This window comes from Molossus molossus, unplaced genomic scaffold (assembly GCF_014108415.1).
Source record: "Molossus molossus isolate mMolMol1 unplaced genomic scaffold, mMolMol1.p scaffold_m16_p_13, whole genome shotgun sequence".
Classification (NCBI taxonomy): Eukaryota; Metazoa; Chordata; class Mammalia; order Chiroptera; family Molossidae; genus Molossus; species Molossus molossus.
Genome location: NW_023425348.1, coordinates 7,530,209 through 7,602,042, shown reverse-complemented (window position 1 = coordinate 7,602,042; position 71,834 = coordinate 7,530,209). Strand labels below are relative to the sequence as shown.

The 71,834-nt window shown below is 48.2% G+C and overlaps 1 protein-coding gene and 1 pseudogene across 1 annotated transcript; both read right to left on the bottom strand.

Annotated features, from left to right (window-relative positions):
* Nucleotides 1-13,555: 13,555 nt before the first annotated feature.
* Nucleotides 13,556-30,581, bottom strand: NNMT (nicotinamide N-methyltransferase). The gene is made up of 3 exons (XM_036259903.1): nt 30,428-30,581; nt 29,107-29,314; nt 13,556-13,988 (listed from the first exon to the last, which is right to left on the bottom strand). Exons 1-3 carry the CDS (start codon nt 30,579-30,581, stop codon nt 13,556-13,558), a joined length of 795 nt encoding a protein of 264 aa, XP_036115796.1.
* Nucleotides 30,582-51,770: 21,189 nt separating this feature from the next.
* LOC118627762 lies at nt 51,771-67,902 on the bottom strand (annotated as a pseudogene).
* Nucleotides 67,903-71,834: the final 3,932 nt, after the last annotated feature.

Sequence of the window (71,834 nt, the reverse complement as noted above, 5' to 3'; positions counted from 1 at the left end):
CCCCCCTCCCCCACCTCTGGGGAGAGGAGAGAGGCTGAAGATTGAGCTCGGCTGCCAATGGCCAGTGATTCAATCAGTCCTGCCTATGCAATGAAGCCTCTATAAACCCAGGACAGTCAGGGGTTCCAGGCTGGGCAACACATGGAGGTGTGGGAAGAGCGGCAGGCTCCGAGGGGCATGGAGGCTGCACCTTCCCGGTACCCTGCCTGCCGCATCTCTTCTGTCTGGCTGTTCCTCCTATAATAAATCGGTGATCTAGTGAGTGAAATATTTCTCTGAGCTCTCTGAGCCGCTCCAGCAAATTAATCAAAACCCGAGGAAGGGGTCATGCAGGCTTCTGAGTTACAGCCAGTCCTGCGGAAGGACAGGTAACCACAACCCGGCTTTTGACGGGCAGTCTTGTGGGATGGAGGCCTCCCCCGTGGACTCTAATGCTGTCTCTGGGTAGTGTCGGAACTGAACTGAATTGCAGGCTACCCAGATGGTGTTCAGAGCAGTGCTTGTTGGGTGGGGGAACCCCTCACCCTCAACACAAAAGAGCCCAGAGAACCCAACATGGATATTGGGTCCAGGAACCCAAAAGAATTACTCACTTCAATTCAGAAGAACAAATCCTGTACTGAAAGTGTCATTGATTCTCATTACTAAGGGATTTTAGATTGTGCTAAGCCCCAGGTCAATGCTTTTCCGGGCATTCCTGGCCCCGCGCGGCGTGGTGAGAACTCGGAGCCGCCCGTCGCACAGGGGTGAGCCCCGGCCGGGCTGAGCAGGGCGATGCCCGCCGTCCTGTTCTGCTCTCGGACTTAAGTAAGGGTCCCTTGCACGGTCTGTTTAGCGCCACGGTTTTTGCAATTGTGTGCTTTTCGTCGGTGATTTTGCTGTTCGAAATGGCCCAAAGCACAGGGCTGCAGGCTGTGCCAGGCGGGGAAACACGGTTCCAGGCGTCCCTCATAAGTGCTGTTGGTGTTTGAGTTCAATGTTGATGAATCAGCAGTGCATCCTAAATAAGATATCTTTACATAGAAACACCCCTAAAACTAGGTTAGACACTGGTCGGTTAATGAAGAAGTGGCCAGAGGCTCACAGGAAGCTCACCCCACATTTGCTGGGGGCCATGAGTCAGTGTTCGTGGTGACTCTATGGAAGACAGCGGCTGCAGGTGACAAGAACCAACTGCACGTGGGAAGAGCCCAGAGAACCCAGAGGCCAATCAGCTGTGCAAGGGCCGAGCCTCCCAGAAGAGGGCGCTCTGAGTTGACTTTGCGAAGGGAAAGTGAGAGCTTGGGGTGGACGAGGGCCAGTGTGATCAGGGTGTGGGCCTGGAGGCAGCTCGGGGACCCCGAGATGAAGTCCTCAGGCAAGCCATCATCCTTCCATTCAGCAGATGCTTAGTGGACACACCCTAAGTGTCAGGGAAGTGTGGGTGAGGGCGGACAGTGGGGGCGGGGTAGGTGGGACCTGGACGCCCCCCCGAGGCGTCTGGAATGAATCCATGCGCAGTGGAGAACTTGTCCGGCTCTTTAGGCAGGAACTGGGGTGACCCAGCGTGGCCGGCTCTCGCAGTCACACAGTAGACGAACCCCCAGAGCAGGCGTATCCTCCCTGGGGACAGTGAGGGGGGGCGGAGGCTGGTTTCCCAGGGCCAGCCCGGGTCTCTTCCTTCCTGGACGCCTTCGCCGGTCTCCTGCTGCGCTGAGAACTGAGCACACTGCCCTCGGCCTTTGCACCTCGCCCCTCTCCTAGCCCGTCTCCCGCGCCCTCGCTCCAGCCCTGCGCGGCCGCTCCGCTCCCCAGCAGCCGCTCCCTGGGCTCCTCTCTGCTGCCTTCTTCCTGGACGCGGCTCCCCTCCCCCACCCTCTGCTGCAAGACTGCTTGGCTCGCTCTATTCGGCCTTTGGTCGCAGGTTCAAAGTCGCCTTCTCCCAGAAGCCATACCCGTGCACGTCCCTTACGTGACCCCTTTCACACTAAACTGTTTTGCTCGACTTACTGTCCATCTTTGCCAAACGGCGTAATCTCGGAGCGGGCAGGACTGAGCATGCCCGGTTTTCTGTCCGTGGCCCTAGTACCTGGTGCTATGAACCCCAAGGCAAGGGAGGCACAGGTTTCCCTCCGGGGTCTCGGCATCCAGCTCACCTGGTCTGTGACTTTGTGGGGTTTGCATGACATTGGAGGTTGAATGTTCCGTCTCCGCGGTGGGTCCTGCTCGTCCGTGGGACCCAGGCCCCCTTAAGCCCCACACAGCGCTCAGGTGGTGAAGCGGCTGAGGGTGCGGAGCTGCCCTCCAGCCAGCAGGACTGTGTGAACTGCGAAACAATCGATTCTTCCTGCACTAAGTGCACTTAAATGTCTATAATTACAGTTGCATTTTCTAAAGGACACTAATTATCCTTAATTCATAGATTATACTTATTGACTGGGAGCAAGAAATGAAAAAAACACATTGGCAGGGGAGGTGTTTCACTTTGCAGTGGGTCTTGGATTCTTTCTAGCTCCCTCCTGATTCGGTGGTGAGGCGTTCACCCTGCTCTCTAGGGCTAAAGGCAGAAAAGAAGACGTGGGACCCTCAGATTGGGTCAGGGAGGGTCTGGTCTCGTGGGTTCAGAAACTTTTTAAAAATGTTTTTATTGATTTTTTTATAAAGAGAAGGGGAGGGTGAGGGAGGGAGAGAGAGAAAGGCATCGATGTGAGAGAGAAATATTGATCACTGCCTCCTGCACGCCCCCCACTGGGGATCGGCAACCTGGGCGTGTGCCCTGACCGGGAAACAAACCAACAACCTATGGGTGCCTGGATCAACACTCCACCACTGAGCCACACCGGCCAGGGCCAGAAACAACTTGGTCACTGATTCACACTAATCTGACTTATAAGAGACTAAGTCATAACCAGAAAACAGACTCTTCACTTGGTGGGAGGAATGTGCATTGCCAGAACTTAGAATACTGTTGGTTGTGATCCAAGGCATTACTGTCCTCACATCCCAGGAGGTCGAAGGACATTAGATAGCTTTTTGAAGAACATTGGAGCCTCGCTGTACCCTGATAAAGACCGTGATTTGCTGGGTCTTGGTGTCCTTGTTTACAAATTTAGGTCAGGGCCACTTTACCTGGGACCACAGTAATAAGACATTTAAATGGATACACCACATCAGAATGTTTATTGAAAACGAGAGTAAAGCTCTTAACAAAGGGCTTGAGTTGGACCAGTGCATAGAGAGAATTCAATCCCAAGTTTCCCTTTGTCATTGTCGTAGCTTAGGCTCTTCAGAAGCAGGTCGGGGGTTTGGGAAGGTGTAATTTATCAAGGGCGTGCTCTTCAGGGAAAACTGTGTGGAGGGAGGAGGAAGCTGAGCAAGGCTGGGGTCTCAGGTGAAATCTAGCCTTGGCCTGATTGACAAAGGGGAAGGAGCGTGGAGCATAAACTGCATTGACAAGTGTACCCCCCACTCCACTCCCGCCCAACCCCCCTCCCCAATTTGTAGTAAGAACAACAGCTTTTTGAAGCCCAGTATCAGTCAGCCACTGGCTGTGGGCAGCCCCTGGGGGTGGGGGAGGGGACAATGGTTTGTAACTTTCCAGATTGCGGGGCTCCCACAAGCTCTCCTGAGCAGGGGCAGCTGTGAACCCTGAGCAGCCAACCGTCCCAGCAGCGAGAGCCCTGGAGAAGGGATCCGGGTGGGCCGTGCAGCATCTACCGCAGGCGCCGGTCCTGTGTGCTGTTCCTCTTGCCTCCGGGCGGGCACCACGCTCTTCTCTCCCCTCGAAACTTGCTTCTTCCCTTCTTTACAGACAAATCGTATTTTCCCTTTAAGCCTTGTCTTCGGCATCACTTTCTCCAGGACGTCTTCGCCAGCCCTTCAAGACTAGTCTAGCTTGTCCTGTTTTCCCTGCTGTGTCACATTAACACGCTCCCATGGACCCTGCCTCTTGGTGCTCACCTGTCAGAAGCTCTTCTGTTCCTCTTCGTCCAGGACTTAGAACCGTCCTGGACCCTCAGCAAATGCTTTCTGTGTCCAGGAATTGATGATGCTCCCCTAGAGGTCTCAAGCTTGAAAACAGTCTTGGAAAGCTGTGCTCACTAGTTGAGCTGAGCCAGGCATGCTGAGCCAGACATGCCGCCCCACAGGCGGCTGGCTGGTGGGAGAGGCCTGCACCAACCCGTCATCAGGAGCAGTGGGCGTTGGCAGGGCCAGGAACGTCTAGCTTCTGCTGAACAACAGCTGGTGTGTTTTGAATTTCGAAGTATAGTGAACCGTATAACTTATACTTCCTTTCTTTGCTTTGGCAGCTAGGAAGCTCAGGGCCCAAAGCCCTGATTAATCAAAAGGGGTGAATTCCTAATTAAATACAGGCACCAAATTTCTATTAAGGAAAACATCCTGAAGGCCTGGGGGAAGTGAAACCCCAGGGGTGTGGTCTAGACCTGAAGAAGCAGAGAGGGGTACAGGTATTGGGGGGGGGGGAAGAAGCCAGTGAGGACAGGGCTGGAGACCAGACAAGGGAGGGGAGACAGCAGAACAACATGGTAAGGGGCAAGTAGAGAAAGTGAGTCACTGAGCAACTCTCCAGAAGGTTAAGAACAAGGGCGCAGAGTATCTTACGTTGCTGCAGTCCTACAACACGACCTCTTTTATCATCTCAAAGATTCAGGAAAGTCTGATACCCAGATATGTTGGGGCCAATGGAATTTCAGAGAAGGGAGGCGAGTCTGGTCAGGGGTCCTGTGATACAAAAAGGATTAGCACTCACTTGAAGTGACATGATTCACAAACTAGAACCCAGTGCCGGTGGGAGCTCAGATCCAGGGGCCACCAGGAGAAATACAAGTCACTGCTCCCCCTCCACGAATTTCCTGAGATAGCCGAGGATCACGAGTTGCATGAAGGATAGGGCTTTGAGCCAATATCATGGAATCTTTAAAAATGGGATCAGTGAGCGGGCATGTGTTAGAATTCTAGTTTTACAAGCATTGTTCTCTCATTCATAAATCATAAAATGTTGGACTTTAAAGGGAATTAACTCAACCTCTCCTTTTACAGTAGAGACCGAGGTGTAGAAAGGGAAAACTCCTTGCCTCTGATCAACTTCAAAGTCTTCACCGATCAGACAGGAGATTGGGGCTTTTAATTTTGTAAATCTTAATGCACAAGATTATAGATTCAATGAGGGCAAGGGCCACATCAAGTAACTGGGATTTCCATGGCATTTTTACAAATATTAGAGGGTGATGAGAAGGGACAGAAATGGACCTAATAATTTATCCTCCTTCTAGAAACTTCTTCCTCCTCTTGTTGTACACGGAGAGATATGGCCAGGCTCTTAAGGAGGACACGTCGCTTGGCTGGCAGGCTTCCAAGTGCGGTGTGCCTGCAGCTGCTGGTCTGTGTGAAGAGAACCTAACTGCATTTACAGTTTTTAAACTCTCTGTTTGAATGTGCAGAGGCTGTTCGCTGCATTCGCTGCACTGGAGAGAGACAGTACACTACCAGGGGAGAAGTAATTTCCTGGTCTGCAACACGAGGGCAGAACAAAAGCAATATTAATTCACGTTTATTTGTTGAGGGTTTGAAATTCAACCTCAATCCTTCCCCTGAATTCATCAGGCTCTATTAAAGTAAAATTTAAAGTTTTAAGCATCGTGGTTTGGCCAACAACACCATAGAAAGACTATTTTATAAATAATAAAAAACTGGGTTTTGAAAAAGCACAAAAACTTCTTTTTCCTTCTTTGAATAAACAGGAAATAGAAATGAGGGTGAGTTAACTGCATAATCTAATATTTAATGTTTCTTATGCAAATCTGGCCAAGAGCCTCTGTGGGGTTTATTAAAATTTGCATTTTGGCTATAGACCTAAAAGAGGAAAATTTTAATGTGTGTATCTATAGAAATAATTATACATATTTTTTGTTAAAGAAACCTGGGCTGAATTCCCTTCCTCGCTCCCTAGCAGCCTCTAAGTGGAGTGCACCAAAGGAAATACTGTGGCAAGTCTTGTTTTGAAAAGCTAACTCTGTTTCAATCCCAGGCTGCATAAATAGGCGCATTCAGAGCGACAGGCTCCAACCGCAGCCTCGTTCGCCCTCTCCTGGTTATCCAGGGCCAAGCAAAGCATTTTCATTTGGTGCGAAACTGTGGCCAGCAAGGTGGGAGAGAGAAGGGCGGACTTAGAGGGGCGAAGTCACTGCCCCACTGGGAAAAAGTCGATGGCTTCAGTGAGTCCACTCACAGTGGCACTGGTCTTTGTGGTCATCTTTTGTAAACACCTGATCTATAGCTTTTTTTTTTTTGGAGCCAAGCTGATCTATAAATAGGAAGGTACAGCTACTGTAAGAAAGGTTTGTCTCCTTTAGATGGGCTCTGTCAGGGAAAGGCTCCTGACCGGCTGACTTGAGAACCAGAAACATCGAGTATGTATTTCAAGGCTCTGTAAGGGTGCGTTACTTCCCGGTCTCCTTCCCAGGGGTATGATCCCTGGAGGCTGTGTCCCCTGGGTGCAGCATCCTCAGCTCCCCAGCCCAGGGCCTGGCACACAGCACAGGCACAACCAACACCTGCCGAATGAGTGAATAGCTGCAGAGGTGCTGATGACACTGACTTACATATAAGGCACATGCAGGACAGGTGTCCCTAGTCCTGGCTGGAGCCTCTCCATCACATGATTCCGTTTTTGAAGAGCTTTAAGGAGCTTTTGAAGGCCACACTTACTCAGGTCATGGCAGGAGTCCTGATGAATGTAGCAAAATGTGGCACAATGGCTGTCCTAGAAAGGGTCAATAATCTCAAAGCTATCTGGTAGCGATATATCACCTAGCAGGCTACAAAATGATACCCACTCAGCAGGTGGGTATCCCGTGTGACTTCAGTGGTCCTGAGAAGTATTTACAGAGACAGAGGGAATAATACTGCCACAGCAGTGATGTGAGAAAGCGAAGACTCACACGTGTCTTCTGTCCCGAAATCTAGCGCCTTCCCCGCCTCTTCCCAGTCTCCAGCAGACCCGACGGTCCTGTCGCATTCCCGAGTTGGCTGAGGCTGAAATCAGAGGGGGCAGTCACAGCTTTTAAAGATCAGCTCAGGAAGGCCTGTCGTGGCATGTCCTCCTATTACTCCTGACAGCCAGATGATGGGAATTAGGGAGGCTGGGCTGGCCAGGCCTCCAGCACCGCCGGGCGAGCAGACGTTAATGGCTTTCTCTTTCCAGCCGTCGCCCGGGACATTACACACGGACTTGCGTCTTCCTGCATCACACGAGTTTGCTCAGGGTGAGGCTGTTGAACATTTTCCCGGAAAGTGAACTGAAAAAACCCCTGCGCTGGGTCAGTGGTCAAAGATACTTAGACGTGAGTACCAGAGTGACCCTTACTCAGCGTTCTGCTGGTGACTTGGTTGGTTTGTTTGATTTCAGGGAAAACAAACAAAAGACCAGCAGCCAAATATTTGCTTAGGTCCCAGCTTTGGTTGGACAACAAACCTGGGAGGAGCGTGACTGATCCCCGACCCGTCTGCCAAACACACCCCTGGGAGTGTTTACTCATCTCAGAGCGCTTGTTGGGCCCAATTTGAACGGTGTGCCTGTCCATTGCACCATGACTTGGGCCGTTTAAGAACAGGCCATTCTGTTCATCTCTGTTTGAAAGAAAAAAGTGGACTATTGCAGATGAGCCCCAGAAGCCCAGAGTACAGTCGTGACTTCTAAACATTTTTATCACAACCTATAGTAATACATACACTGTATATCATGATCTAGGAACAAATACACATACGTGTAATTTTACAGAACTGAACAAATAATACCATACGAAATGCTACGAGCTGAAGTTTTGTCTTCTGGTTTATTCACTGTCTTTTTCCCAAGTGTTTACCGTGGTGCACTGAATTGATTTTATGGTGCACTGTTGAATGTCAGCTTGCAGTGTGAAAAATACCAGCGTAGGTGGCGTCATCTGCCCCCCTCCCTTCATTTTCTGTCTTTATCTATTGACTGCTTCGAACTGGGGAAGGAGGGCGGAGCTCTGATTGAGGGGTGCTGGAAGGAAAGAGGGATGGAGCATGGATAGAACACAGACAAACCAAAGTTCTGCTATTTCCCTTCAGCTCCACTCTGGACTGGGTTTGAGCCCTGTGCATAGGACTCAGTGTGGGAAACTAACCCGAATGTCCATGAGAAACCTTATAAAGCTTTGGGCACACATAGGTCGCTTCAGAGTGTAGATCAGAAATCAGTAAATTCAGACCCTTGTACCAAATGCCAAATCCACTCAGGACCTCTCTTTGTAAACAGTCTTATTGAAACGCAGCCACGCCCCTTCATTTGCATACTGTGTAGGGCTGCCTTCATTGTGACCGCAGACTTGAGTAGTTTCCACCAAGACCCTACGACCTGCAAAGCCTAAAAGATCTACTATGTGGCCCTTTGCAGAAAAAGTGTACCAACCCTCGGAACAGATGCAAGGTGTTCCTGCCTCTCTGGGAGGAAACCCACATGGCCCGGAGGCAGCCAAACAGAACCCTGGGCATGCGCAGTATCTTTCTCACGTAGGCCCGCCATCCCATCCCGCGTTGTGGGGCTGGGGACGCAGACCCGCAGCAGCACAGCCTGGGCAGGAGAGGCTGGCGGGGCAGGCTCAGGGTGGGACCCCGGCCGCAGCCCTCAGTACTGCCTTTGGTTTTTTGTTTGTTCGTTTTCTTTTTATTTATTTTTTAATCCTCACCCAAGGATAGTTTTACATTTATCTTCAGACAGAGTGGGGGGGTGGGGGAGACATTGATGTGAGAGAGACACATCGATTGGTTGCCACCCGCATGACCCCAACCGGGGCCAGGGATGAACTGCAACCAAGGTACTTGCCTTGGCCAGAATCGAACCTGGGAGTCTCTGGTCCGCAGGCCGATGCTCTAACCGCTGAGCTGAGCCAAACCGGCCAGGATTGTTTGATTTAAATATTTTTTTCTTTATTGATTTTAGAGAGAGAGGAAGTGGGAGGGAGGAAGAGACGGAAACATTGATGAGTAAGAACATCGATTGGCTGCCCCCTGCATTCCCCCCACTGGGGATCAGGCCCAAAACCTGGGCATGTGCCCTGACCAGGAATCAAACTGGCGACCTCTTGGTGCAGGGTCGATGCTCAATCACTGAGCCACCCCGGCCGGGCTCCAATACTGCCTTTGGAAGTGCCTGGACACGCGGGGTGCCCCTGTGACCGCCAAGGTGAGCACCCTTGAGTCAGCTGACACGAGTTTCATTTGCCTTCCTCATGGCTGGGGTAGCAAATGTACGTGCAGGCTACTGAATAAACGTTCGCTGGGTATTTCCTAAAGGACAAAGAATGGGTGGCATGTGGTCTAGAAACTGAGTTGTATCAGAGCCCCTGGGAAGGCATCGCCAGCAAAGAGCCTGAGAGTCTGCAGCCTGGAACTGAAATCTCTCCTGCCTGGAGACCAAGACATCTCCTCTCAGCTGCTTCGGCCACCGTGTCGAAGATGAAGATTCTGACAACAACGACGCAGCTAACAGTAAGCCAGTGTCATGTGCTTACCACGTACGAAGCGTTATTGTAGGTCCTTCATAGGTAGTAATTCCGTTTTATTCTCTTGACAGGAAGTTCTCATTTTATTTCACTTTACAGATGAGGAAACTGAGGCACAGAGAAACTAGATAACTTGCCCAAGGGGAAAACAGCTAGTAAGTGGCAGAGCCAGAATTTGAAAATAGGATGATCTTTGTAGCTGGAGAAAACAAGGGTTGCTGGGATGGCAGAGATGCTGGCTCATTCACGGACTCCAGCGAGCTTTCTTTCTTCTTTCTGTGGTCATCTCAGAATTTATTCATTTATTCAACAGATCTTAAGGAATGTGCTCCGTGTCCGCGTTTTGTCCGCCACTGGTCTAGAGGTGGGCCTGTTACTCGGTTCTAGCCAAGATGGAAGAGCCTGCTGGGCCTTCTGAGAAAGACTTCCCACTGTGAATACCCCTCCCGGCAAAGGCCGAGAGAAGGACGTTACCAGGGTGCCACGCTCGCGGGTGCTGAGCGTTCCCTCCCGGGAGTGTGTACCCTGAATTTCTGGTTAGTGAGACTAACGAACCCCTCTCGTTCAGACCATCTTCAGCTGGCTGTTCTGTCACTCCATCATCCGAGGATGTTTCCTCAGTAGATCTTATCACTATCAGAAAATATCTGATTTATCAATTAGCTTTCTTATCTGCCTACCCTCCCCCCTTCTAGAACATGAACTCGGGACAACAGGGCTCTCACCTCCACTGTTCCCGGCCCTGTCCCCGAGCCTAGACCGTGTCTGGCAAAAGTGTTGGCAGTCTAAATCCAAACCAGAGGCTCACAGTCCAGGGGGAGACAAAAATCAAGTTATAATACAACCTAGCAAATGTCAGCCTAGAAGTACAAGTCCCGGAAGACGAGGTCTGCTTAGGAAGTGTGCCTTACTGTGCCTTCCAAGCCTGCCATAGCCAGTCTGGCTCAGACTCACCCCACCCCCACCCCCAACTTCATAGGAAACAGTAGATAACCTATCATTTTCAAGCTTGTTTTAAAAAGAGATCACTGGGGGGCGGGGGCTCTTGTTTTTCTTGTTTATATTACTTTATTTAATTAGTCTTACATTTCTCTCTTGTAAAATCTGTCTTTGGTGTAGCTGATTTATTTTATTATTTTTTAAAACCTCACCAGAAGATATTTTCTCATTCATCTTCAGATAGAGAAAGAGGGAGGGAGGGAGGGAGGGAGGGAGAGAGAGAGAGAGAGAGAGAGAGAGAGACATCGATGCAAGAGAGACATATCAACTGGCTGCCTCCTGCACCACCCTGACCAGGGCTGTGGACTGAATTGAAACCAAGGTACATGCCCTCGAGAGGAATCGAACCTGTAACTCTTTGGTCCACAAGCCGAAACTCTAACCACTGAGCCAAACCAGCCAGGGCTGTAGCTTTTTTTTTTTTTTTAATATGTTTTTATTTGAAAATATTTTTAGAGAGAGAGGAAGCGATAGAGAGATAGAAACATCGAGAGAGGGAAACATCAGTCGGCTGCCTCCTGCATGCCCCTCACTGGGGACCAAGCCCACAACCCTGGCATGTGCCCTGATGGGGAATCGAACAGGGACCTCTCTGTGCATGGCACGACACTCAGTCCTCTCTGTGCACGGCACGACACTGAGACCTCTCTGTGCACGGCACGACACTGAGACCTCTCTGTGCACGGCACGACACTCAGTCCTCTCTGTGCACGGCATGACACTCAGTCCTCTCTGTGCACGGCATGACACTCAGTCCTCTCTGTGCATGGCACGACACTCAGTCCACTGAGCCTCACTGGCTGGGCTGGTGTAGCTGAATTTCATTGAGAGTCTGCTCCAAGTTCTTTGGACTGAAACAGAGCAGGGCTGTATTTAAATCTACAACTTTTATGTCAGATCACAGCAAATGTGTTATCTGTTCCTAACTTTCAAGGGCACTACATTTATTCAAACTGTTTTGAAAGAAATATTCAATCCAAGGAGCTGTATTGTCAAGAATGGAAATAAAGGCACAGAGCCCTTGTTTTTAAAAGAACTTTAAACCAGGAAATCCTGTTTTAAAAGAATACTTGTGTTTTTGTTTGCCTTTAGGCTACTGTTTGGAGAGATGTTTTGGGAGAAGCTGTAGTCTTCTGCCTGGGTGGGGAGTTGATGCCACATGTTGGAGAGAGCCTTGTTTCCAAAGACTTGGTGACTTCTCTGCGCCTGGGACGCTTTGTGCTGGGTCCCGTGGGTTCGGTGCGCTCTTCCCGGGCAGCTGTTTACGGAAAGGACACGCAGCCCCACCCTCGCCCTCTGCTAACGGCACACAGCCGGACTTGGCTTTCTCATCCAGCACCAGCCTGCTAGCGTCCCTCAGGACAGATCGCTAGAATCATAATCAGATTAGAATATTGTATTTGGACGTGAATGTCCTATGAGCGTGAACGATGGAAAAACTCCTGAAAACAGAGGAGACTGTGTTATGACACTATTCTAAACAACCACGTAAACAAAAATGCACTGATGTTGGATTTTTGTGCTCTGATGTGATTGTCCAGGAATGTGGGGGCTGGGGAGGAAGGACTGTCCCTCGTGGGAGGCAGAAGGGTCCACTGTCAGTAACCCTAGGGAAGGGGACCTCTTGGGATGAGAGAGTGTGGGAAGGGAAACTCCTCCCTCCTTTATGGTCCACAAACTTGTTCTGTAATCATCCAGATAATACCTAGTTTAGGCTTTGCTAAATGTCAACCAAGCTCAAAAGCATCTGGAGCTTTGGCTAGAAATAAATGACCAAGATTTATTCAATGGTCTTGGGGTTTGCAAAGCAGAAACACAGCTAGACAGTACCTAGAGTGGGAAAGAATCGCTGAGGGTCTTACAATACAAAGTCTCTACTTGGGGAAAATCAGTTCTGTATCCTTAGCCCCCAGATTGGTTGGAGATGGTAATCATCGTATGTGTGCTGGTAATGACCCAATGTCCAGTGGTCTGGACATTGGGCCACGTCCTCCTTGAGGTCATCCAGATGGTTGCCTGGAGGTTTGCTGAGCATCCCGTCATGAACACACAACATGCTGATGTGTATCAGGTATTGACACAGAACTGGAAAGTTCCAAAGTTTAAGTTGCTCGAGTCACTTAAAACAAAAATAATTGTTTCCCTATGCCTCAGCCCACTTGAAGTTAAAGATTTAGCAGCTCAACTACAGTGACTCCGTTTTATTTCTTCACTGGACTCAGTTGCTGCCGCAACTACTCCGCTCTGGCATTACGGCGGGAAGAGAGCCGCAGCCAGTACGGAAATGAAAGGTCTCGGCTGTGCGTCAGCACGTTTTACAGCACAGGCAGCAGGCTGGCCTGGCTCCCGGGCCACAGTTCACCCCCCTGCTTCAGAGCGTCGTGGCGATGGTGCCTTGGAAGCAGAGAGCGCAGGACCCGTTACGGGCGTGGGCTCTGAAGACACCATTGCTAGTGGCAGCCGTGAGCTGGTGCCTGTCATCTCTCCGGCCAGCTCCTCAACTTCTCTTCGGGTCGAAGTCACGGCCGGGCTGAGGTGCGTTGTGGGAAGTGGGAAAAGGGCCTGGCTCATCCTTGGGACCCAGGAGCAAAGCGACGGCTGCTCTCGGCCTCACAGGAAGAGGTGGTGCCAGTGGGCCCCGGGAGAAGTTGGGGTCCCTGAGAACGCAGGGGTTGAAGAGGAAGAGAAGCCTGTTTGTGGGAGAGGAGGAGCAACAGGCCCCTAAGGAAACGAATACTGAAGAACTTGACGTTTCTCTATAGGGAGGTGTGGCTTGAGCCACCATAACCGAGATGCTTAACGAACATTAGATTTTCTTTATAATCACAGGTAGTGAAGACCGGACACAGAGCAGGTGGTCGACCAGTTGCTCCCAGGGTGACGCACCCGATGGCGACAGCCCTGTCCTGGACAACCCGCCAGGGCCGCAGCAGCCGTCGCCTCTCCTCAGCACACTGACCACGCCCGCTGGACGAGGCCTGAGTCAGCGGGGAGCCAGAGGAACCGCCTCCCTGTGCCCACAGGGGTCACGCAGATCTGCTCGGCTTCTGCCCCACCAGGAAGAACAGTCCTTCGTTGCCGGCCATGGTGGAAGGATAACGCTGCGAGACCACCTCGAGCTGCTGGATGGCGTAGCCAGCCTCCCTCACCGCAGCCTCCACGGCCGCCCGGTCCAGGCTGAGGCTGGAGAACCTCTGCTCACCGATCATGTAGTAGCTGCTCTTCAGCACATCTGCCATCACCAGGTAGCCCCCGGGCTTCAGCAGGCTGCTGAGGTTCCTGAGGGCTGCGCGGTAGGCAGGCAGGTCTGGGCAGGCGGCATCCAGGCACAGTGTGCTGAGCACGCAGTCCGCCAGGGGCAGGGACACGGCACCCAGGGGCTGGCTCTGGGTCACGTCACACTTCAGGACCTGCTTGACCGCCCGCCTCAGCTTCTCCTCCTTCTCTTGCCCCTTCGCTCTGAAACACAGAAACCGACACACTCCATTCCACCCCGCTCGTGGGGACCACAGATCTCTTTGCTCGGGGCTGAAATCACGGTGTTGTCCCGAGCGTTACATCTTTAGGGCCATCGCCATTGTAAAAGCAGAGAAAGAGAAACGAGAAATCATTTTTGTATCCGAAGGTGATCACATTACCCTGCATTGAGCTAAATCTCTTTATATGGAAATGAGAATAAAAATACGTAGCTGCCCACTTCTACACTGGGCTGCCCCATGAATGACTCTTCCTCCACTGCTTAAAATGGTGCCTGGCTCATTTATTATTATTTATTTGTTATTAATTGATTTATTATCGCCCGCGTCCCCTCCTCCAAACTGCAGGCTAGTGGCCGCTTGACCCATACGGATCAGGTAATGAGGAGGTTGAAATGCTGAGATGGTGTTTTGTAGTAGCTGTTGGTTAATGAGGGGAGTGGGGTCATCCACAGACATTTTTAGAAACTGTTGATCACTATCGTACCGCCGTGGCCAGGGCTGCTCTAGAGAGAAAACGACTAGTTATCATTCTCAGGCTCGGAAACACATTGCAGTCGAGAGTGTTTTCTGAAGGCGATCATTTTCTGACAGTCTTGCTGGGAGGCCTGTCCCTTCTGCCAAATCAGCGGGGCCTCTTGAGGAAAACCGGTAATGAGAGGCGCAGACAAGGCAAGGGCTGGAGATGGAAGGGAGGCCCTGGTCCTTCTGGAATTTATTAGGTGAGGAATAAAGAAACAAACTGACAAATTACACAGACACACAGAATGAACAAGAGGAACTGGAGAAACAGACGGAGGAGAAAGAAGCGGCATCAAAGCAGGGAGGCGAGGGAGCGGGAGGTGTGCCAGGTGCCAGGTGCCTGGAGGGCTTCAGAGCCCGCGAATAGGAGCAATGACTGGTATCAGCCTTTAGGGGAAGTTAATCAACACAGCCCCGGGGGTGCAAAGCCAGGCTCACATTCCGGGAACACATGGTCCCTTGGTTCCAGGAGAAGACAGTCACTTGGGCAACGGGGCTTGGTGGAGAGAGCAGAGAGTGGCCCAACATCGGAGCAGGTGAGAGAGAGGCTTACACTGGTACCATTTCTGATCATGATGAAAAGTCAGTGGTTTAAATAAAATTTGGAGGTTTACCTCCAGGTGGAATGATTCGAAATATTAGCAATTAGTTGTGGACATCCTATTTAAATATTTGGTTGAAATCGTAAGCCTGCAGCATATAATCAGTTTTTACAACTTCCTTTATATTTATGATAATTTTCTGTTTAAGAAGCTTAGCAGCCCTGGCTAGTTTGGCTGAGCAGTTAGAGCATCGGCCCATGGTCTAGAGAGACCTGGGTTCAGTTCCCACTAAGGGCACATACCTCAGTTGCAGTTTATCCCCGGCCCCAGATGGGGTCATGTGGGTGGAAGCCAGACACTGTGTCTCTCTCACATTGATGTTTCTCCCCCCCCCCCCCACACACACACACTCTATCTGAAGATAAATAAAAAAATGTCCTTGGGTAAGGATTTAAAAAAAAGAAGCTTAGCAATAAATATATGAAAAGATGCTCAACATCCTTGGCCATCAGGGAAATGCAAATGAAACTCTAAGATACTACTCCACACCCACTATAATGTCTATAATATAAGAGACAGATAATAACAAGTGTTGACAGGGAAGCAGAGAAACAAGAACACTCTGCTGATGAGAATGTAAAATGGTCTAACTACTTTGGAAAACCATCTGGATGTTTCTCAAAAGGTTAAACGTAGAGTTACCATATGACTCAGGAATTCCATTAATAGGTTTTTATCCAAGAGAAATGAAAACACAAAACTTTGTATATAAATATTTATAGTAGCACTATTCACAACAGCAAAGACAGAAACAACTCAAATGTCCATCAACTTGTGAATAAATAAAATATGGTATATCTATATAATGGACTACTATCCAGTAATGAAAAAGGAATAAACAATTGATGTGTGCTACAATAGGGAAACATCTGAAGCACACTATGCTAAGTGAGAGAAGCCAGGCACAAAAGGCTACATAGTATGTGATTGCATTTACAGGAAATGTCCTGAAAAGGCAAGGCGATAGGCTGAAAGCAGATCCACGGTTGCCAGGTGATGAGACCCACGGTTGCCAGGTGATGAGAGGACGAGGAATGGGAGGGGCTGCTCATGCACAGGGCTTGTGTGGGGAGTCATGAAAATGTTCTAAGATTGTGTGGAGGATTGCACAACTCTGTGAATACACTCAGAACTATCAAATTGCACACTCTAAATAGGTGAATTGTATTTTATGTGAATTTTATCTTAGTAAAGCTGTTATATTAGAGAGAGAGATTGAGGAAGAGAGATACAGAGAGAGAAAGCTTAGCAAGGTATAACTGTCAGGGAATTCCCACCAACCAATAAACGGGTATATACAGGGAATAATTACTTTTGATGAGCTCTACCTGCTCTCTTGTCACAGGTGAAATGGTGGTAGGGTGACCACTCTGTCTTGATTGGTCTGGACTTTCTGGTTTCTCACGGAAAGTCACAGATCCTGGGAACCCCTCTCAGTCCCGGGCAAAGAGGGAAAGTTAGTCATCTAAAAGGAGGGAGATCAGTTACTAAGCTGCAGAATGTGGATAGTTTATTTGACAGACCGTTTTGCAAAAAAAAAAAAAAAAAAATCAACATATGGAAGTCTGTGCGAAACATGGATTTGAATAGATAAATTAATCTACACTAGAAAAATTTCAAGTAACCTATTGGCGCATGTGGATAACTTAAGTGTACACAAAAAGGTAAGGAAGGGACAGTGTAGTGTATTTGTAATGTGTTTAAGGATTATCTTTTATACTGGGGACATTTGGGGAATGTGCATTTAAGTGATTAGGGCAGAAGCAGGTTGGACCTCTGTGGCCTTTGTGTATTAAGCTGTTTTAAAGACACAAGTCACCAGAGAACCAGTGCTTGGCAGTCAGAGGATGATGACAATTGTTCCCGAACTGTGAGACACACTGTGAAGTCCAGAAAGCTTACAGGGAATGTGCCAATTTGAGAGGGAAATTTGCTAGAAACACTCACGGCGGTGGATGTTTGCTTGTCCTTGGACTGCAGCAAACGCGGTGAACTCAGTTGCCAAGGCAGCTATGTAAAGATTACACCTCAGGGCTCCTCGGGCCTGCCAGGTCCCCCGCAGGGAAATGGACTCGCCTGGGGACACGCAATTACCGCTCAGCCGCACATGCAGCTCTAGGGGCAGCTAACAAACACACAGCAGAAAAGTGTTAGCAGTGTTGCGGAGAGCCACCGGTGGTGGGGCCATTTCTCCGGTGCTCAAGATGCACTTTCCGATGAATCGCGGCAGAAAGGGCGGCTCTTTCCTCTGTAAATAAGCTGTCTCTAAAAGCCAGGGGAGCGGGGAGGGAGGGGACGCACGGAAGAGAGGAGCCCTCCTGGGAAGGACACTTAGAAGAATGTCTTTCGTACCCCCGTCCTTACCCTGAGATTTAGAGGAGGTTCCCCCTGCCCGGCCTCTGCAGAGCTTACCCTCTCCAGGATAAGCTTTTTCTGTTGCACTCGCCTCGTCCAAACCCACCCCGAGGTTCCAGCTGGGTCTCCCGAGGGAGAAAACAAAGAGCTAAATATGCTGGGAGGGCGATGCAGACCTGTGAGAGCAGGAATAACCCCGGTGAACTAACCCCGGTGAACTTGTGGGGCAGCACAGCTGAGCCGGGTGAAGGTGTTTTAGGAGGGAGACTGGAAAGCAGACGCGTGCAGTCACTTACTTCACACACGTCCTTTGAACCTCTATTTTGTGCCGGGAAGAGTGCTGGGCAGTGGGTCCCCGAGGTGGAGCCAGTGAGAAACAGATCCTGTCCTCACAGAGGTTACAGTCTGGCCCCGGAGAAGCAATTAATCCAGTGATCATCCACAAAAATGAAAAAGCAAAGCTGTGGCGACTGCTGGGAAGGGGGGGGACACGGCACTAACGGGCGATGTTGGGAGCTTGAGTTGGTCTAGAGCAGCGGTTCTCAACCTGGGGGTTGAAGGACCCTTTCACAGGGGTCGCCTAAGAAAACACATGTTTCCGATGGTCACAGGAACCGAGACTCCGCCCTCTGTCGTCTCCGGGCGGGCCCGCCCACACGCAGATGGCCCCCACACAACATGAGGAGCTGCATTAAAGGGTCGTGGCATCAGGAAGGTGGAGAACCACTGGTCTAGAGTATCAGGCAAAGCTCCTCCACTGAGGGGTCAGGTGAACAGAGATAGAGAAGATACATACGTAAGAGTTGACTAGGCCAAGAGAGTATGGAGGGAAGGATATTCCAGCAGTAAGAGGACATAGCAAGTGCAAAGGCCATGTGGTAGGAGGAACATGAAGAGCACGATGCCCGTGAGGCTGGGTCTCGGAAGGCAACACAGAGCATGGAGGACAGTGAAGCAAATGGGGTCAGCAGGTGCCAGAGAAGCCGAGGCTTTGGGGACCATGTTAGGAATTCTGTTTTTTATCCCGAAAGCCATGGGAAGTCATAGGAGGGGCATGAAGTGAACAGATTTGCATTTTGAGTTGATTCATCTGGGGTGAGTGGAGGTGGGGGGCCAGTCGGGTGGGAGAGGACAGTAGCTTGGTCCCGGGCGATGGAAAACATTGGAAGAAAGATACTGGTTCAAGAGACACTCAGGAAGTGAAATAAAGCTTGGTGCTGGTCATGGAACCAGACTGAGAGGGAGATGGCAAAGTTGGCTTCCAGACTTCTGGTTCGTCCAGTTATTGAGGGTACAGCTCGGGGAGTCAGTCAGTACACCAGAAATGGAGCGGGTTTGGGGACGATCATAGCCTGATTTGGAGCACACTGAGTTTGAGAAGCTTTGAGAAGTGCCAGTAGACTGCTCACAATGTGAAGGGAATGACCAGTTGACGGTTGCCAACCTGCCCTGTTCATCTTCCCCACGCGATGATGCATAAGAGCACTTATTTAAGAGAAAAATATTCTTACAAAAGGCAGAAACATTTTTTTACATATATAATTGATTTTAGAGAAAGGGAGGGAGGGAGAGAGAGAAAGAGAAAGAGAAAGATCAGTGTGAGAAAGAAACATTGACCGGGGATTGAACCCACAACCTAGACATGTGCCCTGACCAGAATCGAACCCACCACTTTCTGGTATATAAGAGGATGCTCCAACCAACTGAGCCACAGCAGCCAGGGCCACAGGGCACAAACTCCTCCTAGGCGTCCCTGAAATAATCGTCATGACCATCAAGATCCTGATTTTGAGAAAGGATATCAACCTTTTAAGAGACATGAAGACAGAGAGATGCTTTGGAATTGAGGCATTCCCTGGTTCATGGAACAGATCTGGCACAGCGGGGTCTCTCTGGGGCAACAGACAAACCTCTTTCTAAACAGATTGAAAATCTTTGCACACAGAACATTTGCTTCAGAGAATTCCCTCCTCAACAGGAGTGCAGGCTTTCTCCTCTCAAGGACACTGGGCTAAGTGGGGAGCTCTCAGCAGAAGCGTCCTGGAGGGGTTCTGGTCTCCGCAGGCCCCTCTGGCTGCCCCGAAGGCTGAGAAGGCAACTTGCAGGGCACACCTGTCTCTCATTCCCACCCACCAGCACGCTCTGGCACACCTGTTGAGAGGCTCTGCTCTAGAAATTGCACAGAGTTCCCTGCAGATCTTGTTAAAATGCAGATTCTGATTGTGTAGGTAGGGAGTGGGGACCAAAGTCTAAATTTATAACCAACTCCCAAGTGATGTGGAAGCTGATAGGCTGGGGTCCACAAGGCAATGTGTTCCAAGCTCCAGGAGCCAGAGGTTAATTAATGCCTTTCCTAGGATTTCCTAAGCTAAAACCTCATTTTTCTCGGTTCATGCTTGAGTAATTAGTTATATGTTAGTATTTGACATTCTCACTTGATAAGTGCATCGTGTGAAAAAAAGACCTTGGTACCAGCATCTTACAACTTTTTTTTTAAAATTGATTTTAGAGAGAGAGAAAATGAGGGGGAGAGAGAAATAGAACATCGATGAGAGAGAACATCGACTGGCCGCCTCCTGTGTGCCCCCCACTGGGGACTGGGCCCACAACCTGGGCATGCACCCTGGAATCGAACCGGCGACCTCTTGGTGCACAGGTAGACGTTCAACCACCGAGCCACACCTGCCAGACAGCATCTCACACCGTCTAGGATAGTTGTGAAAACGAGTGGTCTCTAAATGTCTGAGCCACACTGCCAAGGCGGAGGGGCAGGCCCCAGCTCCAGTGGCCTCTGGCAGCCGTCAGACAAGAACAAGCTTCAGACGAAGAGGAAACAGTCTCAGGGAAAATAGGTTGTGGGTTGATAGAGGTACCTGAAGAGTCAAGAAAGACATAAGTTGAATGAGAACTATTGTTCTCCAAACAGTTGAAGCCACAGGCACAAGGATAAGGACGAGAATGCAGAATGTTCCTGCCAAAAAATACAGTTCTTTAGTCTAACCAAGCAGTTGGGAAGGGACAGTGTCTTAAGGGCCAGTTGTTACAAGCTGATGATTCTGTATGAGATAAGTAATGTTTTTAGTATCCTGCCAGATGTTAAGGGTTCATTTCTGAACGGCCAGGGAAATGAAGCAAGTTATCAAAGCCTTCCTGATACAGGACTTGGACTTCAGAAGGATGTGTTGTCTGACAATGACTGAGAACTCTTTATAAACTTTCTCTGAAATTCTATAAATCCTGGGAAATAACTATTTGTTTAGTCAATTTAGGTATTATCCAAATCCTCATAGCTACAGTTATTTTTCTACTTAATACTAATGTCGTCCTGTGGAAACACATAGTTAACAGAAAAGTTTAAAATTACTTTTATTTTGAAGAATATATCTTCAGTTTGAAGGCTATAGCCAGCATAAATTCTAAGTAAGAGGTTTACAAGTTAAAATGGCATATGAAAATAACCTTTTTTCTTTCTTTCTTTTCTTTTTCTGTTTAGAGAGAGAGGGAGGGAGGGAGAGGGAGAGCAAAACATCAGTGTGAGAGTCCAACATTGACCGGCTGCCTCCTGCACACCCCTTACCTGGGACTGATCCTACAGCCCGGGTATGTGCCCTGACCAGGAATCGAACCAGCAACCTTTCGGTGCACAGAATGATGCCCAGCCAACTGAGCCACACCAGTCAGGGTCTTTTCAACTTCTTACTCAGTGCCAGGAAAAAATGGAGCAAGATTTAAGCAGTATTAAAAACTTTTACAGCCCTGGCCGGTTTGGCTCAGCAGTTGGAGCATCCGCCTGTGGAACAGAGAGTCCCGGGTTCAGTTCCCGCTAGGGGCACGTACCAAAAAAAACAAACAAAAAAAACCCCACACACATAAAAACAACTTTTTCTCTGTTGCTCATGTGGAGCCAGCAAAACTGCATTCCTATATATACATGGGCTTAGAAAATAGGCCACTATGTGTACTTCTTTAAAAAATTATCTGCAGACTAGTTGACGAAGAGCTGAATCAGAATAAAAATTCAAACAACTAGAAATTTCATGTAAACTGAGCATAAAATAGGTCCACATTATTTGCAAATACAATTACAAAGCAAATGTCCAAATTGATCTTGAAAGAAAATATAAAAATAACACTTTGAATACAATATTTGGATTTAAAATCTCCAATTTTCACAATAAACATTGGGAAGAGATTTGCCAGAAGGACTTTGGGAGTCAAAAAGTGTTAAATTACTGATTCTTACCTGACATTGATGAACTAAGAGAATTTGTCTCCAGCAGACCTGCATTATAAGAAATACTAAAAAGGTTCTTCAGGTGAAGAGAAATGATGTCCGATAGAAGCCTGCAGAAAGGAATGAAGACCACTAGACAGGACAGATATGTAGATGAATATTATATTTAATGTACTACTGACTTATGTGGATATACTTAAAACTACTGAACTGTACACTTAAATATAGTTAGGATAATAAACTTTGTGGAAGTGTTTTTTTAATCACAATTGAAAATAAAGCAATAAAGCTTGGCCAGTGTGGCTCAGTGGACTGAGCATCGTCCCATGGACTGAGAGGTCCTGGTTCTGTTCCCGGTCAGGGCACGTGCCTGGGTTTCGGGCTTGATCCCTGGTGGGGGGCGTGCAGGAGGCAGCCGACTGATGTATCTCACATGGATGTTACTATCTCTCTCTCCCTTTCTCTCTCTCTAAAAAAAAAAATCAATAAAAACATTTTCAAATATAAAGCAATAAAAAAGCAAGTGTTCCCTCTGAATGCTTACAGCAAAAAATGTAGTGTTATAGTATATGTACAATAAAATATATGACAACATGTACCTGAGGCGTGGGAGGCTGGGTTAAAGGAATTATACTCTTGTAATATCTCACTTTGTTCATGAGGTCATAGATATATTAAATATATATGACGTAATTTCTAGAAAAGTCATATGCACACAAAACACAAAGGAGGTCAATCAAGGAGATAAAAGTCGACACAAAAGGTAAAAAGGAATACTAAAACTATGTATACTTATATTAAATAGAACACCAAAAATTATTCAATCCAGTTGGTCCTCGTGTGAAAGGGTTGTGGGTTTGATTACTGATCAGGGCACCTACGCGGGCTGTGGGCTCAAACCCAGGTAGAGGGCCTGCAGGAGGCGGCCGGTCCGCTCTCACATCGATGTTTCTCTCTCCCTCTCTCTAAAATGGTCAATTCATCAAGAAGATCTAACAATCCTAAAAATGTATGCAGTTATTACAAAGCTTCAAAATACAGGAAGTAAATGTTGACTCAATTATGACGCAAGAGATAAATCAATGATCATCGTTTGGAGTGTTAACACCTCTCAGTAATTGATTTTTAAAAAGCACGCAGAAAACTTGAACAATACTCTCATTCTATCTGAATGATTTACAGAAACTAAACTCACAACTGGACAATGTCCATTCTTTTCGATGTAGAAAGCACATAGATTATCGACCCAGGTAGACTACGTGCTGACCATAAAATAAATCTCTGACTACAACAAAATTTATTTAGAAACCAATAACAATAAGATATCTAGAAAATCCCCCAGTTTTGGGGAACCAAGCAACACAATTCTAAGTAATTTATGGTCAAGGAAGAAATCACAAAGGAAGTTATACAACATGCTGACTTGGGTGATAATAAAGATATAACATGTCAAAAATCATGGAAGCAGCTAAAACAGTGCTGAAGGAAACGTATAGCTCTAAATGCCTATATTAGAAGAAAGGAATGTGTGAAGTCTATTATCTAAGCTTCCATTTAAGAAGCTAGGGAAAAAGAACACATTAAAACTAAAGTAAGTGAAACAAAGAAATTCAGAAAAATAACAGAAATCAATCTGATATAAAATGGACAATCAAGAAAATCAGCAAACCCTTGCCAGTTTGGCCCAGTGGTTGGCATGTCAGCCTACAGACCGAAGAGTCAAGGGTTCAATTCCTGGTTGGGGGCACGTGCCTCAGTTGTGGGTTCAGTCCCTGGCCCTGGTCAGGGTCATGTGGGAGGCAACCAATCAATGTGTCTCTCTCACATCAATGTCTCTCTTTCTCTCTCTCTCTCTCTCTCTCTCTCTCTCTCTCCCTCTCCCTCTCCCTCTCCCTCTCCCTCTCCCTCTCCCTCTCCCTCTCCCTCTCCCTCTCTCTCTCTTCCTCCTGCCCATTATAGCTAAACCTCAATGAAAACATATCCTTGGGTGAAGATTTTTTAAAAAGAAAGAAAAAAAAAATCAACTAAGCCAAAAGTTGGCTCTTTGAAAAGATTAATAAAATTTATCAACCTACAGCAAGATTTACCAAGATTTAAAAAAGACAAATGACCAATTTCAGGAATGAAAGAGGGAAGATTACTACAGATTCTACAGACATTAAAAGAGTAACAGAGGAATATGGGGAAAAATTTTTGTGCCAATAAAGTTGACAACCAGGATGAAAAGAACAAATTTTTTGAAAAATAGTACTTAACAAAACATAGAAAATAGGACATAGAAAATCCAAATAATCATTAAAGGAACAGCATTCTTAATAAATAAAAAACCAAAAAAACTTCGCACATATGGAAAAACCTCCAAGTTCAATAGCTGTGCTAGGGAATTCTGTTATTTAAGGAAGAAATTCAAACTTTTTTAAACAATAGAGGAGGAAAAAACACTCTGAACTCAGTATATGACTCTAACATCATGCTGATATAAAAATCTGCCAAGCATATTTAAAATTAGAGCTCAATATCTCTCATAAATATAGATACAAAGAAAAAAAAAAGGATAATACTTTATTACCAAGGGGTTTAGGTCAGAATCATCCAATGTAATTTAAATTTTTAGAATAAAGAAGAAAAATCATGACTATTTCTCAACAAATACAAAAAAATCATTTGACAAAATTCAACATTTGGTCTAGAAGTCCCAAGAAACTAGGAATTATAAGGGAACTTAGTCTGATAAATAATATCTATGAAAAACCCAGAGCTGACATCATTCTTTTTTTAAAAATTTTTTTTTCTTTATTGGTTTTAGAGAGAGAGGAAGGGAGAGGGAGAGAGAGGTAGAAACATCGATAAGAGACAACATCGATTAGCCACCTCCTGCATGCCCCCCATTGGGGATTTGGCCCACAACCTGGGCATGTGCCCTGACCTGGAATCAAACTGGCAACTTCTTGGTACATGGGTTGATGCTTAACCGCTGAGTCATAACGGGGGCGCTAACATCATTCTTTTATTTTTTAATCCTCACCTGAGGACACTTTTTGCATTTATAGAATGAGAGGGAGAGAGGGAGGAAGAGAGAAAGTGAAGAAACATTGATGTGAGAGAGACACATCGACTGGCTGCCATCCACACAACCCCAACCAGGGCCGGGGACAAACTGCAACTGAGGCATGTGCCCTTAGCAGGAACCGAACCGGGCCTCTCCAGACTGTGGGCTGACGCTCCAACCGCTGAGCCAAACCGGCCAGGGCCTAACATCATTCTTAATGATGCATCATTAAACATGTTTTCCTAACATATGGAAAAAAGTACACATGTCTGCTCTCATAATTTCTACTCAACATTGTTTTGGAAGTCCTAGCCACTGTAATAGGCCCGAAAAAGTAAATAAAAAGCATAACGTTGGGCTAGAAGTAAACCTTTTAATTTGCAGGTGATATGAGAATGTACTTAAGAAACCCCGTGGACCCACTTGGGCTTGGTGCGCGGCAGGGCCTGCAGGGGAGGGCTGGGCGGGGATGGGCTGTGCCCGGCTCTCCTGCCCTGGGCTCTCACGTTCGGGCGCTCCAGCCTGGCACAGGGTGTGCAGTCCTCGCATCCTCATTCCAGTTCTGCTGTGCGTCCACAAGAAGTTCCTGGAGCCATACCTATACCCTGTGACCTCCCCCTTTGTTAGTGTATGTAGCGTAGAAAAACCGCACACGGATCCAACGATAATAGCAAAGGCAGTGTAGACTACAAGGTGCAGACATAAATGATCACCTACAAATGACCAACAGAAATCTCTGCTAAAAGACAAGACTGAAGTGATTGACCCAGAGGACCTCATTGTTTTTAAAATAGACCTAATAATCGGAAACACCGTCTTTGTGATTGTCTCTGACCTTTTTCTTAGACCAGAATTCAGGATGGATAGTTTAGATATTTACCTGATACTAATCAGGAAATACATAGTATTTATATTTGAAGTGTATTTAGTTATATTTAATTATCTCATTCCTCAGTTCCTTTTTCATTAAAGTAGCTTTCGATTCTATTGTTGCAGTTTTAATAATAGGAATAAATAGACAGTTGGTGCCAGTCAACAGTTACTAAATCAGCACCCAAACATCCTCGGGCCTCTAGCTTTTGTGGCTCTTCAGATTTGAGTAGAGCATCTTTTCACTGTGAGACGGCGCAGTGAGGCTGTGCGGTAGATTGAAAACGGGGGTTTGGAGATGATAATGACTTAAAAGAGAAAGTTATAATTACTGCCCAACACAATGGAGCCCCTTATCTGTGAGAGTAGCAATTACTGTTTATTGCTCTGAAGAAAATAGCAAAGACAGGAACTAGAGAACATTTCTTTGAAAAATGGAATACCTTTTACATAAATGTCTAATGTATATTCTAAAAAAGAAAGAAAGAAGCCTACGCAATCTACCAAAAACACTCATAAAATTAATTAATGAAGTCAGCAAGATCACAGAACACAAGGCCAGTATGCAAAAATCAATTGTCTTTCTATATAGTAGCAAATGAAATACAAATAAAAAAAAGTAAATACATTTAACAGTAGCATCAAAAACAACACAAAGGACTATGTTAACAAAATAAATGCAAGATATGAGAACTACAGAACATTGCTGAGAGAAACTGAAATCCTAAATAAATGGAGAAATAATCCAGGCTCCTAGACTGAAGGGTTCATATATCCATTCTCCTAAACTGATCCGTAAATTCAAAGGAATCACAACCAAAGTTTTAGCAGGGTTTTGGAGCAAAATTGTGACAAGTTTACTCTAAAATAAATGGTACTAAACTTGCCAAAATAATCTTGAAAAAGAACAAAGTTGGAAGATTTACTCTATCTGATTTCATGGGATAAATGGGATAAAAGATTAGTGTAAACCCAGTGGAAATTTAGTTACTCTGCATGTAGCAAAAAATGGTTAATTGGGAACAAAATATGAAACTCCCAGTTTATTCTTCGGCTGTATTATAAAGAATTGTGCCACCAATGAGTCACCTTGATTACTTCCATTTGGCAATCTATGTTTACTAACAATAAGACAGTGTAGCAATGATATGTAAAGAAATGAAGCTAGAGTTTAGAATACTCTTAATAAGCTCAAAGTTAGCAAACATGTCGGAGAACATGGGCAGATTAAAGAAACAGAAGCAGAGTGTAGAGCTGATTTCTGAAGGGAGACAGGCTCAGGAATAAACACCGTTGGTGACCAGAAGGAACCAAACGTAAGTACGAGTACAAGGAACTGGCTGTCACTCCCGAAGAGCACGGGGCAGCATATTCCTTCGAGACATGTGAAGACCACACAATCTTATATTTTCTCCGGAGAGTGAGGACTATTGCCTCAATCCTCCTGTTGTTCAAGTTCAGGCATATGGAAGCATTAATATGTGATACCAACTCTTACCCATTCGATTTCAAATATGCATCTTAAAACCGTCTACCTCTCTCCATCACCTAGTCCAAACCACCTTCATCTCTTACCTGGATTTAAGTTGTATCCTTTCTGCATCTTTTATTCTACTCTAATCCCCTCTCATCCGTTCTCTACACAGTAGCCACAGAGACCTTTATAAATGCAAAGTGGGTCACAACACTGTTTTGGGTATACCTCTAATGCACTCCTATTACACTTGATGTCCACAATCTTTAACTTGGTCTTGAGGACCCAAATGATCTGGCCCTTGTCTGTCTTCCCTGATGTAAGTGCTAAGAGATGGACCTCCTCTCTTGCTTACCATTCTATCCCAGGAGCTGAGGCACGTCATAGGTGATCACTATAGGTTGTGAAAGAAAGAAAGAAAGAAAGAAAGAAAGAAAGAAAGAAAGAAAGAAAGAAAGAAAGAAAGAAAGAAAGAAAGAAAGCTTCTTTAACCAATTGCAAAAGTGTTAATACTTGTTTCTTGAGGGTGATTGTCTTGCCTGGAAATTATAGCCCTTTTTAGAACAAATCATGAGATATGTTAATTAAAAACACACATGTTTTCCCCTGGTGAAAGAAAAGACAGAGGATGTTGTGCAAAACGCAAAGTGTGCATTATATGAGCAAAGAGAGGAATATAGGAAAAGTGGATTGGGGAAGGAAGAGAGAGATTTCAAATAAAAATTATAGCCTTGGTAAAGGCAGTGGGGAAAGACAGAAAACGTGTACACGCGTGCGCGTGCGCGCGCACACACACACACACACACACACTACAAAAGCAGAGGAAGAAGGTAAGCAAACTGAGCAAGTAGGAAATAGCACAGGGCCAGTAGATCCAGGAAAAACGCCGCAGGAGTATCTCTGTGCTGTGGAGGAGGTGCTGGGGTCTCGGCAGTGCGCCTACCAGCAAAGCCACAGCGCTGGAGAGCTGCCCGTGGGCGGGCAGCAGAGTGCAGGCACACGGGGACAAGAGCAAGACGGAGATGCAGAACTGCCCCCACTGCTGGCAGGCGATGGCCAGTGTCTCGCGTGGGGAGAAACAGTCGCGGGAACTAGATTTGTCAGCATGTTTACTGTAGAGAGGGTAGTGTCAGATTCGGGTCATTAGTTGTGAGTATGTAAAGTTCTCATTTTATGGATGGTGAAGTAATAAGTTCCTCTCAAATAATCCCTATATGCTGCTGATCTCTGTTTAAGAACATAGCTTTTCGGTGCACCTGGTGGTGTCAGCGTGAGCCACCGTCACAGCAGAGTCCCGTGTGCTTGGACGGCTAGCAGCAGGATGGCAGCAGGGCCACAAGCTCTGGTACCCAAAGGCTTCTGGTGGGGAGCTGGTTTCGCCTCTTGAAGTTGTCCTAAAGCAAGGTCCTAAGGCACCGGGCCAGCACACTGAGCCCACACACAGGCCTGGAAAGGTCTGCTTCTCTTGCCTCAGTATCCATCCCTCCAGCTCTCTCACTGCGTTCTGGTGCGCGCGCACACACACACACACACACACACACACACACACGTCTACCTTGTTCTTACTTCTCATTCTCCATTTGGATTTCCCTTTGGTCTCTCCCTTTCTGTCTCCTTTGCTTTTCCACTTCAACTCTAAGGACAATTCTTGGTTCTGAAATACTAACTGTCCCTCGAGTCCCTTCAGAAAGCCCCGAGACATGCCCTGGCCGGTTTGGCTCAGCGGTTAGAGCGTCGGCCTGCGGTCCTGAGAGACCCGGGTTCGGTTCCCGCTAAGGGCACGTACCTTGGTTGCAGTTTGTCCTCGGCCCTGGTCGGTTGTGCGGGTGGCAGCCACTCGATGTGTTCCTTTCACATCGATGTTTTTCTCTCTCTCTCTCTCTGTTCCTCTCTCTCCCTCTCACTCTACCTGAACAAAAAATGGAAAAATATCCTCCGGTGAGGATAAAAAAAAAAAAAGAAAGAAAGCCCCGAGGCAGAGCCCAGTTTCTCTACCTGTTCCCTTCGAGCTCGCACACGTAGGACACTACTGAGGACCAGTCGAAGGCCCCTGGCTCCTTCTTCAGCCATTTCTCCAGCTCCTGCAGGTTCTGGTCCGTGTAGTCAGTAGCGATGATGGTCTTGAAGGATTCGCAAGCAGAGAGAAGCTGATAGATGGTGGGGCCAGAGCCAATGTCAATCAGGAGGTCTCCTTTCACACCGGCTGGTTTGGAGGAAGGAACGAGGAAGGGGAGGCGGGCTTTGTGTGATGACCCATCAAACTGATTTGCATGGTCTTTACCAACATTATGATGGAGAGTCCCAGGGACAGATCACCTCTCTCACCAAGTAGACCGTTGCAACTCACTACTCTTCTATCAAAGTCTTTTTAGAAAACAGATTTTCACTTTCTGTTCCCCAATTCAGGGTGCAGGCATGTTGCTAGGATATTTTTAGTACTAGGAGAAGGAAAAAATTATCCACATCGGGCGTATAGCCCTCATCAAGAGAAACTGCTACACAGCGAAGGTCTAAACTATTAAGGAATACTTTCGGAGGAAGTTAAATTTTTTTCAAAAATTGAGTTTCCATAATGTTTTTACCCAAAAAGCATACAGTTCTTTATATGTTGGGAGGTTTTTATCTCATGCATATTCACAACAGTCCTTTGAGTTAGAAACAGAGTGAGTATTAGACGCTCCATTTCTTAATTGTTTCATCACAACCGTTAAATGGCCGGCTCTGGCCACATGGCAAATCCATGTAGAATCAAGGACAGAACTCCTATCCTCTGGTTTTTCGTTTGTATGCCCAAACAAGATAATGCATAAAAGCACTTTGTAGCCGTCACCAGTGTGCTCAGTGGTTAGAGCATCAGTCCTCATACGGAAGAGTCAAGGGTTTGATTCCTGGTCAAGGGCATGTACCTGGGTTGCAGGTTCAATCCCTGACCCCAGTCAGGACACGTGCGGGAGGCAACCAATCGATGTGTCTCTCTCACATCACTCCTTCTCTCTCTCTCCCTTTCTCTATCTCCCTCCATCCCTTCCGTTCTCTCTAAAAATTATGAAAAAAATATCCTTGGGTGAGAATTAAAACAAAAGATCCCTTTAAAATATCCATAGCAACATTAGTTGATAAATATTTGTATCAACATTGTAAACTGTAAAGTATCCCTATCAACATTCAATTTTATCTTTGCTACATAAGAAAGTGACACCACAGTCCTGTCGAATAACAGTGACTAGACAGAAAACCCAGTCATGCCCTAAGGTCCTATCTATATGACTCACGTTTGGGGGCAAGGGTAGGAGACACAGACAACAGACAAACTTACCCACACAGAATATATTGAAGAGATTTTTCAGAAGAAACCTAAGAATCTGGTTTTCTGCAGACTGCGTGGACCCAAAGCTGTAATATTTTTCTAGGTAATCTCGAGGATTAAAATGGCTCAGATAGGTGTCCTTGGAGGTGAAGCCAGACTCCATGGTGTCTCACTCCTATGGCACCTGCCACTGCTACCTCCTTCTCTTCCCAAAGCCAGGGAGTGAAATGGCCCTCCTGAGTCTCAGGCTTTAACTTCTGTCAGTTCAGCCCACCCCTTAGAGACAGGTGCTTGGTTAAACACTAACTGAGAGAAATATACCAAAAATGTTTGGCTGTTCTAGGAAGTGATGAAACTCCTGGGGAAGGGATCCTAGCAAAGGGGGGCGTGGCCGGCGGAGAACCACCAGCTGCTTGCAATGCTGGCCAAGGGGCGAAGTGCACTTTGTAAGGGACTATAGACAGGAGAGAGCAACTGGGCTCATCAGGGAAATGCTGTAACTTAGAAGAACTACTCAGTCCAGAGAGGTGGGTCATCTTCCCACAGTACATCATTCTTCTCTTCTCACAGTGATTCTCCCAGGAAAGAGAGTCGCAAAGAATGGTTTAAATTTAAGCACGTTAAAGAAAGAAAAGAGGAGAAGGACAAGGTTAGGAAATGTGTTCAAGGCCAAAGGATGTTGGCTAAAGAAAAAAATCTCAGGTGAAGTCTGGGAAAAGGAAAGGTGGAAGAGAAATTTACAAATCCCGATGACAGCGGAGTAGGGGGAAGCTACACTCACCTCCTGACAGGACCAAACTGGAATCACAACTAAATCATAGAAGAATCATTCTGAACAACAACTGAAGATTAGCTGAAGACAAGTCTTATAACCAAGAATTCACAGAAGAAGTCACATTGAGACTGCCCCTCACCCTGGGCTCTCGCAGAGGGAGAGTGAAGGAGACTAGAGTCACATGGGAAGAGACCAGGGTTTGTGGTCTGGGACAGCTGCCAGGATCCCTGTGCTGGGTCATTCTCCCACAATGTGGACATCATCTTTCCTCGGTGGAACACTCCCCTCCATGTGGCATCAGCCTGGGAGAAAGCAAGAGCCCCACCCTCTGGATCCCCTCTTACCCCACGTGGTGGAGCTTATACCATGCCGAGGAATACAGCCAGAGGCTCTTTCAGTGACTGAGCCTAACAGGCAATCGACAGGTGGAGGTAGGCAAAGGTGATCTCAGGGTGCCTTGGGACTTTTGCTGACCTGTCCTTGGGCCCGGTGCTGGAAAAAGCCAGTCTTGGTGTGCAGTTTGGTCCTCCCCTGGCACATCTAGGCCAAGCAGAGGTAACAACAAACTGTGGATTTCCTGTAGCTTCAAACAGGTAGCCTAGCTAGGGCCAGTCACAAACGGCATCTTACATTGGCCTGCACCTGAGTCTCTCACAAGAGGCCCAGAACCAACACACCCAGTGGCCAGCTTCAGACAACATCAGAGCAGGATCCAATAAGCTTCACAAGCAACATATCCAAAGGGCACCAAACCTTGCTGAGGCAAAGTCTGCTTCATGTGTCAGCACCTGCACAGCAGCTCACATGCCATGGTAGAGGGTTAGCCTCACAGTCAGCTGGCCCACACACAAATGGGCCAGCCAATAGCAATCAAGACAAAATTACAACAGGAGGGAAAATTACATAATCCACACAGGGACATTCCAGGAACACCTAGCTCAGGTGATCAAGGAGACTGCACCACTGGACCCCACAGGATATCTACTGCATAAGGCAACCCCACAAAGATTGGGAGTCATAGCAGATATATCTAATATATAGAAACAAACACGAAGAGGCAGTTAAAATGGGGAGACAAAGAAACAGTTCCCAAATGAAAGAACAGGAGAAATATCTAGAAAAAGAGCTAAATAAAATGAAGGCAAGCAATTGATCAAATGTGGAGTTCAAAGCACTGGTTATAATGGTTAGCATGAAACAGAACATAAAAACCATTAAAAAGGACCAGTAAAAAATAAAAAACACAATATCTGAAATGAAGAATACACTGGAAGGAATAAATAGTAGGTTGGATAAAGAAGAGTATTGAATCGATGATTTGAAACACAAGGTAGAAAGAAACACCAATCCGAGCAGCATAAAGAGAAGAGAATTTTTAAAAATTAGGATAGTTTAAGGGACCCTTGGAACAATACCAAGCATAACAACATCTGCAGCATAGAGGTACCAGAAGAAGAAGACAGAGAACCAAGAATCAAGAGCCTATTTGAAGAAATAATGACCCCAAACTTCCCTAACCTGGTGAATGAAAAAGATAAAAGTTCAGGAAGCTCAAAGAGTTCAAAACAAGATGGACCCAAAGAGGCCCAACCCAAGACACATTATAATTAAAAAAGCAAAGGTCAAAGACAAAGAGAGAATCATAGAAGCTACAAGGAAGACAGCAGGTTAACTGGAAGGGAGCTCTCATAAGGCTGTCAGCTGATTTCTCAACAGAAACATTTTATGACAAAAGAGATTGGCATGAAATATTTATTTATTTATTTATTTATGTTTTTAAATCTTTATTGTTGAATGTATTACAGATGTTCCTGATTTTCCCCCCATTGACCCCCTCCTCCCCCCTCCCGCCCCCCTCCCACCTTTTCCCACACTATTGTCTGTGTCTATTGGTTATGCGTATAAGTTCTTTGGTTTATATCTTCCCACCCCCCCAACTCCTTTCCCTTTGAGGTTTGTCAGTCTAGCAATGAATTTGTGCTTCTTAATCCCTTTACCTTTTTCACCCATTCCCCCAACCCCCCTCCCATCTGGCAACCAACAAAATCTTCTCTGTATCTATGAGAATGTTTCTGTTCTACCTGTTCATTTTGTTTGTAGATTCCATTGTCGATAGATATGTATTCATTGCCATTTTGTTTGTTCATAGATTTTATCTTCTTCTTCAAAAAGACCCTTCATCATTTCATATAATAATGGTTTGGTGGTGATGAACTCCTTTAACTTTTTCTTGTCTGGGAAACTCTTTATATGTCCATCGATTCTAAATGACAGCTTTGCAGGATAGAGTCATCTTGGTTGTAGGTTCTTGCTTTTCATCACTCTGAATATTTCTTGCCACTCCCTTCTGGCCTGCAAAGTTTCTTTTGAGAAATCAGCTGACAGCCTTATGGGAACTCCCTTGTAGGTAACTAACTGCTTTTCTCTTGCTGCTTTTAAGATTCTCTCTTTGTCTTGAACCTTTTGCATTTTGATGATGATGTGTCTTGGTGTGGGCTTCTTGGGGTTCATCTTGTTTGGAACTCTCTGTGCTTCCTGGACTTGTATGTCTGTTTCATTCACCAAGTTAGGAAAGTTTTCTGCCATTATTGTTTCAAACAGGTTTTCAATTTCTTGTTCTCTCTCTTCTCCTTCTGGCACCCCCAAGATGTGAATGTTGGCATGCTTGAAGATGTCGTAGAGGCTCCTTACACTCTCCTCATTTTTTTGGATTTTTTTTTTCTTTTTGCTGTTCTGATTTGGTGTTTTTTACTTTTTTATATTCCAAATCAATGGTTTGCTTCTGGGATTTACGTACTCTACTATTGAATCTGTATAAATTATTCTTTATTTCAGTTAATGCCTCTTTCATTTCTGACTGTGCATCCATCATTTCTGACTGGTCCTTTTTTACGCTCTTGAGTCACTCACTAAGTTCACTGAGCATCCTTATAAGCAGTATTTTGAACTCAGCATCTGTTAGGTTGCTTATCTCCATTTCACTTAGTTCTTTTCTTGGGATTTTGTTCTGTTCTTTCATTTGGGACCTGTTTCTTTGTCTCCTTATTTTGGCTGCCTCCCTGTGTTTGTTTCTGTGTATTACTTAACGAGAGGTATGGGGCTAGCTGAGACCAGATGCTGCTTGTTTGAAAGAATTTAGGAAAACCTGAAGCAGGATCCAAAACTGGCCAATCCTATGGTTAAGCAAGTGGCAACAGCTTGGGTGGGCCTGAAAGTTGGGTGGGGCGGGGCCTCAGGGAATCACCAGGGCGGGGCTACTAGTGTGAGCCAGGTTTCTGGAGTCCCAGATATGGCAACTGTCTGCCACCCCAGGGAAGGGCTTACCAAAAAAACAAAGGCCTCTGACAGCACATTTGTCCTGGAGAAAGCCCCCTCTCCAGCCCTCACTCCAGCGCCAAACTGCTCAGTTCTTCCCTGTACGTCTCTGGTGTCCCTCAAGCTGCCTCCCCTCCAAGCTTAGAGGGAGTGAGTCTGATAAGTCTGTGCATGGGCCCTTTAAGGAGCTGCCTGGGGCTCCAGCTGTGTCTTCCCTGAGCCTCACTTCCCGCTGTTTTTTTCCAGCTAGAAGTTATGGGGACTTCTCTTCCTGGCACTGGAACCCTGAGCGGGGCATCTAGTATGGGAGGGGGACCCCTCAGTCCTCAGGAAGGACCTTCCCAGCCAAGGTGTCCTCCTGATTTTTATCCACCACACGTGGATGTGGGTCCAGCCTGTCATGCCTCCGCCCCTCCTACCAGTCTGGATGTGGCTGCTGCTTTAATTTCATAGTTGTAGGACTTCCATTCAGCTTGATTTCAGGTCGTTTTGAATTATGGTTGTTCTATAGTTTAGTTGTAACTCTGATATGGTTGTGGGAGGATGCGATACCACCTTTACCTACACTGCCATCTTGACCGGAAGTCTCGGCATGAAATACTTAAAGTGATGAAAAGCAAGAACCAAGACTACCTTACCCAGTAAGGCTATCATTTAAAATGGAAGAAGAAATAAAGAGCTTCCCAGACAAGAAAAAGCTAAAAGAGTTTGTTACCACCATACTAATATTACAAAAAGTGTTAAAGGGCCTGCTTTAAGAAGAAAAAGAAGAAGAAACACACACACACATACACACACAAAACAGTTAAAAGAATAAAATGGCACTAATACATACCTATCAATAATCACTTTAAATGTACATGCTTAAGCATTCCAATCAAATGGCATAGGGTAGCTAAATGGATAAGAAAATAAGACCCATATATATGCTATCTACAAGAGACCCACCTCAGAACAAAAGATACACACAGATTAAAAATAAAGGGATGGAAAAAGATATTTCATGCAAATGGAAATAAAAAAATAAAAGCTGGGATAGTAATACTTATATCTCACTTTAAAATGGACTTTAAAACAAAGGCTATAATAAGAGACAAAGAAGGACACTACATAATGATAAAATAAGTGATCCATCAATAGGATATAATCATTGTATATATTCATGCAGCCAACCTAGGAGCACCTAAATATGTAAAGCAAATCTTGATGGACATAAAGGGAGAGATAAAAAGTAATATAACAGTCATAGTAGAGGATTTTAACAGCCCTTTGACATCAATTGATAGATCTTCCAGATAGAAAATCAATAAGGAAACAGCAGCCTTAAATGACATACTAGATAAGATGGATTTAATTGATATCTTCAGAATATTTCACTCCAAAGTAGCAGAATATACATTCTTTTCAAGTGCACATGGAACATTTTTTAAGATAGATCACATTAGGACACAAAACAAGTCTGAATAAATTTAACAAGATTGAAATCATATCAAGCATCTTTTCTGACCATAATAGTGTGAAAGCAGAAATCAATCACAAGAAAAAAAACTGAAAAATACACAAAGACATGGAGGCTAAATGACATGTTACTAAACAATTAATTGATTAACAATGAGATCAAGGGAGAAATAAAAAAATACCTTGACCTTGAGCCCTTGCCAATGTGGTTTGGTTGGTTGAGGGTCATCCCATGCACTAGAATGCCATGGGTTTGATTCACAGTCAGGGCACATACCAAGTCGCAGGTTCGATCCCCATTTGGGGTGTGTACAGGAGGCAAAACTGATAGATGTTCCTCTCTCACATCAATGCTTCTCTCTATTTCTCTTTCCCTTTCCCTTTCTCTCTCTCTCAAATCAATAAAAAAGATACCTTGAAACAAATAAAAAGGAAAATACAACAACCCAAAATCTATGGAGTACAGTGAAAGCAGTCCTAAGAGGGAAATTCATAGCAATACAGGTCTATCTCAAAAAGCAAGAAAAATCTCAAATAAACAATCTAACTTTACAGTTAAATAAACTAGAAAAAGAGCGACAAAGTCCAAAGTGTGTAGAAGAAAGAAAAACGTCAGAGTGAAAATAAATGAAATAAAGTCTAAAAAAAAAAAAATAGTACAAAAGATCAATGAAATCAAAAGCTGGTTCTCTGAAAAGATAAACAAGATTTACCAACCTTTAATTAGACTCATCAAGAAAAAAAGAAACAGGACCCAAATAAATAAAATCAGAAATGAAAGAGAACAAATAACAACTGACACCAAAGAAATACAAAGGATTGTAAGAAAATATTATGAACAATTATTTGTCAACAAATTGGACAATCCAGATGAAATAGATAAATTCCTAGAAACATACAGCCTTCCAAAACTAAATCAGGAAGAATCAGATAATCTGAATAAACAGATTACAACTAGTGAAATTGAAGCAGTAATAAAAAAATAAAAATAAAAACTCCCAACAAACAAAGTCCTGGACCAGATGGCTTCCCAGGTGAATTTTACCAAACACTAAAAGAAGAACTAACAACTACCCTTCTCAAACCATTCCAAAAACTTAAGAGGAAGGATGACTCTAACTTCATGTACAAGGCCAGAATTATTCTAATACCAAAACCAGATAAAGACAGTAAAAAGAAAGAAAATTACAGGTCAATTTCCTTGATGGATATGGATGCAAAAATCTTCAACAAGATATTAGCAATACATTGAAAAGATCGTACACCATGATCAAGTGGGATTTATTTCAGGGATGCAAGGTTGGTATAATATCCATAAATCAATACATATGATACACCACATAAACAAAATGAAGGATAAAAGCCACATGATCATATCAATAGATGCAGAAAAAACATTTGATAGAATCCAGCACCCATGTATGATAACTCTCAGCAAAGTGGATATTGAGGGAACGTACCTCAATGTAACAAAGGCCATACATGACTAACTTACAGCCAACAGCATACTCAATGGACAAAAAACACAAGTGTTACCCTTAAAATTGGGAACAAGACAGGAATGATCACTTTCAACACTCATATGCAACATAATACTGGAAGTTGTAGCCACAGCAATCAGGCAAGAAGCAGTAATAAAAGGCATCCAAATTGGAATGGAAAAAGTAAAATTGTCATTATTTGAAAACAACATGACATTGTAGGTAGTGAACCCTAAAGATTCCACCAAAAATCTCCTAGAACTTATAAGTGAAGTAGCAGGATACAAAATAAATATCCAGGAATCAGTTGCATTTTTATAAACTAATAAATGAACTATCAGAAAGAAAAACTAAGAAAACAATCCCATTCACAATTGCTTCAAAATACAACAAAATATCTAGGAATAAATTTAACTAAAGATGTAAAGGACCTGTACTCAGAAAATTATAAGACACTAAAGAAAGAAATTGAAGAAGATACAAATAAATGGAAGCATATACTGTGTTCATGGATAGGAAGAATTAACATCATTAAACTGCCCATACTACACAAAGCAACATGTAGATTCAATGCAATTCCTATCAAAAAACCAATGGTCTATTTTACAGAACTAGAAAAATATTCTAAAAATTTATAGGGGACCACAAAAGACCCAGTATAGCAACAGCAATCTTGAGAAAGAAGAACAAAGCTGGAGGAATCACACTATACTACAAGGCATAGTAATCAAAACAGCATGGTACTAGCATAAAAACAGACAGTTAGCCCCGCCTGTGTGGCTCAGTGGTTGAGCATCAACTCAAGCACCAAGAGGTCGCTGGTTCCATTCCCAGTCAGGGCACATGCTTAGGTTATGGTCCCAATTCCCAGTGGGGGACGTGCAGGAGGCAGCCAATTGATGTTCTCTCTCATTGATGTTTCTACCTCTCTTTCTCCCTTCCTCTCCCTCTAAAATCAATAAAGAAAAAAAAAAAAATAGACATATACATCAGCGGAGCAAATAGAGAACCCAGAAATAAACCCACATCTTTATAGTTAATTAATATTTGGCAAAAACATACAATGGAGTAAAGACAGTCTATTTAATAAATGGTGTTGGGAATATTGGACAGATATATGCAAAAAAATGAAACTAGACCACCCTTTTACACCATATACAAGAATAAACTCAAAATAGATTAAAGACTTAAATGTTACATTCAAAACCATAAAAATCCTAGATGAAAACTTAGACATTCAAATATCGGATATTTTTAATAGCAATATTTTTTTGTGATATATCTCCTCAGGCAAGGGAAACAAAAATACATAAATAAATGGGACTACACCAAACTGAAAAGGTTTTGTACAGCAAAGGAAACCGTCAACAAACGAAAAGACAACCTACTGAATGAGAAAACATAGTCACCAATAATACATCTGATAAGAGGTTAATATCCAAAATTTATAAGAAACTTATAAAACTCAACAACAAAACAATCCAATTTAAAAAATAGGCAAAGGACCTGAATAGACACTCATCCAAACAGGACATACAGGCGGCCAATAGACATATGAAAAGATGCTCAATATCACTAATCATCTGAGAAATGCAAATTAAAACCTCACACCTGTCAGAATGGCTATCACCAATAAATCAACAAACAACAAGTGCTGGCGAGGGTGTGGAGAAAGGGAGCCCTCGTGCACTGCTGGTGGGAATGCAGACTGGGGCAGCCGCTGTGGAAAGCAGTATGGAGTGACCCCAAAATTTTTAAAATGGAACTGCCTTATGATGCAATGATTCCCCTTCTGGAAATTTATCCAAAGAACCCCAAAATGCTAATTCAAAGGAATATATGCACCTCTATGTTCACTGTGACGTTATTTACAGTAGCCAAGATTTAGAAGCAGGCCAAGTGTCCATCAGTAGATGAGTGGATATAAAAGCTGTGGTACAGTACACAGTGGAATACTACTTGGCCATTAAAAAGAAGGCAATCTTACCCTTTGCGACAGCATGGATGGCCCTGGAGAGCATTATGCTAAGTGAGATAAGCCAGTCAGAGAAAGACAAGTACCAAATGATTTCAGTCATATGTGGCATCTAATGAACTAACAAGCAAAATAGAGAGACTCAGAGATAGAAGGGATTGAGCAAAACAGGGAAAAAAAACCCACATGGACACAGACAACAGTGTGGTGATTGCTGGGGGAGAAGGATATGGTGAGGGGGAGGAGGGTATGGGGAGGTGGAGGAGGGTATGGGGAGGGGGAGGAGAGTATGGGGAGGGGGAGGAGGGTATGGGGGGAGGGTATGGGGAGGGGGAGGAGGGTATGGGGGGAGGGTATGGGAGGAGGGTATGGGGGGGCGGAGGGTATGGGGGGAGAGGGTATGGGGGGAGGGTATGGGGAGGGGGAGGAGGGTATGGGGAGGGGGAGGAGGGTATGGGGAGGGGGAGGAGGGTATGGGGAGGTGGGGGAGGGTATGGGGAGGGGGAGCAGGGTTTGGGGGGGGAGGAGGGTATGGGAAGGGGGAGGAGGGTATGGGGACGGGGAGGAGGGTATGGGGAGGGGGAGGAGGGTATTTGCTGGGGGAGCAGTGTTTGGGGAGGGGGAGGAGGGTATGGGGAGGGGGAGGAGGGTATGGGGAGGGGGAGGAGGGTTTGGGCAGGGGGAGGAGGGTTTGGGCAGGGGGAGGAGGGTATGGGCAGGGGGAGGAGGGTATGGGGAGGGGGAGGAGGGTTTGGGCAGGGGGAGGAGGGTATGGGCAGGGGGAGGAGGGTTTGGGGAGGGGGAGGAGGGTTTGGGGAGATAAATGGTGATGGACAGAGACTTGGGGTGGCGAACACACAGTACAGTGGACAGATGATGTGTTGTAGAACTGTGCACCTGAAACCTGTATAATTTGTTAACCATTGTCACCCCAATACATTCAGTAAAAAGGAAATAATAAAATAAAATAAATGTTTGCCTGAGGAAAAAATAAATGAATAAATATATGAACATCCTGAAGGGCCCTGGTGGTTTGGCTCAGCGGTTAGAGCGGCAGCCCACGGAGCCGAGAGTCCTGGCTCGGTTCCTGCTCAGGGCACGTACCCCAGTTTCAGTTCGTCCCCAGCCCTGGATGAGGTCGTGTGGGTGGCAACCACTCGATGCGTCTCTCTCACATCAATGTTTCTCTCTCTTTCATCCTCCCTCACTCCCTCCCGCTCTATCTGAAGATAAATGCAAAAATGCCCTCAGGTGAGGATTAAAAAAAACAACCCTGAATGATGCCCTGGTCGGTGCTCAGTGGTTAGAGCGTTGGCCCGCAGACCAGTGACTCGCAGGCTCGAGTCCAGTCAAGGTCACATACCTCAGTTGCGGTTTGTCCCCAGCCCTGGTCAGGGTCATGCCAGAGGCAACCAGTCGATATGTCCCTCTCACATTGATATTTCTCTCTCTCTTCCTCTCTCTCCCTCTCTATCTAAAAATAAATAGAAAAATGTCCTTGGGTGAGGATTTTTAAAAAATCCTGAGTGAGACTTTCTCGAATGTCTCGGGCAGCCACAATGTATACCCCCTCCTCATACTCCACTCATCCCTCCATCCGCCCCCCACAAGTCGGCGGCTCCACCCACCACTGCCACCCTCAGGGTCCGGCAAGAGCTGGCTCCCTAGCCCTCCCCACTCCTCTCGGTCAGTCCGAATCCTCACAGTTCTTAAGCCTCCTGCTTCCTATGAGCACTCCTCAAATCCCCTTTCCGAACCCATTACCCTTAGAATCAGTTTCACCCAGCCAGCACTGGATTCTGTGGCATCATAAATGGTTCCCCATTTTGCTTGTGTTAATTTCACTTCTCAAACAACACTTTACAAGTGTGACAGACCTAACCCCAGCTCTTTGCGATCAAAGACCACGGCTCAGTTCTCTTTGCCTTTCCTGCTGAACCGCTCTCGGTGGTCTGCCTGTTGGTTCTACACACGGTGATGCGTGGACTGTTCTGGTGGCCCCGGTGCGCTGGCGTGAGTGCTAGTTCTCGGGGGGGCTCGGCGAGGCTCATTTCATCACAAGGAGCGGAAACCCACTCAAAGAATCAGGCGAAAAAGGAATTACGAGTAGAAGAATAAAATGGGAACAAATTGCTGGTGTTTAACTGGGTCTCATGAACCAAAACATCATTAAATAGCTTCTCTCTCTCTCTCTCTGTCTCTCTCTCCCCCCCCTTCCCCCCTACTTTCTTCTCTTTGGCAGGAGAGAGGTCTATGGTCTCTGCACGTTGGCTTCCTTCATCTGCTACACGTGGCTCCGTATGGCTGTTCCAAATGGTCCCTCTGCACCTGAACCTTCTAACTCATCTCCCCCCGCTGGCTGACTAGGTCTGCATGACCTGAGTTCAGATTCCTTAGAGAGATCATCTGCCTGGTCCGGGGGCCGTGATTTGCCCTTCCCAGCAGGCGGTGGCCAGGGAACAGAGGCTGTCTGTGGGTGATTAAGAGCAGGAACGTCGATGGGCCCGGACAGTCGTCTCAGGTTACTACAACGTTGGATGTTCAAGTCACCTCAGAGCCTTGCAGGGCGTGGAATCCAGTCCCCATGTCTGGCGAGTGGCCCTGGGCCCTGCGGCCCTGCCCGCCTCCGGCTTCCCCCACCTGCACGGGGGCAGGGAGCTCGAGCTCAAGGCGAGAGCCCGCCGTCCGGACTCGCGCCGTCAATTCCTACGAAAATGGCACTTAGGAAAACTACCTTTTGAGAGTCTTAAGCCTCAGTTTGGTGTGTGAAATGGGGATAATAGTATAAGAGGGGGAAATTCTCCTCTAGCCGGTTAGGGTCTCTGGCTAAGGCCACGAGTCAGCTGACAGAACACATATTGACTGGAGAAAGGCATACAATTCTATTCATTTTTTACATGTTCACGGGATTCTTCACCAGAGAATGAAAACCCAAAGGCGCTAGGGCAGGAAGCTTTTATACCTTTAAACCAAAGACATAGTACATTTTTGAAGTACTAACAAGACAGTGGGGTTTGGGATAACACATGGTGGAGAAGTAACTAGGAAGATAAGGGTTAGTCTAGCAACATTTGTTTGCACAGATTTGTTTATCTCCAGTGACAAGAATGTCGTCTTCTTTCTGGTACACGGTGAGTATCTTTCATGTAGGAGTTTTATCTCCCACTTTAAGGAAGAAAAAAAAGGGAGAGTATCCTTCCTGCACCTACTATTTATTAAGTGTCTTTAATTCAAATTAATCAAAATGCCAAAGTGATATATTTTGGCTTCTGTTAATAGTATCTCTTTTGTTCAGTGTTCTCTGCTGAATATATATATAGATTTTTAAATTATAGCTTCCCTTACACCGAATCCTTACCTTGGGAACTTTTCAAATAGTAGTTATATAGCTTACATGTGGCCTTGATATTATAATAGCCCTTGCTCCCTCACCTAGTATTAATTTGTTTCCCACCTGTTCAGGAGCCATCAAGATTTATAATCAGAACCAGATTTCACTATAAATAGAAATCTGCTGCCCATACTAGCCCTCCACTCTCACATAAATGTTCATTGTGATTGTGAATGTGTGAATGCACATATCCAGAAAGGAAAAAAGACCCAGAAGGAAAGGGGGCGGGACGGGAAGGAAGGAGAAATAAAAGAAGGAAAGAAATCAATCCCATATGGCCCGGGAGCATGGCTCACTGGTGGATGCTCTTCCCATGTGACCTTCAGGCAAAGCATTTTGTTCATTATCTCGGGTCATGACCTCATGAGAAAACAGTTCTATAATACGTAGTGTACAAAAGACCAAGGTAGTAGGTCACTCTTTCATCGAATACCATACTTTAGACTCCAGAGACTGCTTCATCAACTCAGTTGCTAGACATACTATGCAAACCCAAAATATAAACATTGCTTACATTTCTTTATTAAAAAGATACCACATCTAACTTATCAGTTTCTAGTAAATGTCTGACTAGCTTTCAAGACATAGCCTCTTCCTGAAAGCAACTAAAGGTGCCGATATATAGAGATACATATATCATACTTTATATTTTATACAGATAACAATTGAGGAGTTTAACAAACTATTAGACATAATTGAAGAGAGAATTTGTAAATTAAAAAATAAGTTAAAAGAAATTAGTCAGCAGGGAAGAGAAATTATAACTATAAAAGAAAAAGTTAAGAGTCATAGAGTATGAAGTGAGAAGATATGTGAAATCATAGTTCCTGATGGAGAAGAGAGATAGAATGAATCAGAATAATATCTGAAGGGATTCCAACACTAATAAGTGATACACTATCAGTTAGTCTAAGGTATAACAGAAGTAGCAAATGCAGAATGCTGCTGGAGTTGATGGAACCAGGGAACCAGGGGCAATTTAGACACTCGGGTTACGGGCTCAGAGAGTCATAGCTGCAGTGAGACAGGGCAGCTGCTGCAGGAATGCCTGCCACTCAGGACCCCGGGAAATGCCACTGCAGGGACTAAGCATGCACTGAGCCACTAGACTGGTGAAGACAATCATTCCTGGACACTGCTCACACTATCACAAGACCACAACCAGACCTTGGCGGGGGAGGGAGGGGACAGGAAGTAACAAGTCTCTTCCTCTTCCTCAAGCCTCCTGTGCCCTTCCATTATGCCCCACTGGCAGAACCGGCCACAGAGGCGCTGGCAAGGGAGCACTGTATTTGCAGAGTCACGCTCTCGCATCACAACACCCACACAGGTGGGCTGGAGCTGTGACGCGATGAACTGACAAGTGGCCCGGATATAAACACACGAAGCCAATAATAAGTCATATTTACTGAGCACTTGTGGTGTGCAGGCGCTAGCCTACGTGCTTTACACATTTAACACAGTTAATCCTTGTAACAGTTCTATGAAAGGTTACATTTAGAAGTCCAGTGACTCCCAAGCAAAAGATGTAAAATGCAGCCTACTCCTCGACATTTTATTGATAAAACTGCAGAACACCAAAGACTATGAAATTTTAGAAACAACATCCAGAAAACATCAAGACTATGAAAAGATGTTGAAAAGATCCAGAGGAAAAAAAAAACACTGATTACCTTTCCCGAGTGACTAGTACACTTAGAACTGACTTTGCAGAGGGGACCACAAGAGAACGGTATGGTCAAGGGGCTGAAACAAAATGCCTGTCGACTTAGAATTACATCACCAGAAAAGTCCTGCAAGAATCGGGACAAAATAAAGACATTTTCAGACCAAAAAAAAGTGAATGTTAGCAACTCTCTTGTAATGCACTTTAGACGGAAGGAATGTGACCCAAATAGAAGGTCTGAGATGCAAGAAAGAATGAAGAACACGTAAGTGGGTTAATATATGGGCAATTCTAATGGGCATTTAGAAAATAATGCCATATGTGGTTTAAAATAAAGAACACAGAATTAAAATACACAATAACAATAGCCTAAAATTTCAGGGGAGGTTGACTACATGGAGCTGAAGTGTTCTAGATCTTTGTAGTGCCCGGGAAAGGTCGAATATTGATTATCTTCAGACTTTGATAGTTAGCGCTGTATAAAGTGATTCTAAGCAGGTGGCGGTGCCTTGCCCGCCCTCCCTCAGCACTAACCAAGCCTACACATGCAGTGCTTTCCTGGAGCGGTCACCCGAGACTCTGCCCGAGGATTGCTCGGGTCGCAAGAGGATATTCAGCCTCCTGTAGGGCAGTCCAGAAGCCGGGGCGTGGATGCAGCCGTCCCGACCCTCGCCCACTGGCAGGTCAGTACTGAGTAAGTGCCCGGCGCCCTCGCTCCGGGCTAGGGGTGCTGAAACCTGTTTTCGACCGCTCCCAGAGGTCCCCAGGGCAGCAGCTGGCTCATTAGTGTAGCGTGCGCCGGCCTGTTTCTCCTTTCTCTGCCTCATTTTCTCATTCACTCATTTAGTGCTTGTAAACACTTACACTCCAGTTTTAGACCCCACAAAAATAATATCATCAAACTGCTCTAACTTTTGAATTAGTAGAGGAGAGGAAATGGAGGGACCAAAAAAATCAATTCAGAAGAAGGTAAGAACTGAGAGAAAAGGAAACACAGACCTGTCAGAGCAAATACTAAGTATAAGTTAAGGAGATAATTTATGGACAGTTAAAACATCCGTGAAAATATGTAACAGTAGGATTTTTAAAACTAAAGTATAGTTGGCACAGTGTATGATATTAGTGTCAGGTGTACAACACAGTGATACAGTTATATTCCCTACGAGGCGGTCACACCGATAAGTCTAGTAGCATCTGTCACTGTGCAAAGTTATCATGATAATATTGACTATTTTCCTTAAGCTCTGAACAGCAGCTTTAATCAACTTGAATTAATGGATACACATAAAATATTGCATCCAATACCTACACATTAATTTCAAGAATACAGAGGCCATTGCAAATTCCATACTAGCCCATAAATCAGGCCTCAGTGTACCAAAGGAATGAAATTATATAGAGCACATCCTTTGACCAATGCACTTAAGTTGAAAGTAAAAATTAAAAGATAACTAGAACACCCTCCATTTGCTTGGAAATGAAGAAATGTACCAATAAATAACCCAGGGGTCAAAGAAGAAATCATACTGAAAATTATAAAAGCCCTGGCCAGTTTGGTTCAGCGGTTAGAGCATCGGCCTGCGGTCCCGAGAGACCCGGGTTCGGTTCCCGCTAAGGGCATGTACCTTGGTTGCAGTTTGTCCCCGGCCCCAGTTGGTCATGTGGGTGGCAGCCACTCGATGTGTCTCTTTCACGTCGATGTTTCTCTCTCTCTCTCTGTTCCTCTCTCTCCCTCCCACTCTACCTGAACAAAAAATGGGAAAATGTCCTCAGGTGAGGATAAAAAAAAAAAAAAAAGAAATGTACCAATAAATAACCCAGGGGTCAAAGAAGAAATCATACTGAAAATTATAAAACTTTTTGAACTAAGTGATAATAAAAACACACGACATATAAATTTGTGGGCTGAAGCTAACACAGCATTCAAAGGAAACTTTGCTCCTCAAATGTGTATGCCAGTACAGAAGACTGGAAGTCGGCGAGGTCCTGCAGGGAGGAAAGAGCAGCAAACAGGTGTCAGTAGCAGGAAAGAGTAATTCAGAACAGAAATGAGCAAAATGAGAAGCTAAGATACAATAGGAGACCCAAAAGTTGGCTCCCTGAAAAGACGCGTGAAATTCACAACATTGTGTTTAGAATGATCCAGGCACGAAGAGAGGAGGCACGTACATCCACCGTCAGGAATGAAAAGGGGAACCTCGTGGCAGATGCTGCGGACATTTAAAGGAGAATAAGATGTTATGAATAACTTTATGCCAATATACTGACATTTTAGATTTACAAAGTCCTGAGTAAGCATACAATACTTACAAAACCTGAAGAAACCATCAAAGAATTTAAGTGGAAAATTGTTCCTACATAAAACCTTCAGGCAGATGGTATAACCTAACATATATACAGGGGTTGGCAAAAGTAGGTTTATAGTTGTGAGAACACAAAATACAGAGCTTATTCTTGTATTATTATATATTAAATATTGTATTATTTTTCCATATGGACAACTGTAAACCTACTTTTGCTCATATTATACTTATATAGTGTATATATACATATATTATATAGTATAGTATATATATACATATATTATATAGTATATATATACAGGGTATCCCCACAAAATGTATACAGGATGTCTGTATATTCTATCACATTTGAAAATGAATTGTATTTTAATAAAACTGGCTTTAAAATTACACTATTTTATGCATACACTTTTGGGGGATACCCTATACATACAGGCTGTGGGCAGCCTAGCATAGATTTACTTAGAATTCACAGCTTTGTTTAAATGAGCCTGTAAACCTCTTTAGGTCGCCCTAAAGGTTATAAGGTTTGTGTAACCACATTTGGCAATTTGCAAAGGGTTTCCCAGAAGGGCTGAGACTAAGTTGGTTAAACGTGCTTCCCTGCCAATCCCTCCCTGACACTGATGGATGCCAGACCTGTATTTCAGGGAGAAGCCAAGGATGATTTGCAGAACGGGGGGGCTAATCCAGCTCAAACCCCCCATGGCTGGCCAAAGCGGCCTGCAGGACTCCACACTGACCTCCTCGGGACCTTTTCTCGTTATGCCCTCATTACAATACTCCAACCTCCTCCCGGGCGGAGGTTTTCTGTCACTGTTGAGCACGATGTACGTATAGACATGTTTCCTAACTGCACCAGCGATGACGAAGTTCCCCTGGATGCTTCTGTGTAATCTCCTCGGCTTGCAACTACTGAGTAACTGGACCGGTTCGGTCGGGTACTACTGGCTTCACAAATGAGTTCTACCCTAGATTCAAGGAATCAGTCATTCTAATCTCACACAAACTCTTCTAGAGAACAGAAAAAGAGAAAGCATCACTCAACTAATTTTATAAGATTAGCGAACCCCTAATATCAAGGTTATTTATGAGAAAGAAAAATTACAAGCTAAAATCACTCATGAACACAAGACACACTTCCTAAATAAAGTATTGTCCAGTCAAAGAAGTAGCAAATATGGTGCCTACTGTGTTCTAGGCACTGGTTTAAGCATTTTGGACATGTTGCTGAAGCTCACAGGAGTTCTGGGTTAGGTACTATTATTATCCCTATTTCAACACAGGAGACTTGCCCAGGTCACACTGCTATGCAGTGGTATCGCCAGGTTTCATCCATCTGGCTCCAGCAGTCTAATTCAAGAGCCTACTCTTTAGTAATTACACTATGAGCAAGGTGGGCTTATCCCAGGAACACAAGAAGATCTAACCTTTAATAATCAGTTAATGTAAATCACCACATTTACACATTAAAGGAGAAATACTTTCTGATCTAATCAATAGATAAATAGAGGGTATAAAACCTCAAATTCAACATCCACTCATAATAAGAACTCTTGGCAGACCGGGAATAGAAGGGATCGTCCTTAATGTAGTAAGGATTATCTACAAAAACTTCTACAAAAATCATACCTTACAATGACTTATTCTAAATTTTCCCCTTAGACTTGAGGACAGACAAGAATGCTAATGGTTACCAATTTCATTCAAAATTCTACTACAAGTCTTGGACAACACTGTAGATAAGGAAAATAAATAAAATGTGTAAGGATTGGAAAGAAAAAAGATAAAACTATTATAAGTAGATAACATAATGAGAGCATATATCAAAAATAAAATATAATTGATAAAAAATTACTAGAATTAATATGAGTTTAACAAAGTTTCTGGATATAAAATCAGTATAAAAAATAAAATTCATTTCTAACAGGCAACAGTTGTAAAATGAAATTTAAAACAGACTTCTTTCAGAGTGGTATTACAAAACGTGAAGTACCTAGGAATAAATCCAACCAAATATGAACAAGACATTGATGGAGAAAATTATAAAATTTTATTGAAAGACATAAAGAAGACCTAAATAAATGGAGAAATATACCACTTGATGGATTAGAGGACTTAACATTGTAAAGATGTCATATCTTTCCAAATTGATTCATAAACTTAGTAAAATCCCAATTAAAATCCCAATAGGTTTTTGTTAGAAACTGACAAGCCGACTCTGAAATTTTTATGACACTGCCAAGGGGCAAGAGCAGCTACTCTTGAAGAAGAAAAATAAGGTAGGAGGGCTTGCTGTACCAGAAATAAAACTTATCAGAAAGCTAAAGTGATTAAGACCATGTGGTATTGGTCCAAGGACTGACAAATAGATCTGTGGAACCGAGGAGAGCCCATAAATAGGCCCACACCTTTATGGACATTTGACATATGACAGAAGTGATATCCCAGCTTAGAGGGAAAAACAGTTGTCAATAAGTAGTGCTGGAATAGTTGAGTATCCATAGGGGAGAAAATGGAATTAGAACTTCTCTTTGGACTATACCCAAAAATCAGTTCAGAAAGATTTAAAAACTATATGTGAAGGGCAAAACTCATAGGATTTAGAAGGTAATATAGAAGAATATCTTCATGACCTTGGGGGTAGAAAAAAATTTCTTAACCCAGATACAAAAACCATTCATTGTGAATAAAAACCTATGGTGATTTGATTTGAGTCTAGTACAGATAAGAATGTCTATCCAACCAAGGACACACTTAGAGAGGGAAGAGAGCCCTGGCCAGTTTTGCTCAGTGGTTAGAGCGTCGACCCGTGGACCAAAGGGTCTTGGGTTCGATTCCCGATCAAGGCCATGTACCTGGGTTGCAGACTCAATCACTGGCCCCGGGGTTGTGTGGGAGGCAACCAATTGATGTGTCTCTCTCACATTGATGTTTCTCTCTCCCCACCCCCCACCCCTTTACTCTCTAAAAATCAATGGAAAAATATGCTTGGGTGAGGATTAACAACAACAACAAAAAAAGAGAGAGAGAAGAGATAAACCAGCATGGGAAAAAATACCACAACACATAAAACTGACAGAGGACTAGAATCCAGACCTTATAAAGAAGTTCTGTGAATCAAAGTGAAATAAAGAACAAGACAGAAGACCTGAACAGATCCTTTATAGGGTAGGAAATCCAAATGGCCAATGAACCTGTGGAAAAAATGCTTAATCTCATTAGTGCTGTGCAAATTAAATTACACAATCATGAAACTGGCAAAAATAACATCTGAGTAGCACGGAACACCTTGCGCACAGACCTTCTCGTTTATCTCTAGTGGGCACGTGCATTGGTGCGCCACTCAGGAAACAGCCCTGACTAGTGGAGTGGAGTTTGTGCATGCCCCGTGCCCAGCAGTTGCATGCCCCGTGCCCAGCAGGTGCATGCCCTGTGCCCAGCAGGTGCATGACCAGGGCGCACAGACCAGATCTGGTACATACACACGACTGTTCTTAGCAGCACTGTTTGAAATAGCCCCAACTATAAGCAATCTAAACATCCGGCAACATTGGAATGACAATGAGCCAATTGCCACGCCAGACAACAGCACACGTGATTCTCCAAATGATACACAGAAGCGAGTCATAGGAAGACCTACATCTTTATTCCATTATATGAAGTCCCAAGCAGGCGACACTAAACAATATTATTTAGTGAAACGTAAGTGAACAGTAAACTGGGAAGTAAAACAGTGAAATGATTGCTTTAGACATCAGGATAGTGGTTGCCTCAGGACGGGAAAGAAGGGGTGTGCTCAGGTGGGAGAAGGGGTGCGCCTAGGATCCTGCAGTGTTGTTTCGCAGCTTGAGGGTGGTTACCCAGTGTTCATTTTATACTGATCTTTTTTTTTTTTAATCCTCACCCAAGGATATTTTTCCATTGGTTTTTCAGATGGAATTGGAGAGAGAGACAGAAACATCGATGTGAGAGAGACACATCAGTCGGTTGCCTCCCGCACAACCCTGCCCAGGGGGGGATCAAACCCGCACAGAGGTACATGCCCTTGACCAGGAATGGAACCGAGCCTGCGACTCTTCTGTCTGGGGGCGCCAACCGCTGAGCCCAACCGGCCAGGGCATTTCACATTAATCTTTACACGACATGTAAATGCCTCGTGCACACCTCTACATGTGTGATGCATCTCGCGGTCCACAGCGCCTGCGTGTGGAGGTGTGATCACCTTAGAAACAAGCTCAGATCTTGACACCAAGGCACTTGATCCCAGAGGTCTTCCCAAGTGTCCTCTGTCAGCAGGCCCGGCGCCACTCTTTTACTCAGTTTACCCAGTGGGGTTAGGTTAAACCACTCAAGGGCACGCAAGGGTGAACCAGCACCCCAACACAAGGGCGGCCAGGACGGCGGGGTCACGCCAGCGACTGCCACTCAGGCTTTGCCCTGCGCTCCTCCTTCGGGTCCTGGGAGAAGTCCTTCTGTGCGCGGACGTCAAGGCCTCCGGATCGGAGCCGGGACCTCCCGCTGCCGCCGCGGGCAGTGCTCTCCTCTGGGACCGGGGCTCCCGCTCCCCGGGGGGCACCCGCGGGCCGCCCCAGCCAGCAGGCCGCACCGGGCGGGCCGCCCCAGCCAGCAGGCCGCACCGGCGGCCTCTGCTCTGCCCCAACCGGACCTCCGGCGGCTGGGAGCCCCGGTGGGAGTTCGAGGCCAAGGCAAAGTAAGCGCCCCCTGCGATCAGAGGCACCAGCAACAGGGGAGCCTTCCGCGCTCAGTAATGAATAATAAATAAACACAATTACAAGCAAAATGATAACTCATCAGATTTGATCCCACGGAGACTGCTTTAGATTTTAATGAGTACGTACAGCAAGTCCAGGGGCAATTAATCGGAGCCTTAATTGCAGGGAGGCGGGGAGCCCTTTCTTGGAGTCCACAGCCCCTTGACTTCGCTCTGTTAAGAGTCACCCGTGGAGGAGAAGGAGGCGGCGCCATCACGCGAGGGGGGTGCTCCGTGCACGCTCCAGCTGCGCTTCGGGCCGGATCAGAGCAGAGCGCGGGTCCGAACCTGCAGCCACACGGGGAGGGTCAGAGCAGAGCGCGGGGTCCGAACCTGCAGCCACACGGGGAGGGTCAGAGCAGAGCGCAGGGTCCGAACCTACAGCCACACGGGGAGGGTCAGAGCAGAGCGCGGGTCCGAACCTGCAGCCACACGGGGAGGGTCAGAGCAGAGCGCGGTCCGAACCTGCAGCCACACGGGGAGGGTCAGAGCAGAGCGCGGTCCGAACCTACAGCCACACGGGGAGGGTCAGAGCAGAGCGCGGGTCCGAACCTACAGCCACACGGGGAGGATCACAGCAGAGCGCGGGTCCGAACCTACAGCCACACGGGGAGGGTCAGAGCAGAGCGCGGATCCGAACCTACAGCCACATAGGTGCTGTTTCTGCCGGAAGCTCTAGTCATCTAGACTCACATCTCCAGATTTTATTTTATTTTATTTTATTTTATTTTATTTTATTTTATTTTATTTTATTTTATCTTTTTATCCTCACCCAAGGGCATTTTTGCATTTATCTTCAGATAGAGCAGGAAGGAGAGAGGGAGGACGAGAGAGAGAGAAACATCATGTGAGAGAGACACATCCAGTGGCTGCCACCCACAGGACCCCAACCAGGGCGGGGACACACTGCAACGGAGGTAGTGCCCTTAGCGAACCGAACAGGGTCTCTGGTCCCCGGGCCGATGCTCTAACCGCGGAGCCAGCCTGGCCAGGGTGTGTCTCCAAATTTTAAGTGGCCACTGAATCCATTGCCCAGGCTGCAGAAAGTGTTCAGAAGGAAGTCGAGGAGGGAAGAAAGGCAGGGTACATGCGGTGCACTGCTTGGCGAAAGGAAAAAGAGCGATATTGGGAGGGGGGGTGGCTATGGGCTACTTGAGACAAAAGCAGCCTGGGCCAGTTCCATACTCCAGCCAAGAGGTGTCCAGTCCCAGCCCACCCCCACCGCAGGTCTGTGAGCTGCAGGGACCGGGCATCAAAGGCTGGCAGAGCCAGGGACCAGGGCTTGCTGTGGCAGGCAGCCAGCCTGCTGGAGATCAGCGTGTGCCCAGCAGATGTAACAGCTAAACCCAGTGAGGCTGAACATCAGCGTGGAGCTTGCGCAGACCCAGCGGGCGCGGTCGGCTGACCTGGCTCCGGTACCGTTTGGCTTCTTTTGCTGTTTCCTTTCCTCCTTGTGGGATGTTCCTTTGTCACATGCTCACTGACAACACTTAGTAAGACCTGAGCTCGGCTACTTTCTCTGGCCCACTGATTTTGTTTCTTGCTTCTTGCTAATTGTTGTGGTATATTTGGTATTTGTAGGACATTGGTCACTAATAATGCTGTAGATATATAAGGATAAGCAGTTCACTCTTTTCTTCATCTGTTTACTACATATGTAAAAAGCCAATAGTTTTATGTTCTGAGTAAAAGCTGTTTGGACGAAGATTGGATGGTGTAATTCTGTCCCTCTTCTATCGCTGTGTTTAGTTGTTGAAACGCATGAGGTTGGGTGATGAAACGAGACCGCGTACGAAATTGGGAGAAAAAATGAGGATGGATGTAACAGCCTCGCAGGACTCAGATCCTGGGAAGGAGACCCAGCCTCGGAAGCAGAGAGCTGTGACTGTCAGTCTCAAGCCCGTCTGAAAGCCTTCGAGAAGGGTCTGCTCAGTGGCAGCGAAGCCATTCATTCGGCTGTTTGCTTTGCTCCCTCTGATTGCAATCTCTTTCTCCCCATCGAAGTTGTTAATGTAGATTCTTTTCTTTACCTGTCCTTTTGGAAAATACATACTGTTGTTTTGTATGCATATATTTTTATTTACATCATTTTCACTTTGCTTTTAAGGCTGTGATGCGTGTGTGGTCTGTTACTTCTTGTGACTCCACATTCTCCGTGACTGGTACGTGTCCCTCTCATCTACTTACGTGCTCCCCCGTGATGGACACCCAGGTGGCCTCTACCTCCCCAACACAAGGTTTCTGTAGCTACCCATGTCTCCTCTGCATGGACCTGTGTGGTCATTTCTATGGGGGATAGTCCCAGGAGAAGAACTGCTGAGTCATAAAATATCCCTGCGTTCAATTTTAGTAAGAACCATCAGACTACCCCAGCAAGTCTGTGTCAGTCTGCATCCCACAAACCACACATGGGAGTTCCTATATCACCGCGCACGCACACACACACGTACACACACCTCCAACCCCGTCCACCGTTCTTGCCATTTTTTTTTTACCAGTCTCATGAAAATAGTGAAGTTGCACAGTTTTAAATGTGCCTTTCTCTGATCAGTTTGAGCACATCTAAACATGCGTCAGCATGAGGGCAGCTAAGTGATGTAACAAACCCCAGATGCCAGGGACTTCCTGGCACGTACAAAACACATGCTTGATTTTCTGCCCATGGCCTGAGGCAGGGGCTGCAGGATGTGGCAGAGCTGTGTGCCAACGAAGAGGAGACAGAGAAACTGGTAAGGACTTCGATCATCTCTGCCACAGAATATTTGCTAACTTGGGAGTTTCCTCTTCCATTGGTTTTATCCATTACAAATACTTCTCCCAATCGTTTGGCCCAACCACTTTGGCTAGGAGGTCTTTCATCAATCAGGAATCAAATATTTATGTAACCTAAGTTAATCAATTTTTAAAATCCTCACCTGATGATATTTTTTCATTTATCTTCAGATAGAGTGGGAGTAAAGGAGAGAGAGAGAGAGAGAGAGAGAGAGAGGAACATCAACGTGAGAGAGACACGTCGATTGGTTGCCCAGCCAGGGCCTGAGACTGAACCGCAACCGAGGTATGTGCCCTTGACCGAAATCGAACCTGAGACTCTTTGGTCTGAGGGCTGATGCTCTAACTGTTAAGCCAAACTGGCCAGGGCTAATGAATCCATTTTTAGCCTTATGGTTTTTGTTTTTGAAATTATGTTTGTTGTTTGTTTACAATGTTAACCTCTGGATTCCTCTAGCATGTACTCATCACTACCTTCGTTGACAATTTCCCATCAGCCTCCTCTTTGAAGGAGAGTCACTGGCTAAGGTGCCGGGAAGAGGAAGGTCCCTAGAGGGAAAGGCTCAACTGGAAACTAATTTCCCAGCCTCCAAGTCTCCCTTCCAGCATCCAATTTCCCCCAACCCTGTAGGCCCTAGCCTGGAAAAACCAGTTTCCCCAATCCGTGGAAACGTACAAAGCTGTCCAGGAAGCTCTTGGACCTGGCTGGAGAGGGGGCAAGAGCCAGGTCACCGAGCATGTGCCTGCTGAAAGTTGCGACATTAAAAGGTGTTAAGTCAGAACTTGGTCAGAGACACTGGAACTTCTTTTGATCTCTCTCCCATGTTGCCTAATTTGGACCCTGGATCACCCTGTTCCCTTGCCTGACGAGCCCTCTCTACCTTTGGTTGGCTCAACCTGTACCCTTAAGTCTCAGCCATGGTATTACTTCCAGGAGGCCCTCTCTGACCTCCCTCCACCCCAACCCCAAATCGAGGTTAACACACCTCTTCTGGGCTCCTCAGTGCCCTACGCGTCTCTCTCACTGAACCTACCTACTGTTGCACTGGCCATTGGCCCACCTGACTGTGAACTTTTGGGAAGAGCCGGAATCAATTCCCCTTTGAACTCCTATTACTGACACGGGCCCTAACCCTCGATCGGCGTTAATGGCTGTCCAGGGGACCTGATGGGCTACTCCGCCCATCCGTGGCACTTGGCCCTCTTGCCACGGCTTCCTGGGCTTTGGGTAGGTTTCCACGAGAGCAGACAGGGCCCAGAGCAATTCCCTGCCAGGGGCCAGCTGGGGCACGTCTCGCTTGGTCTGTCGGCCGTTCCAGCTCCTTATGGGCTGGTCTGTAGTGTGGCCCTGGAGCAGGCGGGTCTGCGTCAGCTTTCCTGGGCCTCAGCTTCCCTTCGGAGGAGGGGCAGTGTATATTACCTACGGCTGGTGACATCCGTGGAAATCAGGGTGCTCTGTGCTGGCGTGGCCCTCCTCTTCCTGACCCCATTCAGATTGCGGGTTGGACAGAGCAGCAGGCCTCAGGCACCTGAGCAGGTGGTGCACTGGGAGGTCGAGGGAGGAGTCGTCCACCGGGCCCTGCGACTGCCAAGCTCAAGGCTCTGCTGCCCCCTTGTGTCAGAGAGTGAAGGGCAAGGGAGATGCCGTCCAAACAGGTCTAGGACTGGTCCAGAGGGAGCCATGCAGGGGACTTCGTGCCTCCTTCTCCTGAAGGGCACACTCGCACACTTACCAAGATGACCTGCCTTGCCTTCCAGGACTGTGCCACCCACCCGACTCACTGTCTGTACCTTCCCTGGAGGGCCGAGGGCCTGGCGCCTCCTTTGGAAAGCAGAAGGGGGGCTCGAACATTTCCCAGAGCTTCTCCGCGGGCCTGCAGGCAGAGTCAGACAGGCAGGGAGCCCGTGGACTCGGCTTCCAGCAGCGCCACGCCAGTGCGGGAGAACACCGGTACCGGGGGAGGCTGCTGGGCTTGGCACCCCTCCCCAGATGCCCTTGCCCTCACACTACTGCCTGGCTGTGCAGGGTCCCAGGCTGTCCATCTCGGGCACCTGTACGGAGCCTTCCTCTTACGCCCTCTGCCTGTTACTCTCCGCAGTAGCACCCTGCTTATTCCTCCCCACACCGCTTTCTTTTTAATTTTTAAAATTCTCACCCACCCAAGGATATGTGGGTTTTTTTAGAGAGAGAGAAACATCGATCAGTTGCCTCCCGTATGTGCCCCAAAGGGAATGGAACCTGCAACCTTTGTGTACAGGACAACACTCCAACCACCTGAGTCACCAGCCAGGGTTTATTTCCTGCTTAAGGCTTCTCCCACTCTGATGGTGTCCCTGTCTCTACTCTTGTCCGCCTGCCCTTCCCTCCCAAGTACAACGAAGGCAGGGCTTGTCGGGCTCCCTGACTGTGCCCCCAGATTACAGAGCAGGGCCTGGCGCGGTGGAGTGACTTGTGCATGTGTGCTGATGAAGTCCCCCAACAGGCCGGATGTCCATGGGTCTTCCACCGGAAATGCATTCAACAGCCGGGCCCACCCACCTCCACCCACCTCCACCCACCTCCACCCACCGGCTGCCTGGCAATGTGGCGCTTCCGCTTAGTTCAAGGCGCACTTTAAACACTGCCGCCTGTGACCCCTCCCTAAGCTTTCCCAATTGGGCTGTTCCTCTGCCTGCCCTCACCTCCCGGAACAGTGCTGTCTGAGCCCAGCAAGGCAGGACTTGAGTCACAGTTACTGTCACATTCTCAGTGCCCGGCAGATGCTAACTATTTACTAATGAACTGGGATCACCCCTGGAGAGGGTCTTGGTGCCCAAGGCCCTGGGCTGCATTCCTAACCTCTTCCTCTGCTCTCTCACAGGGAGCCCGCTCCCCTGGCAGGGGAACATCGCTTCCTTCCCCCAGCGTCTGCCTCCGGTCTTAGCGATGGTCTTCTCCCCAGGGGGAGGCCTCGCCAGCCAGCCTCCTTTGATCACTTCTTGGCTGCCGCTTCCTCCATGAAGCCTTCCAGTCTGAGCAGGAAGTAATCCTTGCCTCCTCTGTGAGTCCATCATCATTCCTGTCCACGCACATGGTGTCTTGGGGAGTCCCATGCCCACTCAATGGGTGCTTAACAAAGTGTGTTGCTTATTATTTCAGCAAATTGTAAATCTTTTCTAAACACTAGTCACACTGTATCTGTCTATCTATATGTCTTGCGCACACTGCTATCTATCTGTCTCCCATGAAGCCAAACAGTGTCTACCTATAGTCAACCCACAGAGTGCGTGTGGCCAATAGCGCCCCAACCTGAACACCTGTGTAGCTAACATCAGGCCCCAGAAGACCCTGCCCCAGGCTGCACACCCAACTTCATGGAGTGAAACGGAGCACTGGGCCACCCAGTCCTGCGGAGCGCACTGCCCGGGGCACCCTCCCCATTGGGCACCTCCCCATTGCCGTATGCTTTCCCAGCCCGGCCCAGCTTTCTGGCCGCACACTCCGGTGTACACTCGGAGCTCTCTGCGGAGGGGGTGTTGATACCCATCCTCTGGATGCATCTACTGCCGGTTTTTCCTGGTAGCTCAATCCTGATCTGATCCCAGCCTTTGGGAGTCAACCTCGTGTATCACTTATGTGGTGGGACCACGAATAGATTGGACCCACCCTCTACTACCATCAGCACACACACACACACACACACACGCACACGCCATATATACACACAAGAATATACACAGATGCACACATGGGGTAGAATGTGATCAAGGCTACTGTGTTTAGTGTGAGGGCCGGAAAGGTTCTGACACTTAGTACGATGCCCTGCTTTACCTGGGCACTCTCAATATTTGTTGAAAGAATAAATTACTTGCCTTCCCGTTGCCCAGCCCCCATCATCGTCACTGCTTGGGCACACACTGCCCACTTGACGTGCTGGCCTTTTTCGCCATGCCAAGTGACCAGTGCATCAGCAGCGCCCTTTGGGAACAGGACCTCAACCTTTGTACCCAGTTTTTCTTTCCTTTCTTTTTAAAAAATATTCTCACCTGAGGATTTTTAAATTTTTATTTTAGACAGAAAGGGGGAGGGAGAAGAGAGAGGGAGAGAGAGAGACAGAGATTGGTTACCTACCGTACACACCCTGATGGGATTGTATTCTCAACCTTTGGTCACACAGGGACAGCACTACAACCAACTGGGCCACCTGGCCAGGGCTCCGGTTCTTGAAGTTCACCAAACAGTCTGTTATTGTCCCTCTGGGTTCCATCTGGCACATGTTACTATTGACTCCTGCTCTTCGCCCACCAGCCCCCTCCTTTGCCTGGCTTACTCTTGGTCACCCCTTGGAGCTCACTCCTGTACCACCATCGGAAACCCTTCCCACGTTCCCCATCCCTAGGTGGGTTGCCTGGGACCAAAAAAAAAAAAAGGGAAAACAACTCCGCGACCTCTCTTTAGAACTGCTTGTGACACACATACGTAAGATCAGCCAAAACGTATGCATTGCGCGTGTGGTTGTTTGCCAAGTGCCCATTTTGCATCTTTGGGCTCACAGAGCCCTGGGGAAAGGTGTTGTCACTTTCACTTCAGAGTGGGGGGAGCTGAGGCTCTGAGATGCTCACGGCCCCCCGAAAGTCAAGACAAGTAAGCCAGAGAGCCAGGTTCAAACTCCACGTGTCCTGACAGCCCAGCCTTCTCCGCATTCCCGGTCGCGCTGCAGTGTCCGCAGGGATGCGGATGGAGGTGCACATGGGCTCGGAAGCCAGCCAGCCCCAAACGGCCTCACTGAGAACACGGGGCTCCCTCTCCTCGCCCCAGCAGCCCCGAGGAGCCCGCACAGCTTCTCTTCCCCGCCCGAGCCGTTGGTGCGGGATGTGACAGCCCTCCGGTGTGAGGTGAACATCCCTGTGAGCCTGGCAATCTCGGACAGGGCGGCTCTAAGAGCACTTGCTGGTAAGGTGCTAAGTAAAACCGATTAAATAGAGAGGAGATCAGATGAGGTGGCAGGATGACAGCTGCAAGTCCTGCCCCTGCGCCCTCCCGGCTCATTTAGACTCGGCCACCTCAGTCCCTCCTGGGCCACTAGGGAGGACGCGTGCAGTCTGAGCGGTTGTCCAAGCGGGTGGCAGCTGCCTCTGGTCCTCCCCCAGCTTCTCGCCAGCGAAGCCGCCTCCAGGGCGGCGCGGAGACCCTCTTGTCCCCTGCCCTGTCGAAGCTGTCGCGAAGCCCGGACTCAGCGCCAGTGGCCTGGGCGCAGCAGGGCTCTGAGGGAGGCCCCGGCTGGGCCGGCGGCCCAGGCACCAGGGGAAGGAGGCAGGCCTTCCGGTCAGGGCTGCAGGCTCTAGGGGCCGTTTTTCCAAATGTCACCCTTGAGCACCTGATCCGGGCTTCTCACCCGCTCCTGCTGCTCAGCCTACCTGTCAGTGGAAGAGGGCAGTGTGACCTGGTCATGCTCGTCCAGTGACATGCGTGCGGCGCTCCTGGCCATCCTGTCTCTCACACAGGCTTCCAGGGTCTCGGGTCACCGGTTCTATGGACGGAGAAACAATGTCAGGGAGAGATACAGTCAGTCATGAAGCCAGTTGTTGACAAAGTCAAGCCTAGGACCTGCCAACCCTGTGGTCAGTACACCTCCCACCGGCAGGCCCCTCCGGCAGGCTTACTCCCGGGGGCCGCCCTCTCCCTGCTAGGTCCACATTGAACACAGCCCCGGCGAGCGCCACAGGACAGGGAGTCCGCCCGATCGGCCCCGCGGGGCGGCGAAGCGAGCTCGGTGGACTTCGCTGGGACCTCCAGCTTCTCCATGAGCTCCCCCGCCCCCACCCCGGCCGTTCCACTCACCCCCTCAATGCCCCACGCGGTCCCGTCTTCCCTGCGCCTGTTCTCGGGTGGAGGGTTCCTTCACACTGAGCTGTGAATAAGGACGAGCACGGAAAGGTTCACTCTTTCCTGTTTGTATTTTAAAAAGTCGTCATCTTACGCAAAAGGAATAGAATTTCATGTATAACTGAAACCATCTTATCTAACCAGGAAGAGGGATATTTGGGGAGTGGAGGTGTTATGAGGGATCTTTTTGGTACCCTGAAATTACACCAGGTAAGTAAATTATGTTCCACCCGGGGCAAGATTAGTCTTAATTCTGTCCCCTACCTGGAGGGATCCACAGAGGGATTCCACAGTGTGGAGCCACCTGGAGGCTGTGGTTGGAACAACAGGGCACCAGCCAGTCGGAATGGTCGCCTGCCACAACCAACCAGCGGAGCCCCGCCTGGTCTGCATCAGCTTCGGCTCACACGGGGCATTCTGGGGAGGCTTCGGACAGTTCCTTTCCGGCTCCTGGTTTGTCTCTAGCTATCTATTTCTGGTACCTCTTTGCTCTTTATAAAACTCATATCTCACTTTTCCTACTTTCTTCTTTTTGGGGCCACTGACTTTCTCCCTTCTTAGCCTCCACCTGCTTTGCCATTTTTACAGGAACCTCATGAAGAATTCTTGATTCCGAGAGGTAAACGAGCGACTGGTATCATGGAGACCCGACTGGAACACACAGCCCGACCTGCTCCCCCCAGCACTGGACACCAGGCAGATGCTTGGGGCATCTCTCCAGCCCTGTCCCCCTCCCAGTGGCTCCTGCCCGTTGTCGGTGGTAACAATCTCCTTGAGACATACAGGCCGTCAGGAGCTGATAAGTGGCCCAGAGCCAATGCCAATCACGGGTTCCCTCCCCAGCCCCTGCGCTGGAGCAGGGACGTTCTAAGTCGTCAGTCCTGAAGCGTGCCTCTGGTCCAGACTCCCCCAAAGGCTCCCCTGTCTAACCCACTCGGAGAGGCCGTAGGGACCACCTGGGATTGTCAACGCCAGGACTCGAACTTTGCCAAGGAACACCTCAGGCCCCACTCCGCAGGTCCCAACACCGAGCACGGGTAGTGGTTTGTGGTGGTTTTGTGGGTGGTTTGTTTGTTTGTTTTTTATCTTGACCGAAGGACATTTTTGCATTCATCTTCGGATAGAATGGGAGGGAGAGAGGAAGGAAGAGAGAGAGAAACATCGATGTGAGAGAGACACATCTAGTGGTTGTCACCCACATGACCCCAACCGGGGCTAGGGGACAAACTGCAAACGAGGTGCGTGCCCTTAGTGGGAACTGAACCTGGGACTCTCCCGTCCACCGGCCCACGCTATAACCGCGGAGCCAAACTGGCCAGGGCGGGTTGTTTTTTTAAAATCTTCACCGGAGGATATTTTTCCCATTGATTTCTAGAGAGTGGACGGAGGGTGGGAGGGAGGAGGAGGAGGGGCGAGAGAGAAACATCGATGTGAGAGCGACACATGGATTGGTTGCCTCCCGCTGGGCAGGATAGTTTGGTGGGCAGGGAGAGCGGTGTGGGGAGGGACAATCAGTAGAGAGCCGGCTTTGTCATTTAAACTGCCAGCCCACCACTGTAAACCCATGTTCAGAGAGGAAATCTGGTCACATTCCTGAGGGCTGATTCCCTATCCCCGCACTCTGCTCCGAAGTGCCGGTGGCCAGGCCGAGGCGCCCTCCGGGCTCCCAGCGCCGGGAAGCAGACACTGGCTGAGCACCAGCTGAGCACCTGCTTGGCCGTAGGGGGTAACCGCAAGCACAGGGCCAGCTCACAGTGCCGGCTGCCCCTGCTAGCCTCCTTCTCTCCAGCCAGGGAGAGACAGGGTTCGAACCCTGGCAAGGGCCTTCCGAGATGCCCGGAACGGCAGCGAGGGGAGGATGGCAGCGAGGGGAGGATGGCAGCGAGGGGAGGACGGCGGCGAGGGGAGGGCGGCGGGGAGGGGAGGGCGGCAGGGAGGGGAGAGGGGAGGATGGCGGCGAGGGGAGGACAGCCTGCTCGCTTGAGCCCGGGCTCGGTGGCCGCCTTGTTTGTGCCGTGGCTGTTTGTGTCGTCTGTAGGCTCTGGGGGCAGATGAGCTGAGGTCGGCATCAAAAGGTTAAGAAACCGGGAGAGCAGAACACGTTGAATAGGGACACTCTAGCTACGGGCCACGCGTTCTTGTCCTGTGGAAAGCATGACACACCCGGCGTTTGGTTTCTGGGGTCCAGCCGGCCCAGCTCCATTTCCCGGTGAGCAAATCTGGGACCACCCACCACAGCGTGTTCATGGGCCGCGGGCAAGCAGGCCGACGACCAGGGCCATCTTGAACGTGCACCAAGGTTCCTATACCCTCTGATGCCCTTGCAGCTTCTTTTCACAGTGACGGGGACAGACAGGCCCGCTCAGGGCCATCAAAGGCCACAGCTCATAGACGTGATGGGGGGAGAAAATCTTGACCTTGGAGACCTCAGCCACTCTGAGGGGGTCACACCATGTACCATCCATCAAGAGTATCTGGAATCTTCCTGCCAGGCAGTCTCAAGACTCTAAAGGTCCAAAATGCCTGCCTACTGTCTGGCTAGCCTCCCCCATCGGAACCCACCCCAGGGCTGAAGGATCGCAGCATCTGACTTCAAGTTTGCATGGTCGCCCTGGCCAGTTTGGCTCAGCGGTTAGTGTCAGCCCATGGACCAGAGTCATGGGTTCGATTCCGGTCAAGGGCACGCACCTCAGTTTCAATTTGATCTCTGGCCCTGGATTAAAAAAAAAATGTGCATGGTCACCCTTCCTCCTACAAGCCTCCCCCACAGCTGAAGGAGACCCGCACCTGATTTAAAAGCGGCATTATGGTGTTTTAGCAGGAAACAGAAGAATTCATCACCCAAGGGATTCTGACCCAACTTGAAGTGGTCCAGGTAGGCTGTGGGTTCAGAGTCCACCCGGCAGATGCCAGGCACCATGGACTCACAGGAGCCATGGAGAGCAGGGATCTCTGTGCCGACAGGTGCAAGCACCCTCATCTTCTGGGTCCTTCCTGAGGGCGCTCAGGATGGAGACCAGCCCAGGAAAGTTGCTTTCTGAGCCCCCTCCCTGCTGCCCTCCACCTCGGCCGCACCTCCTCCCACCCACCTCTCCAGTTCCGCCCCCAGCAAGTCACCACCCTCTATCCCTAGCCTAGACCCAGGCTTCACAGGGGCTTTGGCTCATGTAGAAGGGTTTCTAGTTTTTTCTGTTCCACCGTATTGCATCCCCTATTACCGTGGTTTTTTCAAACTATTTAAAAAGCATGCCTAATTTTTTAATTTTTAAAGACATGTAAGAAGCCTTTAATTTCTTCAGTGTAAATATTATACTCTGATTGCTCACACACAGTGTAAAATATTTACTCCGCTAAATAAATAAGACATGATATTCTTGCAAACAGCACACAAACCCCCCAGAGATATGGCCTCCTTAGCCTAGGCAGGGGCGCTTCCAAGGTTCTGAGCCCGAGTCCCCGAGCACAGGGTCGAGGAGCCACACCGGCTGCTTCTGGACCTGACACAGTCACACAGAGAGGTTGTGACGATGGTACAGGGGGCGGGGGGAGGCTAGGCGCTCCTTCATCAGCCCAGTCCCGGAGGGAGCAGAGGGGGGCGGGGCGGGGAGAGAGCTGCCGAGACCTGAAGCCCAGCCCTCGGCCTGCACCCAGCCTTGGGGAAGAGGAGTTGGGGGATCAGGGCTGAGCAGTGTTTCCAAGCGCCTGGGCTAGGCAGTGTTGGGGCCAGACCACTCACCCCAGGAAAAGGGGGTTCGGGCAATGCATAGCCCAATAGCCAGCCAGCCCAGGGGACCCAGCTGTTGGGATGTCACCTCCTGGATACCGACACGGCAGAGCTGGGGATCCATTCCCCTCTAGTTGGTTAAACGTTTAAAGGCCAAGTCCCTGTGATGGAGACGCAGGGGCCAACCAGCCTCGCCCTGGGAGTCGCGGGGCAGGGACCAGCGGGAAGCTCCTCTCAACTACTTTCCATGCCTTCAAATCCCGTGGAGGAGTTTCATACTAGAGCAACGCTGGGGGCGCCTACAGGATATGGGGGCCGGGAGAGGGGGACCTCGTGGTTGAGTTCACTCAGCTCCCCAAATACCTTCTCTTGGTATGTCTCTATCAGGACACTAGCCGTCACCCCTGAGCCTGAGTGCCCCGCTGGAGTCCTGCATGGATTCCGGTGTGTGGTGCTAATCAAATGCCCTGCCCTTCTCTCCCTGTAAGACTGACTGAGCCCATCTGGTGTCAGCCACAGCCCTAAAGACAGCAGAGGTGCAGGAAAACCCAGTGCCCTGTCTGCCGCTATGCACCTAGTCGCCACGAGGTGGCAGCAGTAGACGCTGGGAGCCAGCCCAGCAGCCCAGGGAAAGCCACCACACTGGCCAGACAGACTGCCCAGGCGCCGAACTGCTGAACTGCTGCTCCAGCCAGACGACCAGAGAGACGATGGCGAGATGGCACACTGCAGGAGCCGTCCCAGGCCGCCCATCTGGACTCCTTCACCATAGAGTCTCCGGGCCTCGGGGCCTGGCTCAGCCCTGGGCACACCCTGGCACAGCCTCTCACCCACAAGGTCCAAGTAGAGCAGCGTGAAGGTGGCGAAGGCCATGCAGCTGCAGGGCTCAGCCACGGGGAGTCGGTGCGCCGCGGAGCTGCGCAGCCGGGGATCAGCGCCAGGCTGCAGAAAGCCAGGCGGGCAAGAGGAGTGGCCTGGAGGGGACCGGCAACCCTTCCCTGGGCCCAGCTGGGCTCGGTGCTGCCTCCTCGGCCACAAACAGCATGGCTGCCATGCAGGTGAGGAGCAGGCACTCTTCCTGGGTGCCCAGGTCGGGGCCGGGGCGCGGACATCCCAGTCCATGGCAGCGGGACGTGGCTCAGGCAGCCCCAAGGCTGATCATGAAAGCCTAGACGGACGAGGCCTGGCAACAGTGGTCTGGGTCCCGGGAGAGGTCAGAGAGAGGGCCTGCGGTGGCGTGAGGCACACTGGCCGCAGAAGTCCAGCAGCCCCGCTCCCAGGACCAGCAGTGCCAACTCCAGGGGCCTGGTGTCCAGGCACAGAGGCCCGCCAGCCAGCTGGCCCTCAGGATGAGGAAGAAGCTCAGCAGGACACCCAGGGACAGGGCCCGGATGAAGGGCCTCCTGCGACCATAGCACCCACGCCAGTGGACTCTGGCTGAGCCTAGGAGTGGGGCCGAGACCAGGCCCAGCACTGGACCGATGCCTGCAAGGAGGGCAAGTCGTATGAGCAGAGGCTGGGCCCTTGAGGGGCAAGGGGGGCCGACCTCCTTGAGAGGGATGGACAGGACCATGGTACCCTCACAGGGAGGACCAGTCCTGTGCCGAGCCCTGTGCTGAGTACTTCAGGGACTCTAATTCACTCTTCACAGCTGGGATCACCAAAGCCTCATTTTCAGATAGGGAAACTGAGGCATGGAGCATCTGATAAGCAATACCTGTGTCCAGGCATAGAGCTAGGAGGACAGGAGGCCGGGCTTCCACGGGGGTCTGGCTCCAGAGCCTGTGCCCCTGGCAGAGCCTTCTTCCTGAGAGTCACATGATGCCATCCACTCGCCTTGTGGCTTTCACAGATTCGCCTGCAGTCGAGAGCCCAGCCCCCGAGCGCGGTGAGAGAGCCTGGCTGGGAGAGGCTGCCCTGCACTCAGTAGCTGGCTGCACACCTGGCTGGTCAGCTCGCTTCCTACAGACCTCCATCATCTCTGTGGACTAGGTAACCTCAAGGCCTGGTGCAAGCATTAGCTAGATAATAAATAGAAATCAAAAGGGGCCAGTGGAGAAGGGCCACTTCTACAGTGTCTGCTATGAGCCAGTCATTATGCAGGGACCAGGGGTATAGTGATGACCAGGCATGTTCCTGTACTCTTTTCTTCCTCTTGGGACCCCTCAACTCAGGGTCGCTCACCCCTGTCCCCAGCCATACCAACTCAGCAGACAGCCGCCTCTCCCTTCCAGCGGCATTTGGGCAGAGGCCTGTTGCAGGAGGCACGCATCTGGAACAGGAGGGCAGGAGGCGGCGGTGGCTCACCCAGCCCCATGGTCATGAACTTCTCTCCTGCCCCACTTTCAGCACAGGGGGCACATAGGGGATACCTGTGGCCGGACACACTTCCAGGCCGAAGGTCAGCAGGTTGACCAGCAGGAGCTCACCCACAGCCTCTGGACCCTGGTGGGCCAGGTGGGCAGGGCTCCAACCCGGTCACTCCAGACCACTGCATGCCAGCCCAGGCCTCTCCTCCCCACTGTCAGTCAGCCAGAAGCCGTTTCTGCCAGCCCTCTGTGCAGGGAGCCCTGTGCAGGGCCAGCTGCCTAGCCCATGCCAAAGCTTGTTGCTGCGGGCTGCCTGTTGTCTGGGCTGCCTGTTGCCTGGGCTGCCTGTTGCCTGGGCTGCCTGTTGCCATGGACTGCCTGTTGTCTGGGCTGCCTGTTGCCACGGGCTGCCTGTTGTCTGGGCTGCCTATTGCCTGGGCTGCCTGTTGCCTGGGCTGCCTGTTGCCATGAACTGCCTGTTGTCTGGGCTGCCTATTGTCTGGGCTGCCTATTGTCTGGGCTGCCTGTTGCCACGGGCTGCCTGTTGTCTGGACTGCCTGCTGCTGCGGGCTGCCTGTTGTCTGGGCTGCCTGTTGCCACGGGCTGCCTGTTGTCTGGACTGCCTGCTGCTGCGGGCTGCCTGTTGTCTGGACTGCCTGCTGCCGTGGGCTGCCTGTTGCCGTGGGCTGCCTGTTGTCTGGACTGCCTATTGTCTGGGCTGCCTGTTGCCACGGGCTGCCTGTTGTCTGGACTGCCTGCTGCTGCAGGCTGCCTGTTGTCTGGGCTGCCTGTTGCCGCGGGCTGCCTATTGTCTGGACTGCCTGCTGCCGCGGGCTGCCTGTTGTCTGGACTGCCTGCTGCTGCGGGCTGCCTGTTGTCTGGGCTGCCTGTTGCCATGGGCTGCATATTGTCTGGGCTGCCTGTTGCCATGGGCTGCATATTGTCTGGGCTGCCTGTTGCCACGGGCTGCCTGTTGTCTGGACTGCCTGCTGCTGCGGGCTGCCTGTTGTCTGGGCTGTTTGTTGCCGTGGACTGCCTGTTGTCTGGGCTGCCTGTTGCCGTGGGCTGCCTGTTGTCGTGGGTGGGGACATAGCACAGATCCTGGCTGAGGCACATGGCTGTCACCAGGGCCAGGGCAGTTGAGCTTGGCTTCCTTCTGCCCTCACATCACTCCCCTAATTTTAAACGAACACCCCGTGAACCCCGTGTGTGTGAGGGATAGCAGGATGGGGATGCCATGGTTGGCCAGTCTGCAGTGCTTCTCGAACTACACCCCACCCTGCCCGGCTCAACACCCTGGCGTCTGCCCTAATCCGTGGCGTGGATATTGATGATATTGACTACAACAGGAAGAAGAGCAGGTGTCAGTTAAGGGGTGAGGAGGATGAGAAGACGAGAAAAGAGGGGCTCAGTCCTGAGCATGTTCAGCTTGAGACTGAAAATCCGACTTGGATGCAGGGCTAGGATGGACCGAGACCTGAGCCGGAGCTGCGGGCGACGTGGGAGGAGTGTGCTAACCCCGCCCTGAACTGCTCCGGCTTTCTTCCTCAAGCCCGCCCAAGCGGGCGGCTGACAGTGCCCTCAGCCCCCGTCTTCCTTCACCAGAGGTGGCGGCGGGGGAGCAGGGTGGAGGGCGACCTACTTGGTGCCAGGCATGGGGCTGGCATTTGTCCATGCTGCTGGCACCTACTGAGATGACCAGATTGTGTAACCTGGTCATTTCTATAACCACTGCTTAACAAGGGTTGCAACATCCCCTTCTCAACCTCCATGCCTCTCTCCCCACCCCCACTCAGGAGCAAAGGAAATCCCTCGCCCACTGCTCACCCAGGGTGCTCGGGCCATGAGACACCCGGTCCTGCTTCTGCTCCAGCACGCTGTTGGGAGTCCGCACCGGGTCTCCGCACCTTCCAGCCCGTAGTCAGGGATTGAGCACAGTTTCTTTCTCTTTCCTTTTTTTTTTTTTTTTAAAAAAAAATGTTTTCTTTATTCATTGTAGAGAGAGGGGAAGAGAGAGAGATAGAAACATTGATGAGAGAGAACATCGATTGGCTGCCTCCTGCATGCCCCCCACTGGGGATCAGGCCCACAACCTGGGCATGTGCCCTGACCGGGAATCGAACCGGCGACCTCTTGGGGCAGGGTCGACGCTCAACCACTGACCACACAGGCCGGGCTTTTACTGTTTCGCAAAACCACTGAAGCGTATTGACCATCACAGTGCTCATACTACATGCAGCAACACCTCACAAGTCTGTCTGCACCCCGATCACACAAGAAGGGGTTCATCACACGGTTCCCAGAGAAGGAATAAAAAACTAACAAGCTTGTGTCTGGGCATACAGGAGAGAAATAAAAGTAAAACTTAACTCACCAGTGTCCTGTGGGCAAGAGCAGAACTCAAAGGTGAGTACGAACTGCAACAATTGTGTGAAAAGTACAAGGCAAATAGCTTTCTCCATTCATTGTCCTCTGTAGGTTAATTTCCTAAATATTCAGAACATTTATTATGGTTTCCATTTTATAGAAATGCATATTCTGAGGGGGTGGGAGAATGTTAAATACTCCACGCCAGGCCCCTCCACTGTAGCAACTTTCTCCAGTTCACACATTCATGAGTGCAGGGGACATATATTCATGCCCATGTCCACGCACCCACATCCACGCACACACACCCTCATGCCCACGCACACATGTCCACGCACACACATCTACGTCCACACCCCCACAGCCACATGCCCATGCACTCATGTCCACGTTCACACATCCACGTCCACACACCCACATGCCCATGCACTCATGTCCACACGCACACGTCCATGTCCACACACCCACATTCACACACCCATGTCTACACGCACACATCCACGTCCACACACTCACATCCACACACCCATGCACTCACATCCACGTGCACACGTCCACGTGCACGTGCCCACATCCATGTGCACTGCCTTGGGGCTGGGGAAGAAGAAAAGTTACCGGCCTCACCCAGCTGGGCCTCCGGTGGCCTCCACATTGCTCTCTGGCCTCTGCCGTACAGAGACCAAGAACCGGAGTCATAGACATAGGTCGACTTTTACAAGCAAGAGGCATCCGTCCGAGGATGAGGGTCAACAGAGTGGACAAATGGATGGAGCTAAGAACACGGAGCACTTTTAGCTAAGTTGTCTGTCACAGCAAAAGGCCGAGGGACCTCAGGCAGTATCTGTGGTTGGAGGGGCAGGAGGTGCCCTGCGGGAGGGGCAGGAGGGTGCCGGCAGGAGGGGCAGGAGGGTGCCTGCAGGAGGGTTAGGAGGGTGCCCTGCAGGAGGGGCAGGAGGGTGCCCTGCAGGAGGGGCAGGAGGGTGCTGTCAGGAGGGGCAGGAGGGTGCCCTGCAGGAGGGGCAGGAGGGTGCCTGCAGGAGGGGCAGGAGGGTGCCCTGCAGGAGGGGCAGGAGGGTGCTGTCAGGAGGGGCAGGAGGGTGCCTGCAGGAGGGGCAGGAGGGTGCCCTGCAGGAGGGGCAGGAGGGTGCCCTGCAGGAGGGGCAGGAGGGTGCCGTCAGGAGGGGCAGGAGGGTGCCGGCAGGGAGTGGTCAGAGTTCTGAAAGCAAGGACAATGCAGGAGCAGGGAGTGATCTCTGGCGGGCAAGACAAGGACAATGGGGAAAAGATACGCTTGGCATCTGCACCTTTTTCCCTCCCTGCTTTGTGTCACTAAACACGTGTCTGCAGGGTCACACATCCGCGTCCGGGAAAGCTTTGGCCACCAGAACACACACTTTTTTACTCACATACACAAACCCTCACATCAGTGTCGGCAAACATTCTTCAATCACATTTTTTGTTTTTGAACTTGAGTCAATATATACCTAGTTCACAACGTTGTGAGAAAACACAAGTTTATACAAGGCGGGGTGTGGGGGACACTGGGTCCTCGCTCTCTGGGTGGCCGCAGGGGAGGGGCTGGAGTCAGGTATCTCTCTCTGGCCCCTCCCACCGTGCTTCCCACCCCCCTCCCACTGAGGGGCAAGGGCTTCTTATGCTAACATTTGCCTGAATAAATAAGAATGGAGCCCTGACCGGTTTAGCTCAGCGGTTGGAGCGTTGGCCTGCAGTACAGAGAGACCCGGGTTCGGTTCCTGCTAAGGGCATGTACCTCGGTTGCAGTTTGTTCCCGGCCCTGGTTGGTCGTGCGGGTGGCAGCCACTCGATGTGTCCCTTCACATCACTGTTTCTCTCTCTCTCTCTCTTCCTCTCTCTCCCTCCCACTCTATCTGAACAAAAAATGGAAAAATGTCCTCGGTTGAGGATTTAAAAAAAAAAGAATGGAAAAGGGATAAAAATGTAATTAGTAATAGAAATTTGGTTAATTTATATATTGAACTCTGTAATCAGAAAACAAAAATAATGGCTTTTGTAAAGCTACCCATGGGATATTTTTTTTAAATGACTGTGTATAAAACCACAGAGAAATTATAAAACTTCCCCAAAGTAAAAATAATATAAAATGCAAGAAAATAGATATTAATTATGAAACCAGAAAACAAAAGACTCTGTTGCACAGACATTTTTAAATGATCTCTTAAACACTTTGGAATCAATGAAGAAACAAAAACGAAATTTTACAATCTATAGAAAAAAGTCCCACTGATACGAATCTATAAGACACAAATCACGCAGGGGAAGATCCGTGATCTTAAATACTCACATTGATAGACGGAAGAATGCAGTAAGCATCCGAATAAGACGCTAATAAAGAATAACACACATGGAAAGAAAGTATAAGGATAAATGAATGAAGGTCGAAGCCAACACCGATGCTGGGATAATGTCCACAGAAGCCGGACTGGGCTGCAGTGAGCGGCGGGTGGGAGGCGGTGAGGAAGATGTGAACGCCCCGAAAGCTTGGCTGTGGAGGGAAGAAAGACACTGGGCAGCAGCTGACAGCGATGAGCCTCAGAGAGAGAAATGCCACCTCTCTGGCAAAGCCTGGCCGCCGCACTGGTCAAATGTACAGGAATGAGTAGGAAACAGAATTCAGAGCTGGAAACTGTGTTCCTGAAAAAGTGAGCAGAGAGCTACAGGTGTTTGAGATTTGAGTGGAAAATGAACAGCAAATGGAAGGCAAAGACTCGAGAAATGCAGAATTATTGGTACTTCCAAAGGCCCACATAACCTGGTAGTTCTGCCCAGAAGTGTGTTTTCTCCAGCACGCTTAAAAGTCTGGGTGCAGGAGAGGTGAAGATATCGGATTGAGGTGATGTTGGGATTTTCCTGGGTGGGTAGAACAGAGGGTAAATGGGTAAGAAAGATAGAAAAGAGCCGTCTATTCGATTATGCAAAATGCATCCATGGAGCCCCTGGTAGGTAAGGCGACAGGTTAATGTTTGAGAGCATAGACTCTGCCCAGATTCATGCTCTTGCCCACCATTTACAGAGACATCTCTGGACAAGGTCTTTACTTGCTTTCCCCCCCTCAGTTTTTAATCTGCAACTCGTGAGGATAACAACCTGCCCTCGCTGCGTTGTTAAGAGGATTAAATGAGTTAATTCAAAACAAGACTTTAGAGCAGAAATTTTACTTATGGCCATTAAGAAGTAACAAATACTGCCCTGGCCGGTTTG

What these genes read in the sequence shown, in the direction of transcription:
- NNMT (XM_036259903.1), bottom strand. Translation starts at nt 30,581, where the DNA reads ATGGAGTCTGGCTTCACCTCCAAGGACACCTATCTGAGCCATTTTAAT. An exon ending in CTTCAATATATTCTGTGTGG is followed by an intron (nt 29,315 to 30,427) that starts GTAAGTTTGTCT and finishes CCTCCAAACCAG; the next exon opens with CCGGTGTGAAAGGAGACCTC. An exon ending in TGCGAGCTCGAAGGGAACAG is followed by an intron (nt 13,989 to 29,106) that starts GTAGAGAAACTG and finishes TCTGTGTTTCAG; the next exon opens with AGCGAAGGGGCAAGAGAAGG.